Here is a 66,108-nt window from a genome sequence, read left to right on the forward strand (position 1 = left end):
GATCCCGTATATGCATGATAAATATATGGACTTCCCGTTTACTAGATGTTCCGAATACGGGATCGTATATAAGGTCCGTATATTGTAATATACATCCAGTATACTCCCTATTTTCGAAATATACAGGACCGTATACTCCCGTATTGATCCTTTTCTCGCAGTGTATTATTATTATTATTTGGTTTTGGTTTTTGATCACGGTCAGGTTTCTGCACGATCTTGAAATACTACTATACAAAATTCAAATATGGATGTGCTAGAAAGTATGAAAAATCGAGGGTTAAAACGGTGGTTTTCTAGATGTACTGAGCATGTAAAATTGACAGTCTTTTTGTAGTTAAAATTTGTTTGATAAATCTATCTCTTTCATATTGTACCTCTAAATACTTTTATAACATTTCAGGATGAGTTATCACCATGTAATGACACAATAACAATATCATCTGGTTTATATGATTATGGTAAAGACAGAAAAATTGACTACAGCTTTCTTATTAGGAAGAAAATCTATTCGCCGTACACTTTGTCAGTAGATACACGCGTGACCAGCCTCGTAATGACTCATAAAACTTGTACACTAATATCTCAGTCCAACAAAACGAGGGGCTTTACAGCAGTGATTAAATCTGAACGTAAGAAGTTTAATTTGTCGTTGAAACAAAATGCTGATAATTGTAATTATCGCAATATTTGACAACACTTAAAGCTATTACATCGGAAGAATACTGAATACAGTTTAAACTATAGCTCCTTGAGAAAAGTAATCCTGTCTTTGCAAACAGTGCAGTCAAAAATCTCGGATGCAAATTAAAATCAGTTGCAAATGTTTGTCTATATATTATTCTCCCTTTACATAATACATAGACGTCTGCCATCACAAACATTTTATCAGGATATTGATAAATCGATTTTTACTACTATTAGTATTTTTTGAAATAAATTTTAGTTGCTGCAATTAATTCGAGTGATTTTTTTCCAGGGAGTTACTGATAATCTGGGTAATAAAATGAAAAAAAAATGCTTTTCAGTGTTTATGTGATGTTTGTGGTCATAAGATACTTGTTATGCAGTAATACATAAAGCGCTAGTGAAGATGTCTGCTACGAAGCACTAGTTTTTAACATATATGACCGTTATAGTTAGATAAAATAGACACAATGATTACCGAAAGGAAATGCTCACTTCAGAGTTTATTCTTGGAATCATAATCAAGAAAAAATCTATGATTTAATTTCCAAATTGACAAAAATGTCTGTTTTCAGATGTTCCTACTTGTTTTTCTCTGCAAGAAACTATTCCATGGCATCTAGGGTTAATGGAGACATGCAATCATCCAGCAATGATTCTTACTTCAATGTCCTATTTAGGATTTCCTTTTAGAGAAACAACTGAGGAATGGACAATACATGTTCCACTTCATCAAATTCAGCTGAAGATATTTCAGTTCAACGTTATCTGTCATCGAGGTAAGTAAATTTTAATGAAGAAACTTTTGTTCTTTGTCATTTTATGTTAGAAAAACGAAATCACATATTTGTTTCATGTATAAACAACAGAACTATTCCTTGGTATATGTTAGAGATTTCGACCTACATTCTCATTCCGGTCAAAACAATCCTAAGTCTCAGTCAAAAAAAAAAACGTCGGTCTCTGTCACAATTAATCCTTGGTCTCTCTCAAAATAATCCTTGGCTTCTGTCACAATAATCCCTTGAGTTTTACAGACGTTGATGCGTAAAAATGTTTACTATACCATTATTTATGCTGTTAAATTGACATGATTGTTAACATAATTTAGTAAGAATCGTTCAAATATCAGACACTTTGACAAAACCCCGGAAGCGTAAACAGTTGTTCAGTTTACAGGGTCAAACATGGTTGATGCTGACCTCATCTATCAAGATATATTACATATCTACAATATCTTTAATTTTATCAATGTTGAAGATTCGTTTTAAATTTCAGGATTTTCGCTGTCTAAATTCAAAATATTGGATTTGGATAAAGAGAGTACATACTGCAACTTTGATAGACCTCCAGACCTAATAAATTCTTCATATGATATATTAAAAATCAGCTTTTACAAGGCCGTAGTTCCTAGTTTTGTTCAAATGGCATTAACAGAGGGGTTCAGAATGGTCTATACATCAACCAGGGATAAAATGGAGTATTTGAGAAACAGTGGTGCAATGTTCTCAGAAGGTAAGAACATGAGACAGCGTTACATGTATGAGAAAACATGGGTGTAAGTAAATCTTACACAAATTTACACATAAATAAACTTATAATACCGAAACACCGTCAAATAAATTGTAAGCGTATGCAAACGGATTGATGTGGAAACATACCTTTATTTAAGAAATAATAAGTTCCCAAACGTGGTTTATCGGGTTATTCTACGATAAATCACACTTGGGAACTTATTATTTTGATTCTAACACGACATACTAGTATCGACAGTGTTAGAAAAATGGTGACTACTTTTTACGACCGCGCCACGCACCTGGAACGGATGACGTCAATGCACGCGAGTGGTTAATTGCAGAATGACCCGAGATAGATCTTGTTCTACATGTATGTAGGTTATTTGCTGGTCGTGTTAGAATTGTGGTTTACGAACACATGCGTCTGGGATCTCGTTTTGATTCCGTGTTCTTGATTTTGACAAATACACTTACTAAAATGTAATAGTGATATCTTTCATGTAAACATTAAAATATCTAAAACTTCTCTAAACAGAAACAATGTAAAGACATTCAAGTTTTCTTATATTCATTTACCTGACGCCACGTCCATTTCAATATGGCATCGCCAATACATACATCATTTATGGAGTTGCTTCCAGCTCATGATCTATTGTTTATAGTCGCATTTAAACTAATGTTTTCAGTGGCTAAGAGCAAAAATTAACGGGAGAAATACAGCGTATTAACAAAGCAGTTCACGCTTTTTCAAAGATTGCAATGCCCTTCTTTCACATAACTGTTTATATCTAAATACTAATTTATCTGTAGGAAATCCTCACCAGTTGAACTTAACTTGACTAAATATATAAACTTACTGTTCTGGAGAGATGCATTTACGATTGAATGTCAAGTATGATAGTCATTTGTTAAAAAACGTCAAGTTTTAGTGGTGCTTCATATTTATAAAACTCCTTAGCTACACATATAAACATTCTCAGCTTTCTAGAATTCAAACTTTTGAACTTTAAGAAAAAAAAAACATAAGTAATTATAGATAAATGATTAGTTGGAATATAAACACTGATCAAATTACAGGTTTGAACAGAACTCTTATTTGGCAGAGAAACATTTATAGACAATTACTATACTAACATGTCTTACGGCAAAAATAAAAAAAAATCGTCAATCCTGTCAGTTGTTCTAAATGCATGAAAGTAAGAGGCATTTAAAACTCCAAAATGAAATACGAAAAACCGTTTAGATAGATTCTAAAAATGTAAGACAGACTAACATTATTTCAAATACATCTAATACTAAAATCTAATGGCCGCTAAAGTAAACTTGAAAATCTAGACAGAGATGCCACGGTGACATTTTGTTGAAAATCCATTCAACAATTTGAGAACAAAGGTGATAAAGTTAGTTTTTTGTCAATTAGTGGAAGTTATAAGATGAAAATAGAAACGAAACGTGCACTTTTTAGAAGTTTGGATCATAACAATTATCTATAATGAAACATTTTAGATGTAGAACAAACTCTACCCTCCTTATATACCTTATAAGGGTCAGAGTTATGTCGCTTAATATTATAAGTAGTAAATGATAATCTCATGGGTTGTGAAACCCTATTGTTATGCTCCTTTCGAAGAAGGAGGGGCATATGGCTTTGCAGATGTTGGTCTGTTTGTTGGTCGGTTGGTCGGTATGTTAACCAGTTGGTTTCCGCATGATAACTCAAGAACGCCTAGGATCATGAAATTTGACAGAGGAATTGGTCATAAGCAGTAAATCACTTTAACTGATTGTGAGGTTAGTAGGTCAAAAATCAAGGTCACAGTGACCCGGAACAGTTAATCGGTTTCCGAACGATAACTTGAGAAGACTTGAGCCTAGGATAACAAAACTTTAATCGGTGTCGATCATGACCAAAAATTGATTTTGAAGTCAGTAGGTCAAACGTCAAGGACACAGTGACACGGAACAGTTAAACAATTTCTAGACGATAACTTGGCAACGCTTGAACCTTGAATTAAAAAAAGAGGAATTTACCATAACCAGCTGGTAACTTCTATTGATTTTGAGGTCAGTATGTCAAATTCAAGGTCACATTGACCAAGAAAATGTCTACGGTTTCCAGATGATAAGTGAAGAATGCTTGGGCCTAAGATCATGAAAGTTAATAAGAAGATTGGTCATGTACAGCAGATGACTCCTGTCGATTTTTAAATCAGTAGAAAAAAGGTAAAGGTCACAGCGACCCGGAACAGTTGAACCGTTTCCGGATGATAACTTAACGCTTCAGCCTACAGTCACAAAATCCATGAAATTTGATACGTTGATTGATCATGACCAGCTAATGACCCTGTTGACCTTGAGATCCGTAGGTCAAAGGTCAAGGTCACGTTGACCTAGAACAGTAGAATGTATTTTGCAAAATAACTAGATAATGCTTTGGTCTCAAATCAGATTGATACAATGATCACGACTGGTAAATAACCCTTAACTATTGATTTGAGGTTAGTACGTCCAGTACACAATGACCAAATAATTTCTGTTCCTTGTGCAATAACTGAATGCATCAAGGGTTTTGTAGGAGGTGGGGGCATTTTGTTTTTACAAGCTTTTGTTCAAAATTTCATTATGTCATTTGACAGTACAGAAATATCTAATAGTTTTTCCTCAGGGTCAAGAACAGGTTAAAACCTTCAGATCAAGGTCAGAGTTGAATAAAGGCCAATACATTCTATTAACGTAATTATCAGTCATAAGCTTGTCTTGATTACAAAAGCTTTGAGATGTTCCCATAGTATAAGGTTATCGTTTTGAGGATATGATCTTAAGAATTAACCATTAAATAAAACAATAATATAGGCAAAAATAATCTTGCAGTGTCTGCAAACGCAAAGTGTAAAATGTCTTGCTATAAAAGAATGTATCAAGACATTTCTTTATCGGTCTACAAGTGTACAATGTAATCGCATTCTTAAGTATGATGTTTCGGTTGCTTTGAGCCGTCGTAATCTCATTTTGGTGTTTCTACGTATAAGGTTATGTTATGAAATGATAAAAAATGACACATTCAATATCTATAAATTTTGTAGATGATTACAATGTTACTGTTTCTTTTTGTCAACAGAATAAAGGTCAATGTCATCAAATAGGAATTGCATTTTGACATTCTCATTCCTTTTCACAAGCATTTAACAATTATTATTTTTGTAAAAAGAATGTGGTATCCTTGTTCAGTTCTCACGGTATTACTTTAATTTTATTTCATATTGGTTTAATGCCAGTTGTATTGCCACTTTTGACACATATTTTATCTTTCCGCCTCAAAACTCCGCATTTTCTCTCCATACTAAATTTGAAAATTTGTATATTGGCTATAAAAAGAACGCGACAGATGGATATATTTAATTTCGTATAAATCTAACAGAGAGTTCGGCTAACGGAAAATCTATCTTACATTCAGAGGATTCTAAAACGTTCACTGGAAGATAATTAGAACAGCTGTTGGTGAAAAAGTGTTAGCAGCGAAGAGAGAACGTCATCCAGTTGCTAAAAGTTACTTATCAAATACTTATCAAGGTTTCCAGACCACCTTAATAGAAAAATAATGATAAAATTTTTAAAGACAGTTTTTAGGAAGAAATTGGAAAGCATGCCAGTAATATTCTAAAGCAAACGCGACGAATGGCAGATAACGTCATGGTGTATTCGGCTCTCTAGAGGCATATCTAGCAAAGAACTACCTTCGTACATTGTACCTCTAAGAAATGCCAAACATTTTCGATAACACTAAAATATTGTAAATAAGTCAGTTGTCTGCAATTGTGCAAATGTTTGATATAACGGTTCGTGTTTCTTTTACCTTTCAACTGACAGCTGTAAGTACTGGAAAAGCCGTCAATTTCTGTTTTAATCTCCCTGAAGCGAAACAAAAGTGCGGGAAACACCTTAAAATCATGACTAAGCCTATTTTTGCAAAAAAAGTATCAATTTTATATTAAATGTGAAATAGACATACCAATATTTTCCAAAAATTGTGTTCATAATAAAATTCAGATAAGAAAATACCAATTTTACCGGGGTTGAAGCAATTTTCACGAAATGCGAGTTTTTGTTTAGGTTAGAATGTACTGAATGCTTCCACTACATTTTCAATGTAAAATGACCATGCATAGCATTTTCTTGTCAGCATTTCAAACCTTTCGCTTCTCGCGAAACAATCCTTGTCTTGAAGGTCCGTCTACAGATATTCAATAAATAACAAAAACAATATTGGGTTTTCCATAAAGCTGTGAAACCATGGTCACGTACTATTTTTTTTATTGAGATATATGATAAAAACTATAAATATTGCAGGTACCTACATTTACTTTCATTCAGCAGGTTCTATACACACTTGGAACAATATTACGTTCCGTAGCTTTAAATCATTCATAAACATTCTTCTTTACAGTAAAATATCAATACGGCTTATATCTAGCATGAAAATGACCTTTATTAGGCACTTTATGCTGACATAGACTAATTTAGGTGTTATCGCAGAAGCATAATCGGCAAATTACTACCTTCGTTCCTTCTTTGAATATTTCTTTTGAGTAACGAATAGTTTCGTTGTTTCAAAGCATTACATATTAATGTCTCACTGGCTATCATCTGCATGTTTGTTTTAAGTATCTTTCAATATTTTAAATAAATACGTATATACTAACAATGAATACTATTTGTTACTGTACAGTGGATTTTGTCATTATAAGCTTCAGAACATTGTATGAGAAAACTGCAGTGATATCGTCAACTAAAAATAGTTTCAGATAAATCTATTCATGTCTATATTTACATATATATATATATATATATATATATATATATATATATATATATATATATATATATATATATATATATATCAATTTGTGGCTGGCACTGCTCCATCCTTCTTTACATGCATGTTAACAAAATAGGTCAATGTGTTCATGTTTTGCATGCAGAATAGCTTAAATCAATAAAGATCGACATGATCTATTAATTTGGGGACAAACACCAAACAAATACATGTATCGCTTTGTCATTTAAAAGACATATATTTGTACAAAATATTTTTAGATTTAAACAAAAAATTTAAAGGTTATGACAAGTTCAGTGAAAATCTCTACTGGTAAAGTTTCATAAAAATTGGCCTATATTTTGTTTAATACAGCGACAGGTTCTCAGAATTGTAATATTTTGATATAATACGTAAGAATCATACCAACTAAAATCTTTTCTACAAAGTGCACTATCTTTCGGCTTATAGCCTTCACCACATTGGCAGCTCATAACATGGAAGTGAAACCTTGTGAAAATCTGAGAGAGGTGTATCAATGAATTCTGTAAGATAAATAAAGTAGTACATATAAACATGTTGTTTTAAGGCTGTGTCCATTTTTATGAACATGATAATGAAAAAAGCTGAGAGAAATACAAACAACGTAATTCAGTTATAAATGAAATGTGTCGGTGATTTAATATAAAATAAACATTCGACCTTTATATGTAACAATCCAACATTGATTTATGTTTAAACTGAGACTAAGTGTGAAATCAACAAAAACAAATATTTTGATTGGTCAATTAAGCCAACAATTCTGATATTTAAAATTGTTGTTACCATACTAGTCTATTAATATGTTTAATGTTTCTACTAGCTCATTTTTCTACTGAAAGTAACAATTTAATTTGAATAAGGGTAGGCACCAGCAAAAAGAACACATCTTCCATTACAAAACACGAACCAGACCCACCGCTGCTTTCTACTAGATAAGAACAGAACAATTGGCTAACTATAACTTTTTGTTTGTCCTGTGGGATCTTTGAGTCCATTCAATGTCTCTTGATAAAAATGTTGTTTAAGCCGGTGTAACGTTGTAAACTGACCCCCATAAAATAATGACCCCTTTTCTATAAAATACTGACCTCCCTTATAAAATAATGACCCCCTGATTTTATTTATAAAATATTGACCCCCACCTAACCTTTTACTAAAATACTCCATATCAGTTCAAGTCACTGTCGTGTTTCTATTACTTATATTTGTTGTTGTTGTTGTTGTTTCTGCTGCTGCTGCTGCGTCTACAGCTGACACAACATCAGTATATCTCGGAGGCCCCCCTAAGAAACAAACAAACATCTATTGAAAAATGAAATTTAAAAGGGTTTTCATTTGAAATATCATTATTGTACTTAAGGAGAAGTTACAAACATTATTGCATATCAGCTAAAATATTTGTTGATAAATACTAACCACTTTTGTGAGCCTAGCTAGGTGGCGCAATGGTAGCGCGCTTGCTTATTAAAGCGGATAGGTCTCACTAAAGGGATATTCTTTCGCCGTATCAAACCTTTGCCTATAGAAACAGATGACCTAATGGAAGGGGGGTACATAAAGGATCCTTTTGCAACTTTGAACCCCTGCAACTTTCAAGGTACACGGTAGAACATACTAAGAACATAGATCACGAAACTCGGCCTGCTTTAAAGGTGCATGACTTTTTGTTTAAAACAGGTTTTAGATCTAAATCTTTTTGTTCCCTATAAAAGTTTAATGCTTCAAGTATTTCAACAGGCTTAAGTTTTATATTTCCAAGATTTTTCCAAGATTCGGTGAGATAGTACCATTAACAGCCTCGTATCTTTGTGACATTGCATTATATGCAAGATATAACGTATAATTATGTTACGCATACATGTATATAATTATTAATTTACCTTCTGTACAAAGTAGTGTAAGCATTCTAGAACTTATAGTAATGGTGATTTTGTCCGAAATTTTAGAGGAAACATCTTTTTGTTATTGTATCCTACATGTTGCACTAATTTTGCAATAGCAAGGGCTCGCGGGCTCATTACGAAAAAAATGCTATTGACGGTAAAATAGTTCATTTTCTGGAGTGCTAGATTGTAAAAATGCAATTTATACGTGGAAAGGACAATGTTTTATGCCACCCCTGAAAGTGATGTCAAATACCCTTGGCATTCATTATGTCACCTATATGTCACTCATATATACCTCCAAAAATAGGCGAAATGGGTGTGGGGTACCTGTGACGCTCCTCGTCGTTAGAAATTATTCACATTTCAGTATACTGTTGAAGAGACACCCTTCTTTGGATTTTGGGTATTATTGTCACTTTTCAGGCGTTTTAAAGTAGAAAAAGTCAACAATTACATCAATATAAGGCATAATATATGCTAATCGGTTTGTTTTATGACCTTTGACACCCATGACAATAAGATGTTGTTCGAATTTCAGTATAATTTTGAAATATAGTCATTCCCGTGGAGGTTTGGGTGATTTTGTCACTTTTAAAGAGCTTTTAAGTAACACGTCTTCGGTAATAATTGTACCCCTTTATAACAGTCAAAGCCATTGCACAATATGTTAACTAAGTTTCTGTTACGATACCCGTCACGACTTAAAAAAACTGTAACAAAGGGCCATAACTCACGAACAGGTGGAGCAAATCCATTTGTTTTCTTCTTGCACAACTAGGCATCGGTAGTAGTAATCCCTGAAAGTTTGAATCAATTCCGTCGTATAATGAATGAGGAGTTGCGGTCACAAAAATGTTGCACGGACGCACGCATGGACGGTTGCAACTACCATATTCTCCTCCGATGCCTATCGGCGGGGGATAATTATGTGGTAAGTGTACCTTACATGGGTTAGAGTTAGGGTTTGGATTAGGGGGTCGTTATTTTATAGGGGGTCACAATTCTATGTGAGGGTCATTTTTCTACGTGTGGGGGAGTCATAATATTATGACCCCCCCCCTCCCCGGTCATAATATTATGACCAGGAGTCACTATTCTATATAAGATAATGACCGGGGGTCATAATATTATGACCGGGAGGTCATTATTCTATGGGGGTCAGTTTACAACGTTACACCGGCACTGGAAATACGACATGCATCACGTTGAATTGACTTGTGAAAAAAGTGAAAAGTTGAATCTGTACAGTTCCCTCTACACGAAACAGATGAACAATGCCTTTTTAATTAAGACTGCTCATGGACGGTAGTAGAAATGCATTCAAACGTCCAAGCCAACTTATCCCAAAATAGAGCAGATGTCAGCATTTACACCTGTAACAATACGGCAATAGGGCTGGCTATGATTTTGCTTAATTGCATTCTATGTAATGAACATGAGAACGAGAACGAGAACGAAGAAGTTATTTCATTTGTCAGGAACTTGTGATTTTTTGCGCAGGTTGGGGTGGGGGAGTAAATGTACATCATTTTCACATCCATAGGCGTGAGCACATACACTGCTGTTGTGTTTCGTTTCAGAGAGGTTGTGCTTTCGCAACATGGTTATTCCTTTGTTTCTTATTCATTGTTGATCTCAAGTTCTCGTTATGGATAAAACAATGTAGATGGACTAGAAGACTTATCTAATTTTTTTTCCTCGGCGGTTAATGTGGCGTCAGACCTTAAATATTTGCAAAGTATCCATGACCACTGAAGCTATGTAGGTAACTGATGGTCTTTAGCGGTGACAAGGCTAAAGCTAACTGGGACCAGAGTATTGAAGATCTTTTTTACAAATGGCTTTCTTTAATGAAGCATGTTAATAATTCATATATTTCTTTCCAAATTAAGTAGAGGGTCAGCACATTTTTCGTGATGAATCTTAATACTCAAATTATTATTATACCAGATTCGCCCTTTTCATGATAAACACGTTCAAAGGCGCTTTACATACAGCACACTTAGGGTGCGAAATCATCATCTACTAGTACAAACGCAGAGCAATCTGCCAGAGGGACAGAGTGAGATAAAGCCCACAGAACAGACAGAGAGAACTTTTCGAATACAGACATGTCCGGCTAACGTAGCCTAGCTCTTTTCGAATAGACAGTCTGGTTCTTTAATGTGCCCGGTATATTGCATCGATACACGCGAAGCCGTCTTTCCTGGGAAGTACAGGCCTCTGGTTATGTGTGAGACATTCTCAGAAATTCCCAGCGCTTGGACCGGGATTCGAACCCCGGACCTCTGGATTGACAGTCAAACGTAATTGTATGAACACAGTTAAGAGTCTAACAAATAGACACAGAAACTCTTATACGGTCAGGTTTAAAGCTAGTGTATTAAAGTTCAAATCAGTGCATATTTCACTAAGAAGGCAGTAATGAAAGTCTGTATTTGAAGAAACGATCGAATCGACAACGACCCCATGCCCCCAACCCCTCTCATTGCCTTAAAATACGATGCACAAAGTGATTAAATGTCAAAGACGTACTTCAAGGTTTCGTTTTTCAGTCAAAAATATTGCGTTGGGTAAACCTGCAGTTATGTCGAGTGTGAACCCAGAATTTCGTGTCGGGATCAACACAACAGCTGATAAAGCAACTGACGGAATACTTCATCAAGAATTAGCAGGGGGTTCTTGTTTTCTGACATCTTATGAATATGAACCGTGGTGGATGGTCGACTTGCAAGGCACATACAAATTAAAATACATTGTTCTGTACACCAGATTGGATTACAGTGGTAAGAAAATACACGTTCCTCGTATTCAATATATGAAAACAATTTAATCATCATGAAAACAACATTCTTTTATGTAACGTACGTCTAAGGCATAGTTAATATTTGTATTCTTTCGCAAGGGTGCTGTGAAAAACCTGTCACATTTGCTTCCGTAGTTTTATTCCAGGTTTTTCTTAAAAAACGCCTCATTGCACTTGAATTTTGTGCCCATCAGTTAAAGATATTAGTAGTAATATAAAAGTAATAGTAATTATACTTAGAGCAAATTGCTTTTCAAATGACCGAGTTATTTCAAATTGAATGCATGCTGTCATATACACTGATCAATTTACTTGTCACTGAAAAGACTGAAATTCGCAGCTACATTAAATGCCAAATAAGGCTTGTTATAGATTCAAAGCAGATATTTGATGAATTGTGTGGTAGATATGGACCTGATCATATCATTTCAATGCGCAAAGTTTGAGGTTGGTTAAAGCTTATAAAGCTGGAAATTTTTCCGTCGGAGATGATACCCGTTATTGTAAGCCTAAAACCTCTGTTATCAAGGCAAACATCGCTGCTGTAAAAGTTGTGGCCGCACGGGATGCACGATTGTCGGTGAAAGATATAGCCAGTTGTTGGCATAACAGAAGTCAGAGTGCAAAACTTTGAAAAAAACTTTTGTGCATGAATGAGGAATGTGCTCGTGGTCCTCATTAATTTTGTTCTCTGAGTAGTAAAGGAATCTACGCCTCAGATGTGCCCGGGAACTTTTGAAAAAATACAATGGTTGTAACAGTAAGGTTAATTTTAAATTTCTAACGGTCGGCGAAACCACGGTTCACATGTTTAAGCAACAGAGAAGGACTGATAATAACAATGGAAGCGAAAGATAAAAATAAACGCCCCTATTCCCAAGAGAACCAAAATTTCAAAAAAGATGGTGTACGAAATTTTCTTAAATTCTAGTGGGCCAGTCTTTCAAGTGAATTGTTCATCTGGTCATACAGTCAATTACAAAAGAAAGTGATTTTTTACAATATGAAAGGTCAAAGCAAAGGACGGTCAGTAGTCCATTTCATACACGACATCGCTTCCTTTCACAAGTGCGGTGTTGTGAAGTCTTTTCTGGCTTCTGAGTTGTAAACCAGCCGCCTTATTCAGCTGATCTAAGTCCCTGTGACATTACTTTTTACTTTCAAAGGCTTTGGAACATGATTTATTGGCAGAAGTAGAAGTCCTGAAGTTCTCTTGGCAGGACCATTTATCGGTGTCTCGAACAGATACCAAAACAAAAATTTTCATTTTCTTTTCGCGATTGGGTGAAAGTGTTTTGTAGCAAAACTAAATTTTGAACATAAAACGTATCACTTACAAAAATCCGAACCAAATGACAGAACTTTTTGCAGGACACTCGTAGATGTGGTTTATTCTTATTGAATCTTAGCAAATGTAAATATACATATTGCAAAAACTAGTTTAGTAGATATATGTCTAATTATTTTTATTTTCTTTTAAAGGCGACTTTTCTGTTAAAAACTACGACGGTGCTCCGCATGAGGAACGAACTGTTAACATACAAATAACAGCTGGATTGAAGAAATTGTACTATTCCGGCTACATCTGTGGTAGCCTCCGTAAAACCGAAACCATTGATCAATCAGGCATCCAAGCAAGATACGTCAGACTTACGGTGTTGCATGTCGTGACTAGGTTCAGTCTCTGTGAAGTTGAAGTATATGGACAGTTAGGTACTGTTTAATATAACGTAACACTTTACTCAAACGCATCTGCACTCACAAAATGCTGTCAAATCTGTACTAAAGAAAGCAAATGAAGGTAAAATAAAACAACCATTAACTCGGTACGAATACTAGTGTATAGGCAGTTAGGTATTGTTTAATCTTACATATCACTTTACTCACATATAGTGTACATCTGCACTCACATAATGCTCTCAAATATGCATGCCCGCTTAGCTCAGTAGGTAGAGCGTCGGTCTACGGATGGCGGGGTCGCGAGTTCGATCCTTGGGCGGTGTTTGTTCTCCGTGACTATTTGATAAACACTGTTGTGACTGAAATCAATAGTCTTCCACCTCTGATTCACGTGGGGAAGTTGGCAGACAATTGCGGAGTACAGGTTTGTACTGGTACAGAATCCAGGAACACTGGTTAGGTTAAATGCCCGCCGTACATGACTGAAATACTGTTAAAAACGGCGTTAAACCCAAAACAAACAAAACAAAGCTCTCAAATACGTACAAAAGAAAGCAGATGAAGATTAGTAAAACCACCATTAACTTGCTACGAATGCTAATATGAATTGGTGTCTTATCTTTAGCTGTTGGGATGTTGGCCTGAAGAAAATAAAAGAAGAAAATCAAAAATTTGCATCAAGATAAAAGTGACGTTTCATACTTTTTGTTATTTTTAGATTGCACTTTATTTCTCTACTCGAAAGTCAATTTCCTTTTACTTGTATCTCATTTCAGAACAAAAACAAGTCATTCAAATGAACAAGCAAGTGATGCTTCCAAGAAAAGGTAAATTACTGTGATATATCTAGAATGTTTACTGATGTAAAATGATCAATGTACAGTTTATTTTTCAGTTTTCTTGTATTTTCTGGGGTTTTTTTTGTTTTTCGGTGGGGTGGGAGGGTGGGGGGGGGGGGGGTGACATCGAGCATCGAGTCCATTCAATAAGTGTGTAATAAAGTTCCGCTTAAGCCGTTGCTAGGGGCGTGAGAGGTGTGCACGTTTTATTACCTCACATGAACAGACTCAATCAAACCAGGCTAGATATAATTCTTTTCTGGTTGCATTATATGCTTTCAAGGGATCTTTTTACATATTTCTTTAACCATCACGAAACAATCTTTACGTTCCGTTTGGTGGATGTCAGAAGTCTCCCCGTACTTTGTCTCAGTGTTGTAATATTTTTGGTCCTTTCAGATCATGGAGTCCATTTAATACATGTGTGATAGAGTTCCGTTTAAGCCGGTGGGAAGGAGCGTGAGGGATGCTGCAAATTTTTATCACTCATGTAAAGACTCAATCAGATAGAGTCTGCTATTATTCTTTTATGGTAGGGTTCTGTGCTTCTAAGGGATCTTTTTCAGAGTTTTGATTGAAAATTTTTAGACTGATCTTCAATGTGGTAGATTTATTTAATAAGTAAAGAAACATAATAAACTCGTCAGAAGATCTTTTGGAGGAGTGGGGCGCAGCCAGGTAAAATAATAGCAGTCTCGGTTCGATTTGGTAAGTTAATAAGCGGTTATGAAATGAACGGCGCCTTCACATATCCTAGAAACGGCTGAATCAGAACTCGACAGCTACAAAAAATGATATCTTCTTAACATTTATCTAAGTCTACCGACAGTATTGTGATCAGAATATTTTGTTAATTTTCAATTAAAAGCGAACAGTGACTTTATTTAGTTTCCACTATACTGTTTATCGCTTATTTTCTGATATTTTGTAGGACATTCAAACCAAGCTGGGAACGTTACAAAAGCTACCCCGATGTCGATTTTCAAATTATATAGTGTTTATTTATCAAATATCTAAGGAGCTTGACTCAGAATCTTTACGTTCTTTTTATTTATTTTTTATATTTTTTTTTACTATATTTTCAATTTCCATGAAAGCATAAGACATTTATTACGCTGTAAATATATTTTGTCTTGAATCCCAAACCATCAAATTAAAATAATCATTTTGTCATTGTCGTTTCAGCTAGAAAATCGTATTTTAGCCGTAGCATAATCATTATCATTAATAAAGTCTTTTAATTCTTTTCACCTTTTTTTAACGTGAAGTCCATGGTAACTGGGGAGATTGGACATCATGGGAAAATATCTGTTACTGCAATAAGACAAGAATACGACGACGTGAATGCAACAACCCTAGGCCGGACTTTGGAGGAACACCGTGTGGCGGAAGAAGTATTTCATATCAGTATTGCAGAAATGAATTTAACTGCACAAGTAAGTACATTTTAGTCTAAAAGAAAAACCTTTTGGCTTTTATACAATGTCCGGGGGCAAGATATAATAGGGTTATTGTAATAGCAGCTCACTCCGGGATGTTGTGCTCGGTTCGAGTGGATTTAGTCAGATCGGATCTCACGATGCGTGCAAGCGCCGAGTTTGATCAGACCTTGCAAAATTCACGAGAGTCCAAAAATTTCAAATCCAAGATCTTGCTTCTGTTATAATGACCCTTTTATATATATTTACACCTTTTTATCTGTTGTTTTGTATTCAAACACAATCGTAAATGTTTGTAGAGGTGAAAATAGAAATAACTTTTTCGCTCGCTATCTATAGAACTGTGTCAGTTCATGCATATTAAAAGAAGTAGTCCAAAATATACAATAGATAAGGTACAATACGGTGTTTACTGCCTATTATTATTTATTTGTGACAAACAAGATATTATAGTTATATAATAAATATAGTAATCCATAAATAATTCGTCAAAACTAGTATTATCTTTTCAATAATTAAAGGTCACTTGATTTCACCACAAATTGGACTTATGTATTATTCTGTAATAGCATGGTTGATTTGTGTCAAAACTACAAAATAATAATGTTATAAAAATGATCCTTTATCGTAAATTTCGTATACTGCCTGCAAAGTATTTCAACCGTCACAAAAGATATGAACAATTTCCAACTGGTGTATATATATAACATGTACACTATTAATTATCTATTATTATATTGATCAGTAAATTTAAGTAAAAGACTTTTGAAGTGTTGTTGAACATAAACTATTCATATTCTGTATATTCTTTTCAAAGGCATTTAATTTATATCATTTAATGTACAATATTTCCTATCTGTAATGTGTGTACTTTGAAAATGAAAAACAAAAACCTGATTAATTTGATGGTTGTCTCCATGTAGGGGCAAATAGGCTTTTAATGACTTCTACTTATACACAACTCAATGAATCTTTATCAAACTTTGTTTGTAGCACTATCATGAGGTACTTTTTAAATAGTGGCACCTAGCACTTCTTAGGAGTGGTAAGAGCCGACTGTAACTATCAGGTCTTTTGCGGCTGTGATTTCAAAATACAGTTCTTTTACAGACGTTTTACAGCTCTAAAACAGGTTCTTTCGTACAGGATAGTTAAATGGTATAAAACTGACATTAGCATTACAGACTGCATCGTCTCAGGACTGTATACGCTACCAAACTTTCACACAGACCGACATAGCCAAACATTTTTAGCATTCTTTGCCTCCATGATTTCTTATTGATTTATTACCCTGATTAACTATAAGAAAGATTATCTACGTAACCAAGTGTACCTCATATCTGGAAACGTCATTTCGGGTATTTGAAAAACACAATTTCTTCTTTTAATAAAGCAGACGATTTCAACATCATAATAATAATTCCACCCACCTGATTGTTCCAAGATCAATATCATCTGAAGTCTATATTCTGTTCGGTTTATTCGTCTTACAAGGATTTTAACTGCAGATATATATATTTTTAAGTGTAACAGTAGGGTTACCGTAATCGTAAACTACTAAGTTCTTACCTAAATTTTACCACAAACCGTCCGAACATTAAAAACGATATAACAAAACCCTGAAAATACTTCGTAAACTTGAGATCTTGAACAATCCGTATTAGATGGGGTTGTACTGTATGCAAAATGTATTTTTTATAAGATGTTACAATGCCTAAATCGTACATTTCAGTGCAGACTCAATAAGTCCAGGCGTCGACTCTTATCTTTAAATTTTTGGTAAAATTTAGTTATATGAGTGAAACGTTTTAATTGTGTAAATAATGGCGATAAATGGAACCAGTACCGTTACCTATCATGATCATACTCAATCTAACGGAAAATATTTTTCGTGTTTGTATGCTATATGCTTTTGTGAAACTGAGTCAAACATTCAAAAAATAACATTGCCATGTAAATGATGGAATGTATAGAATTCATCGCCCACTTGTATATTGAAGTTCATAGTTTCAGATACCCTCTCTGAATTCCAGTTTGTTTGTTCAGTCCGTTGTTTTCTTGTAGACCCGTTATTTAAACTTTGCACCGTACGTCACCACTTTTCATGGAGTTATATTCTGTGTGTCATTGAAAGTCCGTCGAAAGAATAGTTAATTATATCAATTTGTGTCTCTAAGTTATTTTTAGTACATTAAACATGTGTTTATTTTGAGTTCTTATCAACCATCCACTACTGTCCATGAACTCAATCAAACTGAGCCTGAAATATTTTCTCGTTGGGTGAACTGGGGTTTTTCCACTTTTTTAGTTATTTCATCAGCGCTACATTGTTTGCGCCATATGGAGGCCGTACAATGTCTCTGACTTTCAGTCAGAGCTGCTTTATTTCGATCTCTTCATATCGTTTAGTTTGGCATTTTTATTGTGATAGTGCTATGTCTTTAAGCTTAGAAGCTAGAAGGGGCTAGAATGCGTGGATAGCAGGCTTGTTAATAATTATAATGTACTCGCAAAAGTAATGCATTAAATTAGCATAACTTAGAAGAAAATGGCATTAAATTAGCATTAGCAGTTCTCATTTTTGTCAAAATAACGCGTTAAATTAGCACAACATAGGATGCATAAGCATTTGCATTACTTTTTGTGAATCATTGCTTGTTATAATCGCATACACTATTTGTTATTTTTCATATAATCATTTTAGTTTACCTAGGTCATTCATAGTTAAATACATGTATGACTTCCTTGTAATATATCTGAATTTTTCTTTTACCATTACTTTATGAAAAATACTCACGTTGAAGTCCAGCATTCATAAGCATTTTAATTGTAAGAGAAAAAGTCAAATACCTGTTTAATTGCTCTCTAACAGCCTAATTTGACATGCCATTTAAAAGCTAGCTGCCTTAAGGTCTTTAACATCACTATCAGTGGATATTTTAATTGATTAAAAGGTGCCTAAAAGGTGTCAACAGTTGAAAATAGACTGTTTGATATTTTGGTTAACAAAACTAATTATGTTACACTTAATACCCCAGTCACACATACGGCGCGGATAGCTACGTCTAGCCACGGACAGAAACGTAGTAATCCGTATCGATCCGTACCTGAGCCGTACCTTAAAGTAGTAACCTGTATCAGTCCGTACCAATCCGTACGGCTCAGGTACGGATCGGTACGAATTACTACGTTTCTATCCGAAGCTAAACGTAGCTATCCGCGCCGTATGTGTGACTGTGGTATTAATGGCTATAATAAATTTTACTTTGGAGCTGTCCCAGGTATTAAATCTATTGTTCAAAATCTTTCAGGTGTGCACTGAAAAAAGGCAATTATACCATTAAACAGTTTGACAAAATCATACAACAAACTATTAAAGAAATGTGATAATCAGTGTAAATAACAGCATACGTACATGTATGTATTATGTTTTTTCCCAGTGATGCAGAAAATAATGCGTAAGTAATGCTAAGCAATAGCATTAGCATTACAAACTTTGGCATTGAATTAGCATTATTTTTAGTGTTAAAATTGTGGCATTAATAATTACTTGGCGTAATTACTTGGCATTATTTAAAACAAATAATGCATTGCTAATGCATTAGCATTAGCATTACTACAACCCTATTGGATGGTAGTTTGCATTTCAGTAACCGTCCACGAACATGCTCAATCAAAAAGAGCCTTTTGTTTATGTCGCGTTGAACGACCTGTATTTTTTAACAGTTTTCTTCAGTATCATCCCATTCTTTTTTGCAGTACATAACGTTGCTTTGAATAAGCCGGCGACATTCTCTTCTAATGGTTCCGAAGCAGTAACACAGCTGTCTATGAGTGGTTGTTTTGAATCTAAACGGGACTTCCAACCTTGGTGGATGGTTGATTTACAGGGAGTGTTCCATCTTGATCGAATCGTTATATATCTGTATCCAGGTTTACATATAAAGAAATAATATTAATTGATAGCTTTGGTACTTTTCCCTATCAATATAAATACTGAAATCTTCCTATATTATCACAACTTATATTTAAGAAAAGCTTCTTTCTTTTCACTTCAGTTTGTTTTTCATCATTTCTGCCATAATGTTGAATATAAAAATCTTTCATAACCAAACCCTAAGGCAATACCAAACTGAGTAATAGTTCTTCGAAAAAATTTCTTTTAAAAGGGAGCAAGGGAGCGAACGAGCGAATTCGTTTTCAATTTAGGCGGCTAGATTTTTCTCAACTTAGACCTTTGAAGAGGCGGATATGATATTACTTGAAGTTAACATTTCTTTAGAAATTATAATTGATAATTTAACAAAGAAATCAAAAGTTACAGCGTGACTAACACAGTAAATAGCTTATCTAATACTTTAAAGACTACATGAGTGTTTTACAAATAAAGTCTTGTCAACTGAATCCCTATATTATTCTGTGTATTTTCTAAATTTTGCTTTTTTCTATACTGACCTGAAGGCGTGCCCCTTTATCTGCACACTTAGGAAAAGGAATATTTAAGACAAAACGGGCACCTGTGTGGAACCAAATATGTTCTGAAACCCAGTTATATGGCTTCGACACATGAACACTTTGTGCCCTGGTGAAACTAGAACTCGCAGAGGCGAGGGAAAGTGATTAACCACTTGACTAGTTAGACAAAATAGAGTAGGGCATAAAAATGCTTTGGCGCTGGCGATGATTGTCCTAATCCTAGGAGGAATTATTTCTTAACAGATCATTCTAGCTTTAGTTTTTGTGGTAGAGGCTTATTTAAAGCAAAACTATTTTTGCTATGCTTTGATCGACCTTAAAATTTAGAGTTTAGCAGGTATGTTTTATTTTCAGTTTACTTTCAAAAGGATTTCGGCTGAGACAAATTAATATATCGGTCAGAGATCTGCAAACATTTTTAATACATGTATAACACTCAGCTTTGGCTCTAGATCTAACAAACTGAACTAGACAAACGACAGTAAATTGTTTGTAAAAAAGAATATCTGAACAGTGTTTAATCCGAATATTTGTAATTGCATCCATGTGCATGTATTACAGTTGGTCTGGGTTCTTTCTGTTGAACAATTCGCAGAATGTGACCACTTCATCACCTAGCGGGACTCCAAAGGTCATGTTTGGCACTTGCACGGACACAAAACACTCCAACCAATGATGAACAACCCTTTCATTCCTGACTTTTTGAGTTTGGTTCATCCAAGTTCAAATTTTCAAGTTTATTGATGAAGTCATTGCTCATTAAGGGCATCTGACAAAAACAACATAAACAGTAACAAAATAATGAAAATGGCAAAAAAAATCCGCTGTTTGTATTATTGTCGCATTAATTCCGATCAATATAAATTTGACGCATTAAAACGGCGATAAAACATGTTTTGCCGGTTATCAGACTGCATAATCAAAATAAATAGTTTTTCCGGAGATATACGTGTGGGCGGGTGAATTTTATGTTTTTCTATTATTTTTTTTCGAGATTGAGTTCATAAATGCGGTTGTTCCGACGAACGAGATATCAATTTGGTATGGCCTTAGAAAAGTATTAGCGTAACTCTTAACTTTTGGATTTGGGATTTGTAATTAATTCAACTAAATTATCATTGCAACATGGCGTTTTACAGAATATAATTCGTCGCATCACATTATTTTGCATTTTTATAAATATGAACGGAATGCCTTGTTGGACAGTCATAAATACTAACAAATAGCAAAATTAAAAGAAAACTTTCAAACTATACATAAGACTACTTTATGATGATTTCTTATTCATACATGTATCACATTGAAGATTTTGACATCCCTGTACGCGTTAAATTAGGCGCCAAGTTTAAACGCAACACATCCTTATTAAGTTTATCTAAAAAATTGTTTATCGATATCAGACACATTTTAGTCGAGTCGAGGAAGAGTGCCTTTCGAAACATTTTAACATTTTTGTTCCTAATTGAAGAATAATAATAATGATGAACAGAGGCACAACACGGCATAAATAAGCAAACAAAGGACAGCTTCTGGGGTCTGTATATTATTCGTAATCGGATATGGGAAAATGGTGGTGTATCTTATGTTGCTATATTCTACAAAGATTTATATTTTAAGAATGGGTGGTTGTGCTGTATCAGAAACAGTGACAGATATCGATGAAAAATGATGATAGTTTAACTTGTTTTATAAGTTTATGCATGGCTTGGAGTATTATTTCAATATAATACTGAGATTCAAATTTTTCAATAGGTGAGCTATGACGAACAATTCAGTATATATAAAATGGTTTTAAGGATACTTCTGTCTAGTATAGACAAAAATATGCATAGTTTGCCTAATATTTTATGTTTTGTCAATGCACTTCCTCTAGGCATAAACAGAAACAGAAATAGGGTTATCTGAAGATAACCCCTGAGCAGAAGATTTCAATTTTCATGTACGCGTTCAATTAGGCAATGGTTTACCGAGAATGTTGATGAGACTATTACAGCAGCGCACTAAAAAGCCTGAAAGAACTGAAAATTGATCTTTCGAACAATTTGGTGGACCAATTACATAACTATTAAGTTAAATGCATCTTCATCGTCTTGATCGACTGGTTATATACCCATTTCACGGTTTACATATTAAGAAGTCATACTGTTATAAAGCTTTTGCACATTTCCCTATCAAGATATGAAGACTTTGTATAAGTGCAATTGATAGTTTTATAAAAAGCTCCTTACTTTCTTTGATTTTTATTTTCTATCTTGTCACCATTAAGTTGAATATATTTTTCTTGTGCATAACCCAATATTACGAAAAGTAATATTATTACAGTTAACGTTTGGTTTCAACTCACATGGTGTTTTACTGAATATGATTCGTCACATTGCATTATTTTGCATTTTTATAAAAAAAAAATTTATATAAATGAAACATGTATCTTGGTGTACAGTCATAGATATTTTCAAATAACAAAATTCAAAGACAACTTGCAAAGTTTAAACTTTATGACTACGTTTTGTAGGATGATATTTTATGCCTATCACATCGGAGTGTCTTTGTACTTATTTAAGTAGTCTTATTGATATTAACCATATCTTTACAATCATCGAGTATTTTTTTTTAATTATTGTTCGGAACTCTATAAAATAATCTAGACAACTTTAAATTGAAAGATGCCACTGATACGGGTTGCCGCGCTGACAAATCTCCTATACACAAATAACTACCGATCTTCTCTTTTTCGTAGTGCTCACAAATCTAGTTCTATTACTTAAGAATATTAGTTTCTAATTTCTACACTTAATTGTTACGTATTATGGTCGTTGAGCTGATTTACACACTGAATATTTGTTTAAAAAGTTTCTAAAATGCGGTAGAAATAGTATATGTGACATTCAGGAAACGTTCTACGAAAGACTACCGTGGCCGCACCTGCCCTTATTAATTTAATTCAAAAGTAAGTTTATCGATATAAAACAGACTTCAGTAGAGGGAGGATTCCCGAAACTTTCAACCGTTTGTTGCTCTAAAGTGAAGAACTTAGACCTACAGAGGCTCAAAACTGCATGAATATTTCAATAAGTAAACAAACGACAAGTTTCCAGAATATGTATATGATATTTTGAAATCTGATATGGGAATATTGTATTGTCTCGGATTGAACTTATAAGCACAAGACGTTATGCTTTATCAGAAACAGTGACAAAGATCGTAAAAAAAATGATAGTTTAACTTGTTTGCATGGCGTGGAGTTTCATTTCATTACAATATTGATTTTCAGATTTTCAATGGGAATTAGTTAATATTTTGGTATATAAAAAGGCTTAATATTTGATGGTTTTTACATAAATTATCAATTCACTGTTTCCAGACAAAGAACTCCATTACACCTAAGTAGAGGATTTTGACATTCCTGCAATCATTCTAAATTTCTATGGTGCAACGGGAATGTTGATGAGATTTTTACAGCAGCACACTTAAAAGAGCCTGAAATAGCTAAAACTAGATCTGTCGGACAAATGATGGAAACTGGACCAATGACCAAAAAAATTAAAGCATCTGTGTTGTCTAAGCGTTGTTGAATGTTTAATCCATGTATCCTGTAAGCGTTTAAAATTGGACATAGGTGACAATGACAGGCTGATCATTGAACATTACACAATACGCATTATGCAAAAATTTAAAAACCTATCGAATCAAGCAATTTCAAGTTTGCACAAATATTGCATTTGCCTGCGTATTTACCTGTATTGTATTTTCAATACATTATGTAAACAATGTGTAAAATTATCTATCATGTTTATTATTTATTATTCAGAAGAGGCGCCTGGAATGTTTGCAACTATGCAGAAGGTATATGGTACGTCATTTATCAAATAACTTGTGTTATTTCGAAATTTGTAATTACTTTTTTTATTGCATCAGTGTGGTAAAATTTTAAGGAGTCTCTTCTTAAATATATACAGTTCTATACAAAAAAAATAAGAAGAACACAGACGTATTCAGAAAATTCAGGTAAATCAGTTTCTGACAGAGTACACAAGTATGAATACCAAATACAGCTTAGACATAAATCAAAACATGTAAAGAATAATGTCATCCATGTTCATGTGGAGTTGTGAAACGGGCATTTTGCGCAGTGTTGTGCAACCGAAATGAGTTCAAGCTACTTTTTAAATGCAGTCAGTGTTAAGCTTCCCTCATCTTGGTGGGAAGAGAATTCCAAACAGGGACACTTTGCCATCACGGTTCTTTTGTACACCTCCTGACAATGTTTTTTGTGGTCTTAGATTGTTTATTCGTCTTGACTTTTCTATCATATCTCTTAAAATAGCTGGTCATTAATTGTGTTTGACCCTATGTAAGTCACAATACCCGCACGAGATCGCTCGGCTATCGCAGTGGGTAGATAACAATTCTATAAAACAAAAATTTTAAAGTCGATTTCGCTTTCAAACTTGATAGATGTAATGACTTTTCGGACAGGGACTGGCAAGCCGAGGCCAACGCCCTTCACCCGAATTTTGTCTACATTCTCACAAACAGACAAAAACCTGTTTATTTCTATACAGTTGCTTTTTTTTTATGTCGCAATTCTTAGATATATGCTGTTTTAAAATAGCCATAGACATCTAAATACCTGTTGACTTTCAACATATAAACAAATATTACTTTAATGAATAATCTTGCACAACACTTTGTCGTGATAAAATACAGCAGATGAAACACTGCAACTACACCTAAAACTTAGTCGGGATTGAATTTTTGTCAGTAAACCCTTCAAGGTGTAACTTAGCTTGTCCCTTCTGTTAATTATTTTGCTTATATATCCCGGTTCTATTGATTAGGATTTTAGTTTGTTGTCATTTCATTGCCTGTTGCGAAGAAACTCGGTTATTATTTTGCATAGTTTAAGTCCTATGCTTCGAAAGAATCTTAGCATACTAATTGCAGTGTTTGAATGTCTTGTGATGGCAGTAAAAGATCTGTTCGTATTTTTGTCTCGTCACAAATCTTACTTACAGCTTTGTAGCCGTACGTTGCACGGTTTCCTTATGTTTCCTGACTTGGAATCGAACTCGAATCGCTGGCTTTTCAGTCTGACCTGCTAACCACTAGCTGCTGACTCATTTTAATTGCATTTTAAACGGTGTGGTTTACAATGTGTAATCATCTGACTCCAAACAAATTATATTTTCATCATATTCCAAAACAAAACAATCACGCAAATACACACAAGTTTTAAATATTTTAATCATATCTTCAATAGTTCGTCAAAATAACCACTTAAATCTCTAGGAAAGTAGAGAAGCCTTAAATTAATCTGAAAGATAAATATTTTCGTTAGGTTAATTTAGATATATATTAAATATATTCATTGTAACACTATTTCCGAACTGGAATTGATCGCGTAACTTCATTTATCCATATTACAATATAATAGCCTGTGAACACTTAATCAGTTGATAAACTCGACCACATTTATATCTCTGTCAAGATTAAAGATATGATCAGTATAATCAAAACTTTTTTGTGAATGGGGAGGAGACTATATTTGGAAAAAATATTTTATAAGTTTTTGTACAAAAGGACCTAACAACGATTTTTTTTGTTCCTATCTCTTTTTCAAAATATATAAGAAAAAATAATTAGTGTTAAAATTCATAAAGATCCAGGAATTTTTTGGCATTTTCATAAATATATTTGTACGAATTGAATCTTACCTTTGTGTACAGTCATATTGACAAAATTAAAAAAAAAACTGGCAAAGTTTAAACTATAAGTGTACGTTTTGTATTATATTTCATGCATAACACATTGAAGTGTCTTTGTACTTATGTAAGTAGTCTTACTAACATTAATCATATCTTTAAGATCATCGAATACCCTTTTTACCTCGGCCACACCTGTTCTTATTAATTTAACTCAAAAGTAACTTTCCCTGCCGTTACATGACTGAAATACTGTGGAAAAAAAAATGTATTAAACTAAAAAAAAAACAAATAAAAGTAAGTTCGTAAAATACTTAATGTATATCTAACTTCAGTAGAGGAAGGAGCTTTTTTCGAAGCTTTCAACCGTTTCTTGTTGTTTTTAAGTATATAACTCGAAGCTACAGAGGCTCAACACTACATCGATAAGAAAACAAACGAAACGTTTCTAGAATTTGTAAATGACATTTTGAAATCGGATATGGGAAAAATTGTGTTGTCTCAGATACGCACAAGACGTTATACTATATAAGAAACAGTGATAAAGATCGTGACAAATCGATGATAGTTTAACTTGTTTGCATGGCGTGGAGTTCCATTTGATAACAATACTGATATTCAGTTTTTCAATAGGAAATTATTAACATTTCAGTATATATTTAAAATGCTTTAAGGGTACTTTCAAACATCGGTAAACAAAAAATATGCATAGTCTGTTTCAAGAATAATTTGCTTAATATTTGATGTTTTTATCAATGCACTGTTTCAAGACAAACACCGGAACAAAAGCTGAGCTATCTGAAGTCTAGAAAAATAAACTCCATAACCCCTAAGTAGAGGATTTGGACATTTTTGCACGCGTTCATAATTGTTATAATGGTAAACTGGGAATGCTGATTAGACTATTACTGCAGCACACTGCAGCACACTTAAAGATCCTGAAATAGCTAAAATTAGATCTGCCGGACAATGATGGAAACTGGACCAAACAAATTTACGCATCGTCTTTGTCTTGATCTAAACGTTGTTGAATGCTTTATCAATGTATCCTGTAATGCGTCTGAAAATGATCTAGGAGACAATGAAATGCTGATCATTGAACATAACACATTTGTAATATGCACAAATTTGAATACGTATCGAATCAAGTAGTTTCATGCAAACATTTTGCAATCATATAAGGCAAGATATTGCATTTGGCCGCATATTTACCTGTATTATATTTTTAAAACATAATATATACAATGTGTAAAACTATCTATAATGTTTATCATTTATTTTTTTATAAGAACCGCCTGGGTTAGATTTCTTGTCGCATAAGGCAAATGGTAAGTACACTTTTCACATAACTTGTGTTAATTTGTTTTCCCAAATTTGTAATTACTTTTTAATGGCATGAGTGTGCTTGATTTTTAAAAAGTCTTTTCTTGACATTACGGTTCTTTTGCACACCACAGTGCGAATCCTAGAGGTCTTAGATTTTTAGTTGTCTTGACTTTTCTATCATATCCCTTAAAATGACTCGTCATTGATTATGTACGACCCGATATAAGTCACAATACCCGCACGAGACCGCTCGCCTATCGCAGTAGGTAGATAACAATACTATAAAATCAATAAATTATTCCAAAGTAGATTTAGATATCCAACGCTTGATTTAAAATGTCCTTGACGATTTGATGGAAGATGTTTACTAGTATTCGGAGTAATTCAGCCTCTTCCTCTCATTCATGTAAAACTTCTGTCGGGTTATTTTAGGAAGGACAGCATAGAATGCAGAAACGCTGGTTAGGTCATGGGCCATGGGTCATGTATCCGCTGTTTAATAACAGAAATATTTTGATAGAAAGTTAAACCAACTTCTGAACCCGTAAAGTTAAAAACTTATTCTATTTATCTCCATCACACTATATGCCATGTCTAGATGGTATGAGGTACTCTGCAATCTGCCTGCTTAGCTCAGTAGGTAAGAGCGTAGGTCTACGCATCGCGGGGTCGTGAGTTCGATCCTTGGCCGGGGCGTGTGTTCTCCGTGACTATTTGATAAACGACATTATGTCTGAAATCATTAGTCCTCCACCTCTGATTCATGTGGGGAAGTTGGCAGTTACTTGCGGAGAACAGGTTTGTGCTGGTACAGAATTTAGGAACACTGGTTAGGTTAACTGCCCGTCGTTACATGAAGGCGTTAAAACCAAAACAAACAAACAAACAATCTTATTCAAGCCCATTAATGCTTTCAGCCAAACCTATTATTCAACTTGAATTTTTAGTTTAATTCTATATAATGTTGATTTAATTTGATTGACCTTTACAACAAAAGTCATTATTTGACGAAGTTAAAACTGGATCTTCTTCTTTTGTTTAATATGCATTTATAATATTTTATAATAATGTACTTAAATCAGTTGATGACTCGACTACATTTACATCTCTTTTAGTATTAAAAGATATAATTAAAACTTCTGACATATATGACAAAAAACTAATTTGTGTTAAAATTCATAAAGATCTATTAATGAGTTACTTTTCCAAGAATTCATGAATTTATGAACTATTAAAAGGCAGTAATTCCGAAGTAACTGAACTGACCCTGAAAAAATATGTACACACACCGTTACCCTGTAGTGAGCTAAATTTGTGTTAAAGTTCATGAAGATCCTTAATTGGATTACTATGTAATATGGTAACTTATGGATTATAAAAAGGTAAAGGTCATTAACTCTAACTAAGTTATGACTGTCATCCTGATGGCACGTGCATCCCTGCCTATAGTGATTTACATTTTATTAAATTCATGAAATCAATCAATTGGTTCCTTAGATACAGTAAAAATCCATTCTTTTTACCGGGGAAACTTGAACAAATAATTACCTCAACACCCTTATACTCTCTGGAGAAATATATTTCTTTTATATTATTATTTACTATATCTGGTAATGACATTAAAATGAGAAAACAGGGTACATCTTTTTGCATCAATCACAACCTAATTAGTTTTAAATTAATTAATTTTAATTCCATTCCTAGTCAGCTTCCTGGAATAATAAGTCCTGAAGTCATATGAAAAGGCGTGGTCGTGACCCCGGTGGGGACAGAACCCACAGTTTATCCACTAGGGAACCTCTACCTCTCCCCTTAAACCGTTTGGTAGTGAAATTTACGAAATCTGATATTTCTAGAACTAATTTCTAGGACCATAAAGTTTTGCATCATTTTTTTTTTCTCATTCATGTAAGGTAAATATCAGTCTAGAAGACTTGCCAATTTCTATGAGTGATATTAAAATAATAGTTAATGGTAGATTTCTTTTCTTTCCAATATATTGTTTATTAATAAGATACATTACTTGTCTTGCATGTATCCTTCCCGATGGATAAAGAAATCATGCATCATACATCATACAAATTTAAAAAGACGTGTTGCAAAAGTAGATTCATAGATATTCTGATGTGCTCTTATATTTCTAAACTCAAACATACTCAATGGAAGTTTTAAATTTGCGGACAATATAACTAATGGTATTGCAAAGCAGCAATTTATTGCTGATCACTTTACGTACTTATAGTATTACCTTTGAAATGCGTAAACAGTTGTCTGTCTTTTATGTCACTTTAGAAATCAAGTATGAATACTGTATATATTGATGTATGATGTATCGTATATCATATAGGTAACATAAACATAACTTCCTAAAGTACACAATTGTAATTTGTAAAATTTAGCAAGAACTATGAGGCTTACTGTAAAATAATGTAATTGTAAATTTAGTTTCTTTGTAATGCAAAATATATTCAATGATATTCCTAAATATAAGAAATATTTGTTATTTTATTTCTTTCAAGTTTCGAATCAAATGAGCCGCACCATGAGAAACTGGTTCTAACTGCAACAGGTTTTGAAAGCAAACAGCATGCGGATGCGCAGGCTGGTCTGGATCCATGCTGATCGCAATGCACTATGTTTGTTTTCTCATGGTGTGGCTTAATTGTATTTTGAAGAAACCAGATTTTTAAAAAAAAATGTAGAATGTAGTAAAGTTTTTTAAATACTTCAAAAAGGAAGAAATTGGGTTATACATAACAATAACGTTTGATTGTAAAATTAAAGAAATACAACATCTGTGATTGGATGCAAATTAAACTTATTCAAAAATGAAAGCGTGCAGTCCCTATATAGATAATTTGAACACAACAATTATTATCAATAGATTTCAGCATATTATTGTTTGACTGCTTCTGTAAAAATAATGGTATTTGTAATAATTCTGGCTTTGGCTGACAACAGATTTTGTAATTCTTCCAGAATTGTCAGTTTCGGTTATCAAATTCAACATTCATGTTGGTATATTCTGATGTACTAAATGTTTATTTGTATAACCAGTTGATACCCCTTTTTGCCTCTTCCGACAGAAGCTAATGATTCAATGCTGCAAACAGAGCTGGACAATCTGGAAATTTCAACAGGAGTTACAACATGCGACATGGAAGCGAGATACTTCGCGTGCTACAAGGAGTACGATGCAGTAATAGTTTTACCCTTACTTCGTGTCACTGGAAGGTTTATTAAGATACAGATGGTCGGCCAGACAGATCAGCTTTCTTTTTGCGAAGTTGAAATTTATGGACAAACAGGTAAAAGATAATAATCACCAAAACCTAGTTTTGAGCCAACGAATGTGCGTTCTGCCTAATTCTGCCAAATTATAGGAACAATGCACACAAAGATAATTTTTTTTTGTAAAACAAGAGCGGATGTGATACTTTTTGAAAAATACATTCATGCGAAATAACGCATGTCAACGAGCTGCGGTGGGTCTAATTGATATTGAGGTCGAAAGTGCGAACCCTGTCAGAGGCGGTACTTGTTACTGAAGAGAGACCAGTTGTTGAGCCGCCAGCTAGTTAGATAGTGGTTACCAATTGCTTACCTTCCTGTCATTAAAAGTAGAAATCGGGAAGTAATGTTGTTCAAAGTATGTAGGCGATAAGATAACTTGGCTGTCCCTTTTAGAGGTGACACTATTATAAACAAACACTTTACTTTTACTTTTATATGTTTAAACGATCTTTCAAATTTTCCGTTTATTTACCGTACACTATTATTTTTTGAGACTTATAGACAACAAACCTTTTACTTTTTTCAACATCTAAAATCAGAAAGCTATGCACTAAAATATGTTCTCGCTGTGAATATTACGAAATGTACAAAATAATTCAGATATATCTTTTTAAAGGATTAAACGATTTAAAACGGTTTTACCTGAGGGGTAAATGTCTTTTCTTGAAATGACATCAATTTATTTTATTTATTTTGTTAGGTTTAACGTTGCACCAACACGATTATAGGCGACTTTCCAGCTTTGATGGTTGAGGAAGACCCAGGTGCCCCTCCATGCATTATTTCATCACGAGCGGGGACTTGGGTAGAACCACCGACCTTCCGTAAGCCAGCTGGATAGCTTCCTCACATGAAAAATTCAACGCCCCGAGTGAGGCTCGAACCCTCATCGATGAGGGGCAAGTGATTTGAAGTTAGCGCCCTTAACCACTAGGCCACGGAGGCCACTGAAATGACATGAAAGTATTATGCCAAAAATAGTACTCGGGACTGCTTATCTAGGCATTCCTGTTATAATGTTATAAGAGTAGAAAATAAAAGCAATTGAGTTCTACACATCTCTTGGCTAGAGGGTGTGGACGGCAGCACATATTTCGATCACCGTCCATGAACAGGTTCACACAAAGTGAGCATGCAGCATTTTTAGATTTTTCGTGATGAGCGACTTGCAGAGTTGACTCTTCTGCTGATTATAAATTTGCCTTCCTGTTTAATAATTAATTGAATGATCGAGCTTAGGAACTGCTTAGTCGTACATATTAATCAGAAAGGAAGTTGGTTTTTCTTCTACAACTGCGTAGGCCTGATCTCATATAAGTCAGCAACTATATTGTCTTGTCTGTAAGCAAATCGCGTTTTATCACATTTGCATTAGTTGCTAAATTGTAGCATGTTTACTCATCATTAAGAGATACCTCTCAAGTACTGTGTAAACCTGCGGTCAGTTACAGAAAATTTACTCTTGCTCGTGCTTATTCTTATAATAAAGGGAGGGTTAACTGTATGTTAATATTATTTTCGAATTGTTTGGAGTAAAAAAAGATAAATGATTCAGATAAGTTACGTCACTTTTGTAATAATGATAATTTTGGAACATTATGCTCTTTTGTCTTGCTATTATTTTGTCTTTCACTTAGTAACCATGTTCTTGGTTTAGTCAACCCAGAACAAGTAACATTTTTAACGTACCCGCTTCACAGTTAAACTAAAATAGTTCCTGGAATGTTAATAGTTTACACACTTTACTGTCTCAGATATAGCATTGCTGTTATACCAATTTAACTGTCAAGCATCGACATAGTCGAGAGGGCTGTCTCGTGTGACAGCTCCTGTTGAATGCAGGAGTACCAATGCCCTGTTTCGCTATAATGTTGTAATACCCTGGTGATGGTTCACGCTCAAGAAGTAAAGCGTACAACCCGCTTGCCTTACCTGTGAGACATTAACAAGGTTGTTGCTGACACAGAAGCAATATGAATTTTACAGTTCATGCCACAAGTAACCAATCGACAATGTACAGTTCCCTGGTAAATTTCGCATTATTTTAGCAGCCTGTTTAGCATCAATCCTCACTAACATTTCTGGAACTATAAAAAGATAACTCTTAACTATTCTTTCTTGAAAATGCTTGATTGAAGATCACTGAATTTAGTTTAGCGGGTGTTTTATGGTTTTATTTGCAAAGAGCCATGTTCAAATTATTTTTCTATTACAATGGGTGACCACAATAGCAATAAAATGTTTTGGAACGCTTGGTAAAACTTTACAAAAGGTAACTAGTTTTGCAATATTTTCTTGGTCTTTGGTTTCACGTGGTCCATTTAGTGCATATGTATAGTTTAGTGTACTTAAGCAAGTGCTAGATTGGGGAGTTTACATTTTTTTACATTTCATTACATCCCTTAAACAACTATGCTTCATAAGGATTTTCATATAAATTTAACTGATGCTGATTGTAGGGGTTTAAGAAAGAGGCATTGCATGAATAAATCAGTTACTCAGCATTTATAGTTTTGCATCTGAAAGTTTCATAGCCGTGACCAGCTGTTTCCTTTTCTGAGGTATACTTGTGTCTGTTTCTTACGTCTGTATTTCTTGTATCTTTTGTATATATCTGTTTGTTTACAAGTGTATGCGTTTTACATTTCCAAAGTGTAATGTAAAATGCTGTATAGGTGAGTGTGTTCTATAATTTTTTTTCTATAGTAGATTTTGATTCTGTTGGTTGTCAAGTTCGTCCCGTCATAGACCATTTATGATTTTGATAAACTGTCCTACTCCATTCCGCATAACTTATCAATCTAGGGAATTGTTGCCCTTGTGTCTATTATGGGAAATTCGGCGAAACTTTTTTATATGGAAGCTAATTATTTATGTGATTTTCAACTGATGGCAATGCAATAAAATACCTTAAAACTGTTTTCAGCTGGAGATGAACCAAATGTCAACAGTACCGACTGCTACCAGAATAATCAAGGTATATTCACTTTCTTCAAATAACAAGGAAAACAAAAGTAAAACACTACCATATCAGGCCGATCTTTTTTAATCTTAAGTTTGATTAATATTCATCCTTCTTTCGGTACTATTTTCGTAACTTCTATTTTTTGAATAAAACAACAAAATATCCATATTTCTGTTACTTTTTTGAAAATTTGCAAACGTCTTAAGTTAAATAGAATGATATCATAGACATAACACGCATTGCATTATGATTTCTAGAACATTCTCGATATGTAAGAAATTTCGAATATATGCATATTATAGAATAAAAGATATTTCCATGATTTCGATTAAGTTAAATTGCAAGTAAAATGATGACGCCAGAAGATAATTCCATTTCAGCTTGTGAATACTTCTTCTCTATGGTAACACTACACTAGTTTTAAGATACTTTATGTTTGCTTTGTTGCAAATTTGCATTTTAATCATTTCAATGCTATGAAAATTTACCCTACGAAGCACAGTATCGCTGTTATTGTCTTCGATGTTACGTTATCAACAAAGCTGGAGATCAAAACGATTATTATTACTTAATAATACTTATCAAAAGAAAATTTTCAACAAAATAACAAGTGATTATATTTAAACAAAAGATGTGATCGACAAATATCTTTGTACGAATTTTATATTGCACATCTATGTGCAGGCCTGCAGTGTGACCGTAAAAACTGGATTAATTATTTATGATATTATGTGCGTTCAAGCATGTATAATATAGATATAGCACCGGCATACATTGTTTTTAATATTAATGGAACTCTTCTGGAACAGTTGACGGTGGTTTTAGTTCGTGGTCAAAGTGGAGTCCATGCTCAAATAAATGTGGAAATGGGATCAGGTCACGAAAACGCTCGTGTAACAACCCATTGCCAAAATATGGCGGAAGAGATTGTTTTGGAGAAAAGAAAGAGATACAAGCTTGTTTTGGAAGTTGTCCAGGTAAGCCCTGTTATTTCCTATTCTAGCATAAAACAGTTGTTCTTGTCACTTTTCTGATGGTTTATTGAAGAGAGACTCTTGCGCTCACTTGCTGTTAAAATACAATTTACATATGCGCATTCCATGACAAAGCGTAAAATTACTACGGCCCAACACGGATAATTCTAAAGGAAATGGCGTCAACGTAAAGAAAACGTAGAAATTTCGATCTCACAGAAAGTTTATGACGTTTAGGGACAATATATTAATTTACTTGTTTTTACTCGTTTAATACTATGATAGCATTAGTGCATGATCTCTTCGTGTAGTAATGGCTATGAAAAACTAATTCATCCCTTTTTCTATTATTTTTATAATGTACCGTGTTTATTTTTTTTTTATAAACTTATCAACAAGAACGATCTTTGTACAAAACGCATTTATTGGATTATCATTTTCACTTTTAGCGTTAAACTATTTCCAGTCTTGTTTTTACGGTGTAGAAAAAAGTAGTATATAATGATTTGCAACACAGAAAAGAGGCCTCAAAATATCATGGCAAAGCGTTTGAGATACTGCATGTGGAACTCTGAAGTAGTGTCTAGTACGTATTGTAGCCGTTACTGTGTACCATATGCTGTTTTGTTCTACTGGTATAATGTAGCATAAATGTTTGTTTTGAATATCAAAAGAAAATATTTTAAATTATCTTGCAAACACTGGTAGGTTATGTTTTCAAGTTGATGATCCTTTTTTTGGCAAAACGTCAGAACATAGCGTTCCTAACCAAAGTTATGTATAAACATTTCTAAAAAAGCTCATTTGAATTATAACGAACTGAACAATTAACATGAGTATATCAGTCTGAAACCAGAATAAAAACATTCATATTGGATAAAAAACCAAAACAAAAAACCCCAAAAAAACAAAACAAAAACAAGTATTTCTAACAATGTAACTGCAGATATGTTGGGGGCTTGATAACATTAACATCTGCGAAATTCATTAACAGTTACAAAAATTGTTTATAGAATACTACGTGAACTGCTGTATTATGTTATAGAATACATGTATGTATATAAACAAATGATGTTAATATTTCATTTAATTGATTTTCCTGTGTTGCATACGTTACTTTAAATATATTATACCAGTTTTTATATTGTGCACATTTCGTGATAAACACGTCAGGGGCATTTTAGATAACAGAAAGGCAGCCTATAAGGTTCTAATACCATTCTCTACTAGTACAGACAGAGCAATCTGATCAGAGGGCAATGTAAGGCAAAGAGAGAGAGAGAGATTATTTTAAATACAGTCCTATCCGTCTAACTTAGCTCAGCTCTGCGCGAATAGACATTCTAGCAGCACCAAGCATCTCAGAAATTTCTAGCGCCTGACCCGGGGTTTGAGCCTGGACCTCCGAATTGACAATAAAATTTTACGTTGGAATTCGTTTGAGTTCGGACATTATTTCTAGTAATAAAACTGGCCTATCAAGAAATGTATATATTGTATTCCTCAATGTTTGACAACATGGCGGATTTTGTATATTTAATGAATTCTTTAAATAATATTCAAATTTCAGTTTGTTCAGATACTCTTGGAAAATGTTACAGCGTTTTTCCGTCAATGTCAGTGTGGAATAATGCTCGATATGACTGCTGGAAAAGACATATGCGACTTGTATCTATATTTTCAATAGAAGAATTACGTTTCATTAAAACCTTATTACGGGAGAGAAGATTTTTAGATGGAGATAGAGCATATAGTCTGTTCAATGTTAGTTTCTACGCCCATATAGGTATGACTGTTTGTTACACTTTTGTACTTATTGTTCTTCATATCGCCCAGTTAGTGCAAGTGTTAGGATATATAGCGTCTTTTTCAACAAGTTTTTAGTCATTTAAACGACGTTGTCTACGTTGAATTGAGCACAACAGCTACACACGGACTTGGTCAAACCGAGTAGGGTATTAGTTTGCTGTGAAAAATTACTCGCGTATGGTGTGTCGATGTTATTTATCTAATGAAGTGAAAATTAATATAAAATGTTGTTCATTGATTTAAAATGAAAAGTTTCAAAATATTTTACATGGTATTTTAATCGGCAGCTAAGATAATCTTTTAGAAGGGCGGTGATATTGGTGATTTGAAACAGATGCGTTTATCGAGTCTTATTCAGACCATTTCATATTAACGTTTGGCATAGGATATGGAGTCTTTCTGTTAGCCTACCTGAAGTTTGCTTTCGACATTTTGAAAGTGAAAGTAGAAGTTAGAGAAAACTACATTTAGCCTTGGATTCAAATTTTCAATTTGTGATCATTTGGGGTTTATAATTTTTATGACGAACACAAATCGTACTTTCTGTTCTAAATTGTGACACAACAGAATAATAAAGTAACAAGATGTCCAAATGGGTCTAAGTCGCTATCTTGATGCATACAATGACCTGATTAGATCTTACTTGTGTCAAATTGTTGAATTTTAAGAAAAAAATCAATATCAAAAAAGGAATAATATAATGATAAAAATGAAAAAAAGTAAACATTAATAGAAGTTCAAAATTAAAACAATAGATAAATATAAAAAATAATCTAAATTAAAGATTGCATAAAACAAATTAAAAAATGAAACAAACTATAAAGTAAAAAATCATTTTAACTAATTTTAGGGAGGACAATATAATTATGCTACAAAGTTTAATGCAGAATCGCTTTGCGGTTCATGAAAAGTTTCTTTCAAATGTGTTTCTATTATTTTGCTCTAGCTGACACCAAAAGAGGCCAAGTGCCCCCATCTGAGAAAAAAAATGGAGATGACCGTGTAATGATGCTACAGACTAAGTTTGATTAAGATCCATCAAATGGTTCATAATAAAACGTTTTTAAAATAATATTTCTATACTGGCTATAGTGACCCCTACAAGAAGCCAAATGCGCCCCATCGAACAATCTTGAGGGAGGACCATAAAGTGATGTACAGACAATGTTTGATGAAATCCATCAAGCGTTTCATGTTGAGAAGCCGCTCTAACGTTTTCTATATTCAACTTTAGCAGCCCCTCAGAGGGGTCAAGTGCCCCCTACCCCACCCACGCCTTAAAAAAGAAAAAACAAAGAAAAAAAAGAGAAAAAAAAAATTGGGAGAGGACCTTATAATGATGCTACAGATCAAGTTTAATGAAGACCCATCAAACAGTTCATGAGAAAAAAACTGATCAGCAGTTTCAGAGGAGAAGATGTTTAAGTGAAAATGCGGACGACGGACGACGGAAGACGGACCATTCATCCTTTACTATTAGCTCACCTTTAAACCGTCGGTTATGGTGAACTAAAAAGAAAAAAATATGTGTGATTTTATAAATTCAGCCGGATGTCAGCGAGTTGCCTAATGAGTTTAAGTAAAAACAGACTGGTAGAAATTATGAATAGCGACATTGGAAATCCGACCACACATAAATTTGAATGATCTTACATTTATGAACATCGAGTAGTAAAGTCAGATTGACAAAATGTTTCACTTTATTTTCAGGATTACGATTTGTCAGTCCGGATATAGAACTATTTCCGATTTGGGAAAATCAGATTCTTGCACATTTTCTAGCATGGTAATGGAAATTCATTTTTAAGCTTTTCGCTCTTGCGTGTATTACCAACTATAGTCATCTGACCGAAAAAAAAATCGTTCTTCAGTTATCAACATCAATTTTGCTGGCTTACATCTAGGTATAATGTTTAGATATGAATTATTCTTTCGTAGCGGTTCTTGGGGAAATATTCTATTTTGGGCGTATATTCCTATCCCGTATGAAAGCTTTGAAAGTTTGAAATATAACTTGATGACCGCGTTCCGAAATGACACCTGAAGACTGCAGTCCTGATACCTGCATGTGTTGAAGAAGCATCCAGATTGAAATTAACCTGATACCGTCTGTGTTTGACATGCGCCTTGGGACTCCACCTAGTGCACGTATGTGCCGCAGAGGCAACTAGAGTGAAAAACTTGAATCTTTAGCCCACCTTTAGTTGGAAGGTACCTAAAGTCTTTATCTTTTTAATCGAGGCAGTTAAACAGTAGGCTTTTACATAAAATGTTTTGATGAGAGCTGAAACTTTATGTAGTTTATTGACATGCGGTATAATAATGCATTTTTTGTTACCAAGGAAACCTGGGGAACCTTCTACTAGATCCTGCACTCGTATGAATTTTCAAAGGTTTACTGAAGATAACACATGGGAGACGGTAGACTGTGAGGTAGATTTAGCTGAATATTTCATTTGTGAAGACCAACTAAAAGGAAAAAATAAAGGTATAGCTCTTTATATTAAAGACATCGCTAATAGATACATCACATTGCAGGTAGATCAATCCGAATAAAACAACCCGATTTTGTTCGATGATATGCAAACATTTTACATTTTGTTTTAGTTCACAAATATTGAATGTATTTTAAATGTACATTAGATTGTAACATGTTCACCTCTGGGTAGAAATATTGAGAAAAATAGAATTTGTAAACATAATTTGATCCGCTCTGCTACGGTAGGCAGTATACACAGGAAGCGTACGTTTTAAGTGGGAAAATTGTTATTTCAAAAACAACAGTTTCTGTTGAATTTGTCTGAACCATTTTGTTTATAGCACTAGTATGAAGAAAGCCAATTCTGTAAAGTGTGAAATTTCGAAATGAGAACTCGCTTGAATGGAAGTCATCAATTATTTTTTTAAATTCTTAACAGGCAAGTACTTGATGTCCCTCGGACGTTCTACTAACGTCCCGGCATTGTGTTAAATCAATATAGAATTAAGTTTTGAAAGTTTTCTTCACGCTTGTTGTGTCAAGTCAATCAACAATATAAAATTTTATAAACTTTGAATCATTCTACCAATCTAAGATTTTGTTTTGTGTATATTATACAGACAGGATGTGTGCAAATAAACACTTTTGAAATGTCTCTTTGTTAAAGTTTTTAACGCTGATTTTATTATTTGAGATGTCGAAAAGCTCTACATGGTTTAAAGGAAAATATTTTAGGACCGCTACTAAATATACACGAAATTTTATTGTTGACCTATATATGCATCCTGATTATCGTGGACAAGAAATCGTGCTATAAGCTCCTATTTTTAAACTTAAATATCCGAAATAATCCAGAACTGAATTGTTATTTTTTGTTACCAAATATGCCGCATAGGTTAATAAGCAGTATTGCAAAAGGAGTTTTGTTTTTAAAGAGATTGAGTTTATTCATCAAACCATTTGTTTCTATTTTATAACCAGCTTTACCGATGGCGAACGTTGTGTACAAGCGGAAACAGGTAAAATTTGATGTAACGTACAGTGGAAAGGTTTGCCAAAGCTGGGATCATAAATATCCTCATGACCATGATTTATTCGAGGTAATGTCATAAATGAGTAAATCATGATTCATATGTCAAATACTGACATCATTTTATTAGAGTCAGTCCTATTGATAAAAGTTTTTACAGCATGTACAGGTATTATCGTCTTCGTAGTAGTACAAAATGTACTTGGGCTCAGCGTGTCAACAGTTGACCGCCCGGCGGGTATGATTCAAAACGCGGATTACTTCATGTGACATACATGTACATTGAAAGGAAAAGTAATATCATGTAGTTTATCGCAATATCTTCGACTTAAGAGAGCTTGAGGAGAAGTAAGCCTCGGGAACACGCTGCGTGTGACTGTCTGTGATAACTCAATATGAGCAGTATAGTCAGAAAAGACGCGTTGTCACAAAATTAAGGAGTTCAAAAATATCTTTAGTACTTACTATAATTTAAAAATTTCTCTGCGTAACATTGATAAAGTTTTAGTTATGTTTTATTCTCTAGATCGTCTGTTGCGCTATTTTAACGTGGACATCAGATCGTCAAAAACGCATTCGTTAGTATAATTTATATTAAGGCTTATTGTTACTCTCTCCTGATGGGCAGGAAGTATTGCCTCCAATAATACACTAACAGATATGCCTTTACATGACTTCCTACGTCGGCAAGACTTCGCCAAATGAAATTTAACAAATTCTATTTCGAAAAAGAGCGGTCAGTTAACCTAACTCAACCAGTATTCCTTTATTCTGTCTCAATACTAACTTGTTCTCAGCAAGTAAATGCCCGTTCTGCATTTAATCGGAGATGAAGGACTAGCTCACTCTAGATGCTATGTCTTTTATCAATAACCGTCACGGAGAAGATAACACAAATTCACGTTCTAAGAATAAAGCCACCCATAGTCTTTGAAAGAGTGAAACGTGTAAGTATCTTATTGCAGGTGAATTTAGATACAATGTTTTTATCCAGTTGTCATGGAGAACATAGCCCATGCCGGCAAATCGAAGGAAAAACAAAATGCTTAGAGTGCAGCCACCAATAGTGATTTGTAAAAGATTTGCATGCATTTGATATAAAGAATATCAGTGCAATATTCTACAAAATCAGCTTCATGACATTCAAAGTAGGTAATTTTTACCTTTCATTGAGGTCAAAATTCATTCCTTAGGTCACCGATATGCCAGATAAGCTGAGACATAATAACTACTGTAGTGATGTAATGGACACTGGTTATCTTTGGTGTTTCACAACAGATCAATCTACAAGATGGGAGGCTTGTAGCGTTAGAAATGGTAAATACACTTATTTGTATATCTTTATTTGTTTGGTTAATCTCTCTGCGTTTGTCATTGTTCTTTGAGATTGGCATATATACAAGATCGGCATAAAGATTTGGTTATTTACATGAAAAAGTTTCCTTTTATAAATCGTTAAATCAAATGGTAACAATTTCTTGTTACAGTAAATAAAAGTAACAGAAAGACAAACCAGCAAATATTAACAATGACAAAATTTTATTCATAGATTTAAGTAACAGTGAAAATACCTTCAAAAGTGCCATGGAGCCGTAAAATCCAATAATATGTATAAATAGTCAATATCCTGTCCAGGTCAAATCTATATCCATCAGACTAAATTCCACAAAGTTTCACACAGTTCAAAAGTAACTTTAGTATATCTAAAAATTATATTTCCTCTCTTCAAAGACTTTTTAAATCAAAAAATTTGTAATATAAATACTTCAAATACCGTATAGTATAGCGGGTTAACACTGTGGGATTTTATTTTTGCAAATTCTGTGGGTCGAGGCTGTCACGCAGAAATAAATTTCACACATTTAAATTATCAGCAGATTTTTTTGATGCAGAAATAAACTTTACTGATATTTCGCCTAAGATAACTTGACCTGGAAAACCAAGATGGCATCACGAAATTGTGGTTGGTCACATTATTTACTCGTATAGACGATATGCTGCTACAGATGTCTAAAGATGCATTTTAATCATTTAATACACACATACACAATTGTAGAAAAGCGTTTAACATTATAAAATCAAATATTCGAAACTCACCATGAAAACTAGTCATTTTTTTGCAGATTTTGCAAAAAAAAGTTATGTATCCGAACTGAAAAATAATTTATATCCTTACATATTTGAATATGTTCTTCAGGTGCTTGACAAAGAACTTATCCACTGAGTTTTATGGTATTCACTCTGGAATTTAGTTGGTGAATTATAAATTTCAACATTCTGTTGCAAATAAATTCAGTAACAAAGGGCTATGCAATATCCAAAATATGTTCGTCGTAAAACTCACCCAGTCCCATGAACTGAAAGTGAACCCAAACATAGCTGATTTTGGGATGTGCGTGAAATTAGCCAGAGCAGCCAGAGTAGCCAGAGTTCAGCAAGAGTCTAGCCAGAATAGCCAGAGTTCAACCAGCGTTGAGCCAGAGTTTAGCCAGAGAAGTCAGAAATCTGGTTACTCTGGCTAGCCAGAGTAGCCAGAGTTCAGCCAGAGTTGCCAGAGTTCAGCCAGAGTTCAGCCAGAGAAGTCATAACTCTGGTTACTCTAGCTGGCCAGAATAGCCAGAGTTCAGCCAGAGTAGCCAGAATTCTGGTTACTCTGGCTGACCAGAGTAGCCAGAGTTCAGCAAGAAAAGCCAGAGTTTCTAGGATGTTAAAATGTTCTGGCTACTCTGGTCAGCCATAGTATCCAGAATAGCCCGAGTCACCTGGATTTTATTTGCTCTGGTTAGTCTGGTTGGCCAGCGTAGCCAGTGTTTCTAGGATTTTAAGAGTAGCCAGAGTAACCTGGTTTACAAAACATTTTCCGTCTTAGCTGAGTTTGATTATGAAACTTAATATGTCATTTCTATTTAAATAGCATGATTAAACTGAATTTCAAGTTAATTACTATTTTCAAGTGGCTATTTAGAGTAGCCAGAGTAGGCAGAACTCTGGTTACTCTGGAGTAGCCAGAGTAGACAGAACTCTTGTTACTCTGTCTGTCCAGAGTAGCCAAAGTTCAGCCAGAGGTCAGCCAGAGTAGCCAGAGTTCAGCCATAGTAGCATGAGTTTCTAGGATTTTAACATGTTCTGACTACTCTGGTTAGGAGTAGCCCAAGTCACCAGGATTGCATTTGCTCTGGTTAACTTGGCTGGCCAGAGTAGCCACAGTTTCTAGGATTTTAACATGTTTTTGCTACTCTGGTCAGCTAGAGTAGCCAGAGTAACCAGTTCTCATGTTCACAAAAATTTTCCAGTCTTAGCTGAATTTGATTATGAAATCTAATAATTGAGCCGTGCCATGAGAAAACAAACATAGTGCCTTTGCGACCAGCATGGATCCAGACCAGCCTGCGCATCCGCGCAGTTTGGTCAGGATCCATGCTGTTCACTTTTAAAGCGTATTGGACTTTGAGAAACTGTTAGCAAACAGCATGGATCCAGACCAGTCCGGATCCATTCTGGTCTCAAACCTACTATGTTGGCTTTCTCATGGCACGACTCATATGTCATTTCTATCTAAATAGCATGTTTAAAACTGAATTTCAAGTTAATAACTATTTTCAAGTGGCTATTTAGAGTAGCCAGAGTAGCTAGAACTTTGGTCACTATGACTGGTCAGAGTTGCCAGAGTTCAGCCAGAGTTTAGCCAGAGTAGCCAGAGCTTCTAGGATTTTAACATGTTTTTGCTACTCTGGTCAGCCAGAGTAGCCAGAGTAACCAGGTACCATGTTCACAAAAGTTTTTCAGTCTTAGCTGAATTTGATTATGAAATCTAATAATTGGGCCGTGCCATGAGAAAACAAACATAGTGGCTTTGCGACCAGCATGAATCCAGACAAGCCTGCTCAAACCCATTATGTTGGTTTTCTCATAGCGCGACTCATATGTCATTTCTATCTAAATAGCATGTTTAAAACTGAATTTCAAGTTAATAACTATGTTTCAAGTGGCTATTTAGAGTAGTCAGAGTAGCCAGAACTTTGGTCAATATGGCTGGCCAGAGTAGCCAGAGTTCAGCCAGAGTAGCCAGAATTCTAGGATTTTAATATGTTCTAGCTACTCTGGTCAGCCAGAGTAGTCAGAGTGGCCATGATTTCATTTGCACTGGCTACTCAGGCTAGCCAGAACAGCCAGAATTTCCGAGATGGCCATTGGTACTAGCTACCCTGCTAATCAGAAATAGCCAAAGAAAATACAGGAAAACCTGTTGCCAGAGTAGCCAGAGTAATCAGAACTTTGGTTACTGTGGCTGACCAGGACAGCATATTTCATAATTTTCACATAGTCTGGCTACTCTGGCTGGCCAGAGTAACCAGGAATAACTGAAATGCACACGGGTTCTGGTTACTCTGGCTGGCCAGAACAGCCAGAGAAAATGCAGACAAACATGTAAACTAGAGCCATTTCTTAAATGTATGACCCTTTTTCATAAAAATCATATTATACATGATTAGGTTGCACGAACTGTTGTATATAATTATAATGTAAATAAAAAGTTAGACCTGTTGGGTGTTGTGTGTGTGGTATATGAAGGCTGAAATTCACAGATTAAAGCGGATAGGTCTATATATTTCTGGTAGATTGAAAATCTTTAAAACAAGCCTAAAAAGTAAAATAAAATAACAACAACAACAACAAAGAAACTGTAAGGCGGCATCATTTTCGAACAAAGTTAAGAGTAACACGAATCAGAAAATGACACTTTAAAAAAAAGTAACAGGGTATATGCAAAAGCTGTTTGTTTATATACATTGTGAATAATGCTTAGGTATGTTTTCTTTTTATATAAGTTATAATTATACAAAGTAGCCTACAAGGTCTGTGGCAGAATATATCAGCATTGATATTTAATATTACGGCCCACATCTAATTTATTTTGAACTGGTGGGCGTCCAGGATTTTAGACTAATTCGATCCACTGCTTTTGAAAATATTTTGACAAAATATTAAATTGACTACTAAGATACATATCGCGGGCTTAGCGCAAAACGGTTGTAACTTATATGAAATAAAGAAGGAGTTACAACCGTTTTGAGCTAAGCCCGCGATGTGTAATCTACCAATATGCCTAACAGAATTTATATATTCCTTCAAATTTCTTCAAAAATGACTTTAGTTTCAACGTACCTTAAATCGGGTTGTACAGTTTTCTATATGCTTATACAATGCATTTCCAAACTCATTGATCTCAACACTCTTAATGTTAAACTAAGAAGCCGAAGAGTCCGGATATTCAAAGCTATATTATACTAGTAATATGCCTGTATCATGTCTAAAGGTATTCTTCAATACAAGTTCTTTTATCCTTTAACAGTAATACAGGTCCTGGAAACTTATTTATTTTTCCCCATCTAGCAGAAAAGATCTCATATCCATCGCACTACCAAAAGGTTTCCAAAGGGTTTTTGCTGCATCTCAACGCTAAATTCTGCCTCCCACGAAGGGTAGATACGACGAAGCGACACCGATCCATCCTGGATCTTCTCTACTTATACGGCTGTATGCCATACCACACTGGACTGTGATTTAGTGCAGTGCGGCCTGGCTGTCGTGGTCTTTTGTTTTGTACTGACCCATTCTGGATCTTATTCATGGCATATTTTATCCCCAGTGTATTGTCTCATATTCCTTCTGTTGAAAAAAGGGCACCAAACTGAAAGTAAAAAACACAGGTACTCGAAACGGTTATGGGTGTAAAACCAGTAAATGCATTTTTTCGCAAAGTGGCGTGTTACGTGGTTTTTAAAGAGCTGTCTTGGCCAAAAAACACGTGTACGGCCCCGGTCACGTGAAATCCTTAAGTGTGGCATCCGTGTGTGTCGAAGTTGGTGTCACACTTATATTTGGAATTTCCTTTGAATAGAAAACTATGGTGCCCAACTCTGGCTGTGTATTTCTCCCATAATCGCGCATCGTACCATCGTTGTTTCATCAATCATGCCATCGCGCCATCGCGTTTTCGTCATCGTACCATCGTGCATCGCGGTTAAGTATTAAATAAAAAGTCACGATTGTCCAAACGGAACGCCGTCATAACAGTGTGAAAATGGTGAAAAGTCTATTTACATTACTAAACAAAATTGATAGGTAAGACTAAGTCAGATTAAATGATATTTAATAGTTACAATTATATATTGAATGACCGTCATACACTATACTTGAATTTTTTTAGCTCGTGTCACTGTGTGACAAGGTGAGGTTTTGTGAACAACTTTTGTCTTGTCTATCAGATTGAGTCAGGCTCTTTGACTGAACTCAGTACTTATTCCATTTTATATTGTAAAACTTTAAAAATCTTCTCAGGTATCACAAGACCCATGGCTTAGATATTTTGCAAGAAGCATTGGCAAGTGCATCTCTTTCAAAATTGTTCAAATCATGGACTCATATTGGATCTGCCTTGGGGCTTTAAGTTTCACATAGAGTAATATATTAAAACCTATAAAAATATTCTTATCTATATATTTTGTATGTAGCATGGCCTAGTGAATGCCTTTCTTAAAATTGAGCAAATCATGACCCCTGATGTCAAAAGAATTGCAATTACAAGAGTTAAGATATTTTACATGTTCAAATCAATACCCCAGAGTCAAAATGGTTCCTCCTTAAGTTTTATATAGAAAAAAAACATGATATACTTACATAGCAAAAATCTTTTTCAGAGCCACAAGGATAAGAGCTGAAATAATTTGCATGTAAATTAGCAAAATTTATAATGGAGTTCTTTCAAACTTGATTGAATCACCACCCCCAGGGCATTATTAGTCTCTCTCTGTGGATTATCAATATACTTCTAATCTTATACAATATAAGTTTAAAATTTCCAGAATGCCAAGAATTTAGAATTAACAATTACAAATTGTGAATTTTTACTATAACTGTCATAACCCACAAGGTCCAGGTAAGCGATGCAGGACCTTATTCAGGACCATATGAGTCCTCTTGTTTATATTGATATCATAAATAATTGCAGTGAATTCCATATAACTTTGAGTGTAAAAATAAAGAATATTTATTTGAAGGTTTCTGGTTTTGTATTTATTTAACTTCAGTGTTTGCCTTGAAGTTGTACCAAATGAATTAACTTGAAGACATAATATAGAGAAATTGGAGAATAAATTTTTCATACTTGTTGACAGCAACCAATTCCTGAAATTTGCATTTTAAAGTTGTGGAAGTTGACAAAATGTTGACATGTGAACACATGCACTTAAAGCGGCTTAATAACGGTATTTCATCTAAACCCTTGGAAAAAGGTAGGTACCAGTGACATGCCAATCAAAACGCAAAATGCCATTCAAAAATTGCTTGTGGTCACCTTATGCCATCAGACAATCAACATTTCATGTTGTATTAACTCGGTATTACTTGTGTACGTGTATGAATCGATACTGACTGCGTTTGGATTAAACAGTTATAGGACTGCTAGCCGATAGGTAAGACAATTCTTTGAAGTCTGTTTGATGAATTACTTGATACATGAAACACTAAAAAAACCTTGAGGGTACAAAAAATGTCATTTCGCAACATGTTAAAGCCCTAGAAACTCTGGCTACTCTGGCAGAAGTCTGTTTTATGAATCACTTGATACATAAAACACACAAAAAAATCAACCTTGAGAGAACCAAAATAGTCAACAATCTTCTCACACCTTTCCAATATAGCTTCCGTTCCAAACATAGCTGTGAGGCTCAACTATTATCCTTTACACAAGAAACTTTTGACAATCTCCAATCTGGAAACAAACAGGTCTCATTGTAATGGATTTCTCGAAAGCTTTCGACAAGATCGATCATCAAATCGTGAAACTTTGTGTCTACAGAATCTCTCTATCCTGGATTCAGTCTTTCTTTAGTAACCGTTCTAAATCTGTAGGGCTTGCACTCTTTACCCGTTATATCAGGGGGTTCCTCCAGGTTCAGTGTTGGGTCCTTGTCTCTTCCTTTGTTTTATCAATGACCTTCCTGACTCTGTTAAATGTAGAATACGCTTATTTGCTGGTGACACTATCATATACCTCAACATAGACTCGTTAATAGACTCTTACAAAGTTCAAGATGATTTGACAAAATTAGATGAATGGTTCCAGGAACGTAATTTGTCTATGCAATTCAATCCTGATAAATGCGAAGCAATAGGAATCTCAAAAAAAGAGAAAAGTTATCATCTTTCCAAATAAATTACTTAATCATGAACTAAAAAGTACAGAAAATGCTAAATATCTTGGGATTACTATTAGTGATGTCTTAACTTGGAAACACATATTGAAATTACATCTTCAAAAGCTAGTAACACTCTCAGATTTATAAAAAAAAACATATGTACAATGTAATAACAATAATGTTAAAGAAACTGCCTAAAAACATACGTTCGCCCACAATTAGAATACTGTAACACCATATTGCATCCATTGCAGAAAAAAAAAACTTACTATATGAGATTATTATCATTATTATATTATTATCGTCATCATCATCATCATCATCATCATCATCATCATTATTTATTATTATTATTAATCCAGATTTGTTGAGCGCCCATTTAATATAAAATATACGTTCAAGGGTGCTTAACAATTAAACATGTGACATATCGCCGATATGTAGGAAAATCACAAATACATGGCATATGCAATATTAAAACTGAAACTGAATGATTTGATTAATGGTTATTTGTACAACAATATTCGGGATGCATGTATTCTTCATATGTTCTAGTGTCTGCCATTTAAGTTTCAAGCATAGATGTTACGCTGCTTTGGTAGGGGTAGCCAGAACATGTTAAAATCCTAATAAAGTATTGCTACTCTGGCTGACCTCTGCCTACTCTGGCCAGCCAGAGTAACCAGAGTTTTGGCTACTCTGGCTGAACTCTGCCTACTCTGGCAACCAGAGTAACCAGAGTTCTGGCTACTCCGGCTACTATAAATAGCCAACTGAAAATAGTTATTAACTTGAAATTCAGTATTAAACATGCTATTTAGAAAGAAATAACATATTAAGTTTCAAGATCGAATTCAGCTAAGACTGAAAATGTTTTATGAACATGGAACCTGGTTACTCTGGCTACTCTGGCTGACCAAAGTAGCCAGAACATGTTAAAACCCTAGAAACATAGCTACTCTGGCCAGCCAGAGTAACCAGAGCTACTTTAATTAACCACTTGAAAATAGTTATTAACTTGAAATTCAGTTTTAAATATGCAGTTTACACAAAAATGACATATTAAGTTTCATGGTCAAACTCAGCTAAGACTGAAAATATTCTGCGAACACGGGACCTGGTTACTCTGGCTACTCTGGTTACTGTGACTGACCAGAATAGTCAGAACATGTTAAAATCCTAGAAACTCTGGCTACTCTGGCTGAACTCTCGCTACTCTGTTAGAAACAGCCAGAGTAACCAGAGCAAATGATATCCTGGTGACTCGGGCTACTGTGGCTACTTTGGCTGACCAGAGTAGCCTGAACATGTTAAAAATCTAGAAACTCTGCCTACTCTGGTTGAATTCTGGCTACTCTGGCAAAACTCTGGCTACTCTGGCCAGCCAGAGTAAACCAGAGTCATGACTTCTCTGGCTGAACTCTGGCTACTCTGGCTAGCCAGAATAACCAGAGTTCTGACTTCTCTGGCTACTCTGGCTAAACTCTGGCTGAACTCTTGCTACTCTGGCTAAACTCTGGCTGAATTCTGGCTGACCTCTGGCTACTCTGGCTAAACTCTGGCTGAACTCTGGCTACTCTGGCTGCTGTGGCTAACTTCACGCACATGATGGGTATATTTTATTTTGTTTTATGACCCTTACATGTTCAAATGCAGACATCATCACCTAAACTGACCTGATATTATTTTGGGGCCAACAAAAAATCGAGATAATGGACATTGTCAATTACATTAAACATACATAAATTTAGTATGACCTAAGATCCACGCTTTCCATGAGATTTCAGTCAGTGAAATTTTGACACCGTGGGTTATTTAAACGGTAGCAAGCATATTTGAACAAGGATTGAAAACCTTTTTATAAAGTTAAAATTAAAACAGTGTGGAATTACTAAGAAATGAACACAGCACTCAAAACTCTAAACATGTGAGGATATGAAGACTCAGAAATAAAGACAAAGTAAACTTACGTGCACTTCAAATTTTAGTGACCCTCATACTGCAGGCAGGTTTCAATTATTTTAGAGCATAAAATATAGAAATTTATAATTTATCAACTAAATTCCAGAGTGAATACTAGCATAAAACTCAGTGGATAAATTCTTTTGTTCATTTGTCGAGCACATGAAGAGCATATTCAAATATATGACGATATAAATTATTTTCAGTTTGGATACATAACTTATCGCAAAATCTGAACAAAAAAAGTTTTCATGACGAGTTTCTAAACATTTGATTTTATAATGTGATAGGTTAAACGCATTTCTACAATTGTATATGTGTGTATTAAATGACTAAAATGCATCTTTACACCTCTGTAGCAGCATATGGTCTATATTAGTAAACAATGTGGCCAACCCCAATTTCGTGACGCCATCTTGGTTTTCTAGGTGAAGTTACTTTAAGGACTATGTTTTTTATATCCCCGAAGGGAGGCATATTAGTTTTCAACCGTCCGTTCGTTCGTTCGTTCGTCACAACGTTAACTTTTTGCATGAAGGCACTTTACTCGCGAACCACTGCACCCAGGACCTTCAAACTTCACATGCTGATAGTATTTATTGAGTATACTACCCCTACTGACTTTGGGATCACCAGATCAAAGGTCAAGGTCACAGGGGCCAACGTTAACATTTTGCATGAAGGCCTTTTACTCGCGAACCACTGCACGCAGGACCTTCAAACTTCACATGCTGATAGTACTTATTGAGTACACCACTTTTGCTGACTTTAGGGTCACCAGGTCAAATGTCAAGGTCACAGGGGCCAACGTTATTTTTTTTGCATGAAGGCACTTTACTCGCGAACCACTGCACCCAGGACCTTCAAACTTCACGTGCTGATAGTACTTATTGAGTACACCATCCCTACTGACTTTGGGGTCACCAGGTCAAAGGTCAAGGTCAGAGGGGCCAACGTTAACTTTTTGCATGAAGTATTGATAGTGGTTGATTGCTTTTTTTATTGTATCAATTTATTGTCCACGAATGAAATGTTACTGTTTTGGGCGTGTATTACGTTTGATATGTCTGCTTTCTCACTGTCTAACATGTCCGAAATAATCTATTCGATTTCTATCATACAGTTCTAGTTTATTTTCACCTTAAAATTAAGCTTCATGGTTTTGACGTATTGTCACATTGACATAACGTTTGTTTTACAGTAACTTCGAAATTCCTCAGAAATAATATCATGTACTCCACCCACCTAATTCCTAATTTCAAAAAAGCACAGGCCTTTATTTAATACCCGTTATATTCATCTCACAAGTTTTTCGTCTGCTGTCAAGTTATTCACACAGTATTGATTGTGGTTAATTGCTTTTGTTATTGTATCAATTTATTGTCAACGAATGAAGTGTTACTGTTTCGGGCGTGTAATTTTAAAAAGTGTATATCACAAAACACGCAAGGTTTATGAGAAGTTTGAGAAACGTTATATATTTGGGAAAATAAAAATGAGCATTTTGCGATATTATAAAAAGAAGGACCCTGTTCCCGATGGGGAGTGAGCACTATCATAGCTTTATCGTAATTTTTTCTACAAGCAGGGATACATTTTAAGAAAATGTCTTTCAAAATGAATGATATGTACTAGTCCTACAGTATTTATTTTTAACTCTGATTTTTCATTATGCACGGTAATGGAAAGAAATCATATTTACACATAATTCAGCTGCTCCAACTTCATTGTCCTAGATTCCGGAAAGTCAAGGACAATCCTTTTCTAAAAAATAATTATTACAGGTATTGTTATAGAATATTATTGAATATTCCGGACTACAATAGAAAAAATCATTTAACTAAGTTAGTAAACAATAATTTGCCGCAGGGGAAAATGACATATGCATAACAGGATAAAATCTGTAACAAGGTCCTTAAATGTTGGTAACCGAATATCAAAATAGAAGACTCGGTTGGATTGAGTGTTATCATCTTTTCATGAGAATCGATAAAATGTTGTACCTCCTAATGCTTCCAGTCTAAATGCCTCCAATCCCCACGATCACACCTTGCATGCGCAAAAGCGGAATTCATTTGCATGTATACAGAACACTGAATTTATTTATTTCCTTGCATAAATTAATTCATTGTAACTAAGCATGTGTTTCTCGACTGATAATATGGTTTTTATACTGTTTATATACATCTTAACTATTCTATAGATATCACATTGTCAAGAGAGTGCAATATTGACATATACAATATCGGGAGACAGAATGTGACAATATCAGGAAAAGTATGTTTAAGTTGGAAAAAGTCTTATGATGACAGTTTTAAGAGTACTGACTATGATGTCTTGGCCATGGACAACTACTGTCTTGACCCATTTCACGACGGTTATTCTTGGTGCTTTGTCAAGACATCTTATGTAACAAGAAACATCAGTAGAGATATATGCGAGACTGGAGGTAGATTAAAAAGCTTTCTAGAACTTAACACTTTATTTGATTTATCAGTTCAGAAACAGATTTGTCATTGATTTCGTCTTAAATATAGAATAAGATATTGTATTAAAATGATCAATATATGGTTTAAGAGAATATTTACATTTGCAATGATACTGGTCTCGCTTTTTATCATTTTTCAAAATCATTTTACCGGCTTTAACTATACATAAAGCAACGTGTTAGAGTAAACAATCTAAGAACTTTTGATAAGTATATATACATGACACTGACTTTTTCTCACAAATGCGTTTTCTGCCATTACATTTTACTTCAGTCTTCAATCTTCACAAAGTTTCTACTTTCCTTTCCACGGAGTTATAGAATGAAGTATTACTAAGCTTTTCCTCATGAAAAAGTAACTAAGGTAATTCGAATAGCTCTCCACAGGATGAGTGAATTCAAAAATAGTTCCATTTTACAACATACTTCTTACTTAAACTGATACTCCAATATTAACAACTGAAATATGTATGGTAATTTTACATTCTATATGCATATGTCCAGTCGGTTCCTCTGTAATTGCGTCTTTTATAGCCTATAGTGTAACCGTATCAAAGGTCGAGGAAAAAGCGAGAATAAGACTGTTATTAGCTCTGTAACATCTTAAATGCCACTGTATTTTACAAAAAGCTTTTATGTAAACAGTTTGACATTACAAAATTCGAAAACTCATTCGAAAAGAAAAAGAGCGTAAAATAACCGTTTACGGTCATATTCATCACTTCATTATTATTTGTGGTAGACATTAGCTACATGTAACTATTACAGGGTAATGCAAATTAAGTGGGAAATGAGTTTCTCCACGTTTGAAATTTGATCTTGAAATGCAATTGTGCCATTAATCAACTACATGACTTATATCGGAATAAACCTTTGACACTGTTCTTACGATAGTTAACACACCACAGATTGATGCAATCTAAATTTAAAATTAAAATATGACAAAGTTTTTTTTAAAAGATTTTTTTCCAGTCTAATGTTGATTTTTTTTCTTGTATGATATTCTGTAAAGAAGATACAAAGAATCAACAAATGAACTATGGCGGTAACGACAAAATCGACTTTCACTGTGACAATGGAAAGGTTGTGCCACACCACGCCAAGTGTAATGGTAGATTTGAATGTGAAGATCTAACTGATGAAAACAGTTGCCAAATGAACTATACAGGTACAAGATTATACCAAAAGATGTTTGATATTGCTGCGGTCCACGTATTTTGTGTGTTTTAGAGCGGGTTAAAGTAAAAAACCATTGAAAGATAGATCAAGTCAAATCCTGGAAAGGGAAACAACACCCGAAGGTCAATTAATGTGTTTTGTGCGTTTTGTTTTAAGATAAACAGCTGTAAACACAGATGTTCGCTAAAAGGCTATTTCTATAAAATTGTAGTTGAGTCATATTGATAACATTAGAACTTTACTTTTTGTTTCTAAAATATCTTTAAAATGCTAAATCAAAAGAGAAAAACATGCCTAAGGCGGGCATCGAATCCGTGCCGGATCGGCAATTTATAAACATTTTCCAGCGTGTTTGACCCAAACATCACGGAGAAGTACGTATAGATGGCCGTTGAATATAAATCTTTCTGATTAAGGCTATTTACTCAGCTACTCTGCTTCAAACGCTTTCGGCAATGCAGAGAAAACAATATAGAGTTTATTTATGCTTATGCGATTCTGTTACATATATTATTTCCAAACCCGAATTTCAAAGCATTCTTGAAAGTGTAGCAATAACTTCCTGATAGTTTAAAGTGTAACTTTTTGTTGCCGTGTGATCTGTAGGTCAATGCCTTTTGAAGGATTATTCAAACGTTTGTTCAAACGACGAGTTGTTTGATCGGTTTAAAAAAAAGGATCTAGCAAATAGGATTATACAAAATAATGAACATGATTTGTCAGCCATCAGATCTTACATTTGGAAAGATCGTGTACTTACAGCTTGCTAATCTGTTATTTTTCTGACACAAACCTTACAGATTTTGTTTATAACTCGTTTACTTTTCAGGACATCCACTGTTGCCACCTTTCAATAAGAGTGAAAATATACCATCATATAATTTCATAGGGATGTTCTTCGAATGCAGCACTAACGAATGGATACACATAATTGCCGTCTGCGATACAGTTATAGATTGTTTAGATTCTTCAGATGAAAAATATTGTGCCAGTTTGTCTGATTCGGTATATTTTTCACTGGTCTTTGTTCAAACCTTATTTATAGTTCTGAAGAGATAAGTCAGCATTACTTAAATCCTTTCAGCTGAAAGACGCCCATAATTTACGTAACTCCATAATTAAATGCGTGCAATTTTACGTAATTCCGCAATACCGATATACGCCTCATTCAGTAAACCCATACGTTACTACCTGAGATCGATACAGACTTAATGTGTTAAGCCTTACTTAGACTCCTCGAGACCGATAGACGACTCAGTGTGCTCATACTAACTAAATTTTGTGAGGCCGATATATTTATCTCTCTGATGGCAATATAAGACTCCATCCGTAATTAACTCCAAGAGATCGATAGATGATTCAGTTTATCGTAATAGACATTAGAAAATGAAGACTATGACGTGTATAGCTGTAAAATTATATTTACCCAGCTGAACAAAATTCAATTTACTATTATAAATGGTGAGTGTATTAACATGCCTTCATCAGTCTTTAATCATTATGCCTTCACATTTTGTAGAGAGGGATATCGCTTTGCATTTGTCAGTCTGTTATTACTATGCATTTACCTTTCGGCGTGGAAGGATAAAACTTCGCACTTATTAGTCTGTATTTATTAGACTATTGTCATTTGGCAGTATGTTATTATAATGCCTTGACCTTTCAGCAGTGAGGAATATCGCTTTGCGTTTGACAGTGTGTAATTATTATGCCTTCAATTTTCGGCAATGAGAGATATATCTTTGCATTTGACAGTCTGTTATTATAATGCCTCCGCCTTTTGACAGGGAGGGACATAGATTTTAATTTGTCAATCAGTGTGATTTTTCTGTACATACATTGTATTACAATGTATCAAATATCATTGACTTATTAGATGTAAAGTAGTAACTTATGAATATGTAAGTTATTTCACAAAATAACCACAATAATTAGTTTGGTTCTTAAAATAGTATTTTCGAATTTGCACGCTTCTGAAAACGTATATATCTGTAAAATATGACGCGTTGCAGAAAAAAGTTCTCGACTTGTACACCTGGAATTTAAAGTCAATATCGTCCTTCCTACAACACCAATACAACTTTTACTAAATATTGCGGACTAAAAGATGTTGGCTGTATGAGTGGGATATAATGGAAAATGCCATAGGGCATTTTTGCCATAGGGTCATGTACATGTATGTCTGACTGACAGAGCAACATGCAAACTCAGAAAATCAGTTATGGTTTATTTTCTTCACTTTAAATCAGTGTTGTTTTATTCTATATACTTTGAATCAGAGTTGCCTCGTTTTCTTTGCTTTGAATCAGTGTTGCTGTATTTTCTGTATTTTGAGTCAGTGTTGCTTTATATTCTGTTCTTTGAATCAGGATTTTTTTCCTTTTTCTGTACTTTGAATCAGTGTTACTGAATTTTCTGTACCTTAAATCAGTGTTGCTTCATTTTGTTTTGTACTTCGAATCAATATTGCTTCATTTTCTTACTTTGAACCAGTGTTGTGTTGCTTCTTTAACTGTACTTTGCATTAGTGTTGCTTAATTTTTAGCTCACTTTAGCCAAAGGCTCAGAGTGAGTTATCTTGATCGCTCACCGTCCGGCGTCCGCCCGTCTGGCGTCCGTCATCCGGCGTCCGTCCGTCCGTCGACACTTTCCTTTAAACAACATCTTCTCCTAATTCATAGCAACAGAAAGGGAAAACTTAAAAACAATCTTGTTGTCCAAAGCCACAGGGCCTAGGGCTATGCTATTTGGTATGTAGCATCATATGGTTGTTCTCTATTAAGACTGATCAGATTATCCCCGTAGGGTCAAATATGGCACCGTCCCGGTGTTTATATTGACTGAAATATTTTGTCTGAAACTGAAAGACGTAGGCTTTAATTTCATATTTGGTATATAGCATTGCCTAGTGGTCCTTTACCAATATTATTCAAATTATGCTCCTGGGGTGAAAAGATGCCCTGCCTCGGGGGCCCCAAGTTTTACATTTACTAGGAAAACTAGTTAAACTCTTCTTGTCTGAAAGTTCAAGGCTTAAGCCTTTGATATTTGGTATGTAGCAGTGTTTACTGCTTCTCTAACAAAATTGTTCAAATTATTCCCCCGGGTTGAAAGGAGGCCCCGCCCCGAGGGTCACTTGTGTATGAGTTATATAGGAATCAGGAGCTGTCCGTGAGAACCGCGCTCCACTATTAGGCGATTTGACAGTAAAATTATTTTTTATCTCAAAAAGAGACCTTTACATTAAAAGGAAGATACACAAAGATATGAAGAGACCCTTCAACTCAGTAGGGTTAAAGGTCAAGTATGGAAGAGGTAATGATGATAATGGTAAAGATATATTTTGAGTTTCAAGTTATCTTATAAAGCACCAAAGTTATGTCCAGAAAACTAAGTTTGTCAAAATATTTAAGTATGAGGGACATAATTTGGTAAAAAATACAAATAACAGTTATGGGGATTGTTGAAAAACATGCAAATGATGATGATAAAGATACATTGTAAGTTTCATGTCATTGTCTTATAGTGTAGTAAAGTTATATCCAGAAAGCCAAGATTGCCAAAAACACCTTATGTGTGAAAGGGGCATAATTCTGTCAAAAATACAATTAGAATTTTGAGGATTGTAACCACACATGTAGACGATGATTGTAAAGAAATATTTTTAATTTCAAGTCATTGTCTTTTAAAGTACCAAAGGTATGCCTATAAACAAAGCTTTCGAAAGATTAATGTGTAAATAATTCAAAGTATAATACCTTAATGACCTATACCTTAGGTATAATGGGCCAAGCCCCCACTCATACTTTGTTTGTGTGCTAAACAATATTTATGTGAAGTTACAGTCAGATATAAACAATAGTAACAAAGATATGACAGAAAAACAAAGATTGCCGGAAAACGTTAACCTTAGAAATAACCTAAGTATAACACCTTGGTGACCTTGACCTTGGGCATACTAGGCCTAGCCCTTGCAAATACTTTGTTTGTATGCTGGACAATGTTTACGTAAAGTTAAAATAAGATATAAGAAATAGCAACAAAGATATGACAGAAAAACAAAGGCCGACGCCGAGGCGAGTAGAATAGCCCCCTATTCTCTGTATAGTGGAACTACATACTTCAAAAAATTATTTGATCATATTTCCTATACTGTTTCATTATAATTACCTGATGATCCCAAGTAATTAGGGGTAACTTGACTGTGAGGTTGACCGACTGTCCTGCTTTTTTTTAGCTCACCTGAGCAATGCTCAGGTGAGTTTTTCTGATCGCTCGATGGCCGGCGTCCGTCGTCCGTCGTCTGTCGTCTGGCGTCTGTCGTCTGTCGTCTGGCGTCTGTCGTCTGTCGTCCGTCGTCTGTCAACATTTAGCTTGTGTATGCGATAGAGGCTGTATTTTTCAATTAATCTTCATGAATATTGGTCAGAATGATAACCTTGATGAAATCTAGGCCGAGTTCGAAAATGGATCATCTCGGGTCAAAAACTAGGTCACTAGGTCAAATCAAAGAAAAACCTTGTGTATGCGATAGAGGCTGTATTTTTCATTTAATCTTCATGAATATTGGTCAGAATGATAACTTTAATGAAATCTAGATCGAGTTCGAAAATGGGTCATCTCGGGTCAAAAACTAGGTCACTAGGTCAAATCAAAGAAAAACCTTGTGTATGCGATAGAGGTGGTATTTTTCAATTAATCTTCATGAATATTGGTCAGAATGATAACCTTGATGAAATCTAAGCCGAGTTCGAAAATGGGTCATCTGGGGTCAAAAACTAGGTCACTAGGTCAAATCAAAGAAAAACCTTGTGTATGCGATAGAGGCTGTATTTTTCAATTAAAGGAGTTCATCACAATATTTTGTGCGCAGCTCAACCGCGCAGCAAGCGATATCCACTGTAACGTTCAGAATTCGCCACCGAAAGTGCACAATTGTCTGATATGCAGCGCACTCGCGCAAAATATATCGTATGTACTGACAATATAGGTCGTGCATCCATATTTTACCTTTAAAAATGATGGTGTTTTATTGGAGGAGTAGTTGTAGGAAGTGCTCGAATCGAATACATTGTGGACAGCCAATTTGAAAGTAAACTATTTCGTCCAGTAATGATGCAGCCGACTCCAAGTCAAATAAAATTCCAGAAAATCTTAACGTAGATATATCTCCTTCAAGTTAAAATGTGACTTCCTAAAAACGTTGTTATACTTTATATGCCCCATCCCGCATTTCACGTAGTAAGACCAGAGTTATGGCCCTTGATAGTCAAATTATACATAAAGGGTCTAAACATTTGTGTCGCATGTACCTCAAAATTATATGCGCCAAGAGTCATGAAACCATACAAGAATTAAATTCAGCATGCGAAGTTGTGCACCAGTGCTTTTATTTGAGGTTTCACTCAATAAAAAACAGATTTATGTCCCTTGACGTGGTCAAATATATACGTAAATGGGATGTGAAAGCTTGTGTAGCACGTATCTCAAAAAGTATTTGACCTAGAGGCATGCAACCTTAAAAAAGCATTATTCCGCATGTGAGTAAGAATATTGGTTAAGGAACTGATAATAACATTGTGCAATTTGTTTTGTAAGAAAAAAAATGTTCATAATTTTTAGGTGGGTGGGGTAATGAAAAAATACTTTTTTGGTTGGAGTGAATATTTTTTAATTTTTCTTGAAAACAAGCACGGGTTGATATTATTTTTTTGGTTTAGATTTTAGTCTTAGTTCTAGCTTACATAATATAAAATTTGGAAAAATTCTGTCCGCTAGATTTTTCATATCATTAAGAAATACTTCGTGTTTTTCTCAGTTTCAGATACTTTCTACATCTGTCAAGAGTAATTTTTATGAGTTAATATATCTATATGTTGACATTTTATGCATAGTTATAGTGGTGTTATTAATTCGGATGCATAAACAGTAACATCAGAGTGAAACTTCGAATAAATAATTGTTTGCAATAGTTTTATTATGACATGTATGTACTGTTTCTTCAGACAAAAATACCGATTTGGTGTTCTTAATAAACTTTGAATATTGAAAAAAGAAGCACGGGTACCTATTATTTTTATTTTTTATTTTAACTTGTCATACATCAATCTATAAATATGCAAAGTTACAAAAAATTCTGTCCGCCTGAAATAATTGTGAAAAACATCTTTAATCTTCATGAATATTGGTCAGAATGATAATCTTGATGAAATCTAGGCCGAGTTCGAAAATGGGTCATCTCGGGTCAAAAACTAGGTCACTAGGTCAAATCAAAGAAAAACCTTGTGTATGCGATAGAGGCTGTATTTTTCAATTGATCTTCATGAATTTTGGTCAGAATGATTGTCTTGATAAAATCTACATCGAGTTCAAAAATGGATCATCTCGGGTTAAAAACTAGGTCACTAGGTCAAATCAAAGAAAAACCTTGTGTATGCGATAGAGGCGGTATTTTTCAATTGATCTTCATGAATTTTGGTCAGAATGATTACCTTGATGAAATCTAGGCCGAGTTTGAAAATGGGTCATCTGGGGTCAAAAACTAGGACACTAGGTCATATCACGTAAAAACCTTGTGTATGCGATAGAGGCTGCATTTTTCAATTGATCTTCATGAATTTTGGTCAGAATGATTGCCTTGATAAAATTTAGACCAAGTTCGAAAATGGGTCATCTGGGATCAAAAACTAGGTCACTAGGTCAAATCAAAGAAAAACCTTGTGTATGCAATAGAGGCTGTATTTTTCAACTGATCTTCATGAAAATTAGCCAGAATGATTACCTTGATAAAATCTAGGCTGATTTCGAAAATGGGTCATCTGGGGTCAAAAACTAGGTCACTAGATCAAATCGAATAAAAACATTGTGTATGCAATAGTGAATGTATTTTTCAATTGAAATTCATGAAATTTGGTCAGAGTGATTGCCTTGATGAAAACTAGGTCCGTTTTGAATATGGGTTATCTGAGGTCAAAAACTAGGTCACTAGGTCAAATTAAAGAAAAATCTTGTGTATGCGATAGAGACTGTTTTTTTTTCAGTTGATATTTATGAAATTTGGTCAGGTTGATTGCCTTAATGAAATCTAGGTCGAATTTGAATATGGGTCATCTGAGGTCAAAAACTAGGTCACTTGGTCAAATCAAAGAAAAAACTTCTGTATGTGATAGAGACTGTACTTTTCAGTTGATCTTCATGAATTTTGGTCAGAATGATTGCCTTGATAAAATCTAGGTCGAGTTTGAACATGGGTCATCTAGGGTCAAAAACTAGGTCATATCTAAGAAAATGCTTGTTTTATCGCAAGAGACCAATTTTTTGGTCCAATCTTAATGAAAATTGGTCAGAATATTTGTTTCCATGAAATCACTAGGTCAAACATGTTTTACACTGTTATGGAGTGTTTCTTAGGTGAGCGACCTAGGGCCATCTTGGCCCTCTTGTTTGTTTATTTTAGGATACAAGCATGATATTCGGATGACATATACAGTTTTGCACACCGATCTAAACAGCATAGAAATTTGGACAACGTCAATAACTTTCTATAAATATTTCAAGACTTATCTTTAATGTTCTTAACACTGACATACTGACCTACTTTCTTGTTTCTGATGCTACAGCAAAAAGGTTTGGACAATATATACAATGTATATTGTTTGATACAGATTTAAATACTCATCTTGAATAGTCTTAATCATGACCTAATGACTTAATGTTTCGGTTTTGAAGTTACAGAAAAGAAATTTGATCCACCTGTTTATTTTTTTTATATAGAATTCAATACTCTTGAATAGTCTTATTCGTTACCTACTGACCATTTTTCTTGTTTTTGAACTACGGAAAAGAGCTGTTGATCACCTTTATAACTTTTCAAAAGATTTCAGTACTTATCTTGAAGAATCTTTAACATGGAACTCTCAACTAGTTCGTTTTATAAGCTTTATCAAAGAAACTTGTTAAAACAAGCAATTAAACTCATATGAGCCAAATAGGGTCATCATGGCCCTCTTGTCTTACTTTGAATCAGTTTTCCTTAATTTTCTGTACTTTGAATCAGTGTTCCTACATTTTCTGTACTTTGAATCATTGAATAAATGTATCTTTATATATATATTCTGGTCCTTTGGTATCATGGAGTCCGTTCAACTTATGAGAGTTCCGCATAAGCCGGGACTCGGGGGGCTTGAGAGGTGTTACACATATTATTACCTCTCATGAACAGACAAAATCACACCGAGTCTGCTATTATTCTTATTTGTTGCATTTTTAGCTTTCAAAGGTTCTTTTCACAGATTTTATTTGCTTCATTTCCTGTGCTTTGTATTACTGTTGCTTTGTTTACTGTACCTTGAATCATTGTAGCTTCATTTTCTGTACTTTGAATTAGTGTAGCGTCATTTTCGTGACTTTGGAATGCTGAGGCCTGTGTATCTGTATGCAATACTTCCCCTGCTGCCTATGCTAGGGGAAATGTAATATAAAGTGATGTAAGAGTCATAGGTTTTTTTTAAGTCCAGGAACATAAGCCCGGTCTGCTATAATGTCTACTTGGTGGTTGTTTATGCATTGCTTTTATACATATAAAGTAGTGAAAGTAACTTTGTTTTAAAATTTTGAAAAACAATTAAGAAATTAACATTGATTGCTTATATATATCATTCAAACCGAATAAAATACTCAAGTCCTGATCTGATCATTTTCAAACATGTTATTAATGATTTTCTAAAACTTTTTATTTAATTTCCATGTACTCGCTCTTGCAGATAGTCCTACCTATCTAGCCATTGGTAAATATTTAATCCCCTATTAGAACTGGATTATTGCAGAAAAACTTATGTCAATGCAAAAGTATTGTCAAATACGTCTATAAATCTTCCAAAGGGAATTGTAGTACAAACCTGTGTTGATATTTTAAAAAGAGTAAAATATCGACATAGTATTGTCAAATACACGCATATTGTATGATATCAAAAATGTTTCAAGACTGATAAAACAAATTCAGATCAACTATTTAAGCTGAAATAGATATAAAGCTAATTATACCATATCCCATATCATATATAAAAACAAGAAAAAAACTCTTCATTAGTTTCCATGAAAATGAATTCTGCCTTTTAATTATCGTCATACAGGTGTAGATGTAAATGCAAGGTAGGATTATAATTTGGGCAATTGACTGATCTCTAGTACTATGTCTATATCAAGTGTCTATATATTCATTATTCACTTTATGTCGTATACTGCATATAAATTTACCCTATAGGATGTATAAAGATTTCAAAATGGAATGTTTGATTTTGGCAATAAATCAAATGCGACAGAAGACTTGAGACCGATTTAGTAAAATAACAGTACACTAAAGTCTTTGAAAAAACATACCAAGTGCAAAACATAATGGTTAAAAAAATCCTTAAGTTTGCACTTGTAAATTTTGGAATTTTGGTCCTTTCATGTTAATCTGCAATATTTCACAAAAGTCAGTAAAAATAATGGTCCTTGCTTATTCCCTCTGCGTATTTCACACAGCTGTTTGCATTATAAAGAACTTTCATCAGATGTGATACCTGTTATACCCTATTCGAAGCCTACCGCCTCGGTAGCCTAGTGGTAGAGCGACCGCTTCGAGTGCGGGAGGTCGTAGGTTTGATCCCCGGCCGCGTCGTACCAAAGACGTAAAAAATGGTACTAGCAGCTTCCTCGCTTGGCGCTCAGCATTAAGGGGATAGTGCTAGGACTGGTCAGCCCGGTGTCAGTATAATGTGACTGGTAGGGGTATCATGCCACGTGTCTACGGCGTGATATTCCAGTGAGGCAGCACTATAAAGTTGGGCATTGTGCTCACTGCTACAAGTAGACACCGTCATTTATATGACTGAAAAATTGTTGAAATAGACGTTAACCCCGAACACACACACTCACACCTATTCGAAGACGTCTATCGACTACAGCCGTCCAGATATACAGATGTTAATTAACACAAAATGTATTAATGAAGAAGGTTAACGTTTGCCTAAAATAGTCTTAAAAGGAGAACTCACTGGATGGAGTTATTCATAATTTTTCTTTCATTAAGAAGTATTATTTCTTCAGAATGCATGCAATGTTCCCATGGAAACAAAACTCAAAATAGCGCATTAATTAAACTTCTAGACACATATTTAAACTGTATTTATTATTTCTATGAAATAATTTCTCTATTTGTCTATCTTTTACATCGTATGCACAAGAAATACATAACACTTATAACTTAAAAGGTTATCTGTTAAATAAATACTTAATATGTCTGTTAATGATGTCATAAACACACAAAACGGCTAACACTGTGACCAACAATTTTCATAAATTTCTTTCATAATAGTTGTCTGATTTTGGAAAGTCTTTCAGCGTTTTTTTTAAAAATGCTTTAGGAGGGGCTTCATATGAAATAACTTATTGTCAGGTTTTCCTTGATATTTAATTAATGTTATATTGTTGGATCTTAATTTTTTAAAATGGGAACAGTTGTCGATCGCATCCAAAAATATGACAATAAATTCTGTGATAGAAACTAGACTTCTGGTCGTGATATTTTGTGGTCTATCACTGTACTCACTACTAAAAGCATTATTATGTTACCTAAAGAAGAATGCCATTTCTAAAAATCTGTTCTTTAAGCAATTTACAATGGCATGCTTTAAATAGATTAATAAATATTTAAAAGATAAGCTTTCTGGTAGAAAAAGAAAACAAAAACAAAAATCAACACTAAATTGAAAATAACAAGAATTGTGTAGGCCATATACTACCTAAGTGGTGTATGTCTTTACATAAACATTGCGTAAGTTACATACAAGACGCTAAAATAAACTTTTACTCTTCATTTGTTCGTAATAATAAGTGACACTATTTTTTATGATAATCGACGTGTTTTAAATGCGTGCGGAATCTTCAGATTTTCCTCAATAACTTTGAAAACAAAATTGCAAATCACAATTGAGTTTCTGACGACAATTGTTTAATGTATTAATTCCCGACCAACGCCGAATATCTATTTTAAAAATATTATTTGCTTGTAGACGCAACTATCAGGACAGACGTCGTGTATGAGAAATCAGTTCCAGTGTAATGACGGAGACTGCATACACATCAGTCAAGTGTGCGATTTTGTGTCTGACTGTATTGATGCTTCAGACGAATACTGTGGTAAGTAATAACATTTGGCGAGTACTAACATTTTTACGTGGTAAGTACTATATGTGTTTTTTTGTTTGTTTTTTTAACATTAACTAAGCGGTTAGTACTTTATGTTGGCAATTATTGACACTGTTCAATATGGTTTTTGCACTACTTTAAACTATCAACATACAAATGTGAAAACTATTTACAGTTATTCGTTTGGAAGTTATTTACATAAATAACCGGTTATTGCTTACAGCAATTACTGTGCATATATATTTAACCTATATTTTAGTACTTTTAGTATTGTTACTGAAGTTAGTACCTACATCAGTATTACAATATTCAGGTATGTGGAGGGGAGTCTGTAAACGAGTAAATTACAACCACAACTCGCTATACCAATTACGGCTAAGAAACTTGAAAGACGGTCGTTAATTTTCAATAACAAATCCGCTTGATTATATTAGTTTCAGTGTTTCTTTAAAAATACGCCACATTGCAATGACAATATACACAAATCTATCTCCGTTATTATGTCTAACAAACTGGTATGGTTCTAAAGGGGTTACCGGTTCGTAGTGACACCACCATAACTCACGAAAATAATTCATATTCACGTATAAAACGCATCTATCTAACTATAAATATTGGCACAATATTGCTTTATATACACGTAAAAATAGCACTTCATATTGTAACCTGTTCAGCACTTGCATATGTTTCAAATTTCTCATCAATTTGCGTATAGTAGTTTGTAAACATGAAAAAAAATAATATAGCAATACTATTTTGTCGACAGAGCAAGGTTTTTTTTCACTTTAAGACAGTTTAATCTTAATTATAGAAAAAGTATTTAATGCTTTATTGGGTAATTCTAAATCACCTAAAATATTTGGTTTATGTGAAACCTTTCTTAATGATAGCATCACAAATGATTATGTAAAGATACAAAATTATGTTTTTGAAAGACGTGATAGGCTCAAAAGAAAAAGTGGGGGGATAATTATATATATATATCGGACATCATAACTTACAAGCGTCGCAATGACTTAGAAACAAATGATATTGAATCGATACAGGTTTTTATTTCAAACAGTAAACCTTTTCTTTCAAATTTTGTTTATCGTCCACTGAATTCTTCTCAGTCTTGGATTGATTCTTTTGAAGCACAAATCGAAATGGCCGATTTTTCACTCCTGGAATATTATGTCCTAGGTGATTTGAACATAATTATTTGCCAGGAAATAAATCAGAAATGTTTAGTAATACGAAATGGGTAAACGCTTTAACTAAGTTCGGTTTGGAACAGTTAATACAAAATCCAACCAGAACAACGAAAAGAAGTTCGACAATAATT

General features: G+C 34.3%; 2 protein-coding genes across 2 annotated transcripts; both read left to right on the top strand.

Moving 5' to 3' along the window:
- The first annotated feature begins 30,325 nt into the window (after positions 1-30,325).
- On the top strand, positions 30,326-39,026 carry LOC128552459 (uncharacterized). Its single transcript, XM_053533498.1, has 6 exons — positions 30,326-30,521; positions 33,434-33,484; positions 34,282-34,449; positions 36,017-36,232; positions 37,966-38,041; positions 38,598-39,026. The coding sequence occupies exons 1-6, from the start codon at positions 30,371-30,373 to the stop codon at positions 38,809-38,811; spliced, it is 876 nt and encodes a 291-aa protein (XP_053389473.1). The 5' UTR covers positions 30,326-30,370; the 3' UTR covers positions 38,812-39,026.
- Positions 39,027-40,966: 1,940 nt separating this feature from the next.
- LOC128552458 (sortilin-related receptor-like) lies at positions 40,967-54,599 on the top strand (the record flags this gene model as incomplete). The annotated part of the gene is made up of 4 exons (XM_053533497.1): positions 40,967-41,081; positions 52,131-52,376; positions 53,428-53,583; positions 54,424-54,599. Coding segments are annotated over exons 1-4 (693 nt in total), but the record flags the coding sequence as incomplete, so codon positions are not given.
- Between the last annotated feature and the right edge of the window lie 11,509 nt (positions 54,600-66,108).

This window comes from Mercenaria mercenaria, unplaced genomic scaffold (genome assembly GCF_021730395.1).
Source record: "Mercenaria mercenaria strain notata unplaced genomic scaffold, MADL_Memer_1 contig_2817, whole genome shotgun sequence".
Taxonomy (NCBI): domain Eukaryota; kingdom Metazoa; phylum Mollusca; class Bivalvia; order Venerida; family Veneridae; genus Mercenaria; species Mercenaria mercenaria.

Coding starts and splice junctions, on each gene's coding strand:
- LOC128552459 (XM_053533498.1), top strand. CDS start 30,371: ATGGAAGCGAGATACTTCGCGTGCTACAAGGAGTACGATGCAGTAATA. Junction 30,522..33,433: donor TGAAATTTATGGACAAACAG/GTAAAAGATAAT, acceptor AACTGTTTTCAG/CTGGAGATGAACCAAATGTC. Junction 36,233..37,965: donor TAGTTTCTACGCCCATATAG/GTATGACTGTTT, acceptor CTTTATTTTCAG/GATTACGATTTGTCAGTCCG.